Genomic DNA, 72089 nt, shown 5'->3' on the forward strand with positions numbered 1-72089 from the left:
GAGGGAGAGAGAGAGAAGAAAAGAGAGGGAGTGACCGAGAGGGGGAAGGCCACAGATCTGGCCGGAGGAGAAGAAGGGGAGCCGGAGGGCCGGCCGGCCGGAGGCATGGGTTCGATGGAGACGAAGGAGAAAAGAGAGGAGAGAGAGGAGAGCGGGAGATGAAGAGGCGGAAGCCTCTCGAAGGGGGGAGAAAAACCCTGATAACGGGTTCGCGGGTCGGATCCGAATCCGAACCCGCAACCCGTTAAGCCCAAAGAAAAGAAAAAAAAAGAAAAAGAAAAAGAAAAAGGAAAAGGGAAAGGGTTTAGCCAAATTTGACTAAACCCGAGCCCAATCAAATTGGGCTAAGCCTGGACAAGCCAGACTATAAATTTAACCAAAAATTAAGCCCAAATGGAATGAGGCCCAAACCCAATTGGGCTGGGATTGGTCCTAACAGACCAAATTAGTGGAAATAAGCCCAATTCAAGCCCAATGTGACTAATTTGGGGCCAAATTGACCCCAGATTAATCCTGACTCAGGCCCAAATAAACCACGGTGACCCTAAACCCGGAATTAAACCCAATTAAGTTGGGGATTAAGCTGATTGACCAATTAGCAGGCCAATTAACCCATATGGACCCAATTAAAGCTCCAATACGGATACATTAGACTTGGGCTATAGTTCGGGTAGGATCCAAACAAGTAAAAAGGAAATAATATGCTTATTATGATGTGATTTTAGGTGACTCAGGATCCGTCGCCAGGACATGAGAAACTTGGGAGAAAGCGAATCACTGTAAGTAACTTGTTTTAATCTTGTTGTGAATCATGTATGTAAGTAACCTATCCTAATCTCTTATGGATCATGCATGAAATTTAATCCGTTATACTTGTATTGTAGGTCATGTACCCTAAATTATAAGCTGTGAATGGTGAATGTATATGGCACGCTTTAGTTATACAAGTTATGATTATATGTGCTTTATGATTTCCATTGTGCCTACGAAATAAGTAGATTACATTATATCCTAAGATATGGGTTATGAATCATGTGTATGAGTGGCATGTGTTAGCCATATAATTGGTGATTATGCATAAATCATGCTTATGTAGATTTCATGATGCATGTAAGGTGAATAGAATTGCATGTCATAATTTTCACTAGCATGAGCTTAAAGCATGATGATGAATTGCCTCTAGTTGTTTGCACATCTTGCAAGGGGTACCTAAGGGTTCTTGATGCTACGGGCCGAATGCAACTGAGCCGGCCTTGCCAGTGGCCGATAATGACTGAGCCAGCCCCGCCAGTGGCCGACTAATAACTGAGCAGGCCCCACCAGTGACCGATAACGAATTCGCCGTAGCATCCATGAGGTACCACCTATAAGAAATATTGTCCACGAACTCTTAAGAGCTACTGATCGAATGCAACTGAGCCGGCCTTGCCAGTGGCCGAGAATGACTGAGCCAGCCCCGCCAGTGGCCGCCTAATAACCGAGCTGGCCCCGCCAGTGGCCGAGAATGACTTCGCAGTAGTATCTGAGAGTATGGCCACGGCATGCCGGCGGCACGATTTTCTTTATTTATATGCATGTGCAAGATTCCTTGATAATGTAGGATACTGGTTTATTTACTCAGCATGGATATTTTATCATGATGATTTATTAGATAGCATACATGTCAGCTTCTCAAAACCCGATTAAATATGATCAGTAGGGTAGTTGATTCGACAAGATTATGCAGGATTACTTACTGAGCCGTGTAGCTCATGCCTGTTCATTTACGTTTTTTTTTCAGATCAGTGACAGCTGCTAGAAGCATTTTTCTTTTGCAACAGGGTTTCCTTATTTTTGGGATGATATGAATATACTTTTGTGTATATAAACTATGTAGAAGCTCTGTACTTTATATGAACCAGTATGTTGTAATACCTTCTTTTTGATATATGTAAGTTTGACTGCTTTTGACTACCTGTTGACCATGTACGAGGCTGCGTGCTATTGTGGGCAGTAGTCGGCAATAGCACGGCCGTGTCACGGATCCGGATCCGGGGCGTGACAGTTACTGTAAGAGATCAGGCCGAAGCTTTCAAATCATCGTGGAGTCATGCCATCATTCGTAGCGAAGCAGGTTTGCCGTAAGGGGCTTGATGTCCGTAGACAGCAGAAGCCATACGCTTTAATTGTTGAGTAAGCTGAGTGCCTGTAGAGGCCATACGCTTTGATTGTTGAGTAAACCGAATGCCTGTAGGAGTCATATGCATTGATTGTTGACGAAGGCAAGGAGTAGTTTTTCGATCGCGCTGTGGGGGATGTGACCACAGCGCACGAGTCAGGCGTCTTTGGGTCGGTAGGGCTGCTCGGACGCTTCCAGGTCGGAGAGGCCACTCGGGCACCTCCAGGTCGGAGGGTCCACTCGGATGCTTCGGGTCGGAGAGGCCACTCGGGCGCCTCCGGGTCTCCTGGTCGAAGGATCTGCTCGGTCGCCTCCAGATCGGAGGGTCTGGTCGAACGCCTCCAGGTCGAAGGGTCTGCTCGGATGTTCATGCAAGCGTGACGACTTATATTTTTTTTCCCCAACAATCTCTATTCTGTATCAAAACATGGGAAGTAAAAATAGAATGTCCGCATTGGTATATTCCAAACATTTTTTATTTTTGGGTAGAAATATATCCAAACTTTGTACTAGTGCAAGATTCGGTCATAAGAATATGTTTTTTTTTCCTTAATTCATATTTAGTTATTAATATCTTGCATGGATGCTCTAACCCAGCAGCGATTCCATGCCACCAGCTCCCACTTGGCTGTGTCGCCTCCTCCCCCGACACCTCTCTCCGATCAAATTTTTACCGTCCGATCCCCGTTCTCTCCAACTACCGTTGCGGACTCGGAGGGCGTCGGTCCCCGGATCCCGGTTGAACCACGTGTGCATCGAGATTCCCAATTCCTCGGCAAATTCCCGCGATTTCCTTCCCTCAACTCTAACCGCCTTGCCCCGACCCGCCCCGCCGCGCTCCCTCAAATCCCTTAGAAATCAGAACCGTCCATTGCAGATTAGACATCACAATCTGTGCACTTGACGACGACAAACTTGTAGTTTCTGTTCATAACCGAGGGTATGCTCGTCCTCGTGTCGTCTTCCGAGACCGAAGAGGGAGGTGCCAGCTGCCGATTGATCGCGGGGCTCACGATCTGTAACTAACATGCACGGTGATTACATGCTAACTTGCGCTGCTTCTTCTTGCGATAAAAGCCAAACGGAGGGCTCTCCGTTCCCCCCCGTCTCTCTCCCACCGATTGAGTTGCCAGTTCGGATCGATAGAGTTATTATTTCAAGAATGGAGTCAGCGGCGGCTTGGATAGAGCCGAGCCTCGACGTGGACAAGCTGAGGTACGAGATCTTCTCCATTCTCGAGAACAAGTTCCTCTTCGGCTGCGACGACCCCAAGCTCTTCGTCTCCGCCGGAAGCACGCCGACGACGCCTCCCAAGGCCTCCGCCGCTGGAAAGGTCCGCATCCTCTCCATTGACGGAGGCGGTGTCGCCTCCGACGGCATCCTCGCCGGCTTCGCCCTCGCCCGCCTGGAGGCCTTTCTTCGCAAGTTTTCCGGCGACCCCGCCGCCCGAATCGCCGACTTCTTCGACCTGGCTGCCGGATCCGGCGCCGGCGGGGTCCTCGCCGCCATGCTCTTCACCCGGGGTCCCGACGGCCGCCCGCTCTTCTCCGCCGACGAGGCCCACCGCCTCCTCACGAAGAATCGCTCCCGGCTCGCCACCTCCGGCGAGAAGGGGCTCCTCCGCAAGATTTTCCGGCGTTCTGGCGGACAAGCCGGGGTATTCTTCCGAGGGATCTTCGGTGACGCGACGCTGCGGGACACCGTGAAGCCGGTGCTGATCCCGTGCTACGACCTGGCTTCAGGGGCGCCGTTCGTCTTCTCGCGGGCGGACGCGGTGGAGACGGACGGCTACGATTTCCTGATGCGGGAGGTGTGCGCCGCCACGTGCGCGGCGGCGGGAGCGGCGGCGGTGGAGATGCGGTCGGTGGACGGCCGTACGAGGATCCGGGCCGTCGGCGGGGGGCTGGTGATGAGCAACCCCACGGCGGCTGCCGTCACGCACGTGCTGAATAACAACCTGGAGTTCCCCTTCGCCGCCGGTGTAGAGAACCTCCTGGTGCTCTCGCTAGGGGCCGGGGAGCCGGAACCCGCCGGAAGAACTTCGGCACCGCCGTCCGCGGCGGACCTCGTCCGTATCGCAGGGATTGGCCAGGCCGACGTGGTACGAATCCCGCCACCTCTTCCGTCGCTAGTTTTCTCAAATGACGAAAATACCCTGGACATTTTGGTCATTTCACTTTTTAGAACTAATTTTCTGAATTATTTTGTTTTATAAATTATCAGGTGGATCAAGCGGTGGCCATGGCGTTCGGGACGAACAGGACAACGAGCTACATCCGCATTCAGGTATTGTTCGGAAAAAAATGTTCTCGCTTTATTCCCACTTTATCTAAATTACCAGAATAGCCCTACTGGAGAGGGCATTTTGGGAACAAGGAGAGCTAAACTTTGAGGGGGTATTTCAGGGAAATGGGGTCAGCTTGGCAAGAGCGGTGGACGGAGTTGAAGCGGCGGAGGAGGCGCTGGCGGAGAGGAACGTGGAGTCGGTGCTGTTTCGGGGGAGGAAAGTAACGGAGCGAACTAACGGCGAGAAGCTGAAGTGGGCAACGGAAGAGCTCATCAGGGAGCACGATTGGAGGAGGAGGAGAGTGCCGACGGTCCTGATGAAGCCGACGATGACGCCAAGGACGTCCTGCTCGACCACAGTTACTACGGTATCCTCCAGGACGTCCTCTGGGTCTCCCTGATACTGACACGTGTCAATATGTCGCTTTGAACGTTTTTTTGTCGTTGACCGGTGTGTGCGCGCAGCCGACGGACGGTCAGGATGCAAGAGGGAGGGAGAGCGCTTGATAAAAAGCGGGGTTTAAGAAAATAGATATTAAAGTACGAGTGTGATGGTACTGTTGATGGTCTGCCACTTAGAATTTAAAAAAAAATTCTTAGATTTTTTTTTTTTTTTTTTTACATTCTCTCTTGGGAGCTTTATAAAGGGTGCCTAGTCATGTGTTGGAAATTTGGAATGTGTATATATTTAGGTGAATTTTGTTTACAACATTGTAAAAACAGGGTTCTATTATCTGAAATGTGCTTCTTTATCTTTAATTTTAAAGATAGGAGAGGGAACGAAAAGACAAAAAAAAAAAAAAAAATCTAAATAGTAGACCAAAATGTGTAATTCATGTCAAAGAAGAAAATGTACACTAATGTTTTGTTATTGATCCCTTGTGCATAGGATAGAAGATTAGCATAGACTCATGTGTATGTGATACAAGCATGGTGATACAAAATCTGAAGGCTATTAGTCGTAGATGGTGATGGTGAAGTGCTGCTCCTACATGGAAAAATTTATTTTATAAGTAAGTGAACTAGAAAATATTAGTTATGATGGATCGCTTCCTCTAAGATTCAATCCCTCCCTTTAGTGCCAATTGTTGCTAGAAACTGAACCCGGGGGCGACCACTGGCTGAGAAGAGAAGCTCCGAGAGGTGGTGCATCGACGGGCTGCGTCCTCCGAGGGACCTGCAAAAAGCTGGTGGCCGGGGTGTCCGGCGCCGGCTTTCTGATGCTTCTTAAGTAAGCAGAAGCAGAAGTCGAAGGTTTAATTCCTTCCTCTAGCACCAACTGTTGTTGGAAACTGGATCCGGAGGCGACCACTGGCTAAGAAGGAGGAGCTCCGGGAGATAGTGCGTCGGCGGGCTGCATCCTTCGGATGACCTGCAAGAAGCCGGTTGCCGGGGTGTCCGACGCCGGCCCTCCAATGCTTAAGTCAGAGGGGGCTTTCGTGGAGAAAGAGAGAGAGTTTGTATGTAGGAGTCCAAGTTAGAAGTTTCCAGTCCCTTTTTTATAGGAGGAGAGTCAGAGTTACCTGCAATGTGACTGGGCGAATTAATGGGTTACTGTCATGATTAGGTGTGATCGTGTGAATTAATGAGTTGCCGTGGATGACTGGACGAAATTGAGTGAGTCAACGAGTTACCGTGAATGGCCTGAGATTTTGGGCAGGCGGAAGGTCCGTGGAAATCGTGCATATTTAATTGCTGACAGTCGCTCGGGCGGAGGTCGCGGGATTGGATTCCGGATGAGGAGGAGAGGGGCTTGATTTCCGGTGGAGTGGAGAGGTCTGCTTCATCCTTCGACTGGGTCTTCTTCGGACGTAAGGTCGATCGGGCTCAGCTTAGCCGAGATCAGGGCCGCAAGGCGGTGAGCTCCGAGGTCGGGCGCACTTAGGTCAGACGCCTTGAGGTCGGGCGCCTTGAGGGTTGTTGCCGTTGCGCCCGTCGTCACGCGCCAGCGATGCATCTCCATGTGTTTTGGGCAATCCATTTTTTCTCCAACAGATCTAATTGTTACTACTTTCATATAAATATAGGGGAGTGGATTAGCATAGCATGGGAATGATAATTTATAGAATACTCAGTAGAAAATATTAATTATCAAATTTGTTTAAGATATATTTCCTTCTAAGCTTCAAATACATTTTTGCACTCCACATAGTACAAATTTAGTGGTTCGGTAAAATTTAGAACATTTTTTTTTTGTCACAGATAAATTGATATAATTTTTTAAGAAATACATTGACGCGTGTCGAAATCAAGCTGAGACGCATCCATTGTACGGCAACCATGGCCCATCCTCATGTCTGTCTGTCCTCTGTACTTTGTAGTTTGTATTGATTGGCGCCCCAGCGAACCTTCTACACGATTAAATAATAATGAGATCCCACCACGCCCAGGTCGCCATTCCCTTCCGTGGCCCGTTGTCCTTTTTTTTTTTTTTTTTTTCTTTTTTTCGCTTAAGGAAAAAAAAAAAAAGGACGAAGGGACAAGCCCACCCCGTATAGCAGTCTCCATTGAGCCCTTGCCGATACGGGCAGAAATGACCGTGTGTTGGGCAACCCGACCGGTTTTACTCATATTCTTCTCATCCATGGGCTCAGTTCAGCTACTCCTCTAGGTTCTGGCTCGAGCCTCACGTATGAGTACGTCACATCTTGCACCACTTCGGTTACTAGAGATCCAATAAGCGTTCTTATGCCTTATGTTCAAGCAGTGACTGAATGCATATTTTAATAAACGCTGCAACGACTCGAATTTGGAACCATGATGATAGAAATTCTGCCCAATATCATAAAGCCCAAGATAGCTGTTGTCCTTCAATATATAAAAAAAAAAACCCGCAGTATTCGGTGGCCACTAAAAAGAAGTGAAGTTTTTTTTCGAACTTCATATAATGCTGACTGAGTTGTTTTTTTTTCCATCATTTTATAAATATATTTTTGAGTAGATATTTTTTTTTTATTTTTTAAATAATTTAGTTTGCTGTGCTTACACGAGGCTACCGTAAGTAGTTTAAAAAAAATAAAATTTAGTTACTCATACGGTGGGCTTAGTCACTGGACAAAAGGTACCAATTGTGGGGCCAGAGCAGGACAAGCCTCGAGAGAAGTTGGCGACATTGAAGCGCACACGTATGATGGATGTGGAAAGCGTCGGTAGGAGCCGGTGAGAGCGTCAGGTCAAACACGGACAGAAACAGGACTTCGGGGATACCAGCACGTGTAAACCATGGTAATGGTCTATTGTTGTTAGTGAATTTCTGTTGACCCAAAACATGGTCAACGACGATTACAATGGAAAGCCCTAACGTCGGATCTCCCACGGGATATATCAACGGCTTGTTAATACACAGCTATCAAGCAGCAGGGAGAAATTACGTCATATATGACATACTACAATGCACTGCTTGTTGTTTTACAGCCTTCTGTCTCGATGAACGATTGACGTGATGGCTTTGGAAGCTGTACAGCTCTCTACAGCTCTGCAGTTGTGCTCCTAGAGGATCCCAGCTCTTTTTTAATAGAAAGCATTTACTTGCTCCGTTGACTCCAGACTTTTGTAATAATGTTTAAAGGATTCGTCCATATTACTATGTAAAGCAAACTCTCGACGGTTGAATGTCAGTCGTTCTTTGACTTCTATAATATCTAGCTGCATCTATTTATGACAATCTATATCCCTTAAAAATAGCTGCTGACAGTCATTGCTTCAGTCCTAATCTAATTAGGATTAGTGGGGTCTTAGTTTGACTAAAACTAAATTTGTCATTTGACGGGTAAAGTTTAGAATAAGACGACATAGCTGGAAGTTAGTGTCCACCTTGGAGAGAGGAGACAAGCGTTTTAAAGAAGTGAGGAGGTGCAGCTAAGTTTATCTTTAAATTTATTCTCTTTTTAATTTTATTTTCTTCTTGCAACTCTCTACAATTTTTTTTTTTTTTTGTGTGTTAGGTAGTTATTTTGGATCTTGGCCTTTAATCTACTCTAGGTAGTATACCATTCTACATAGTATCAGAGCAAGGTTGAAGCATAATCAAGGTGTGCAACTTGGATTGGATTTTTTGGAATATAGTTTTCGAAGTGGTGACTTCATTGTTAGTAGTTTTGAAGGTAAAGATTTGGCATTATTCTAGAGGTTCTAATAATTCATTATGCTTGTATGCAAACATATAGACTTTATTGTGATTTGATATTCAGATTGCAATGGCCTATTTCACCAACATCAACATGCTTGACTTCATCAATATCAACATGGCTGCTTTTGATACCCCTTGTCTCCTTAAGTTGAATAGCACTAATTATCCAAGGTGGAAGCATATAGTCAAGCATATTTGATGGGGCAAGATCTATGAGATATCTTGAAAGAGTCAAAGACAATGCCAATAGATACTTTTGATAATAAGGTTGCAAGAAAAAAAGTACGGTATGAAATCTAGAAAGATGATGTGGATTATCCAAGCTTTAGTTGATAGAGAGAATTATCTCCATATCCAAAATATAAAGAAGCCAAAGAAAGCATTGGATATTTTTCCAGCTATCCATTCAAGATGAAGCAAGGTGAGACATTTCAATCAACAATTTCCTAAAGAGTGGGTTTTGGTTTCATATTTTCTTAAAAATCCAAAAAAGGGGTAGAATTGGTTCAAAGATAAAGATTTAAAGCGCGACAAGCTTGATCAGTTAGATGTTAGGTCGAGTTCAGAAAACTCAAAGTATGACAAAGTTGATCAGTTCAAGCATCAACCAGTTGAGGAAGAAAATTTGGAGCAACAGGAGCCTGATCAAGTAGATGTTTTATTAAGATAAAAAAAGATTATGAAGAACTGCTGATTTTGAAGTTGCTCACAGAGAGTCAAAAGGTGCTACGATTGATTCTATCATAGAGATCTATATTGAGGAGCAAAATCATGCAAAAGAGACTCATGTTGAAGCTACCCAAGGTATTGATATTTCTTTTAAAGATTTAGTCAACCACGACGATGAAGAGTTAACTAATTTTGAAGTAGTTTTAGAGATCAAGTAAGAAAAGGATGCTTGGCGTTGATGATTCATATTATCCCTTAGTATTTGCTATAGTTTTTGGTGCACAAATTAATTTTGAAGCTATTTCAAAGTTTGAACAGCAGAGAAAATGCTATGTATAAGGATTTGATTCCATATGTAAGAGCGAACTATATGCAGATATATGGAGCTGCTCGACTAGAAGCATGTGGATATGGCTAAAGTTTAATTTTTGATTTTACTTGCATACAAGTAATGTCAAATGCTCTATTGAGCAATGATTGCAACTGACATTTTGATTATTGCTCCTTTTCATAAGAAATATTTTTCTACGATCTTTATCTCTTCTATTATAAAACCCAAATGCGTGATTTCCCACGAAGAAGCTATATTTTTGCCATCCTTCTCCGTATGATCATAACAAATTTCCCCTTTACCTGAGCATACTTGTTTTAGTTATATTCTTATTGCGAGGGAGAGAAAGGGGGGATATACACTATCACAATAATAATATATTAGTAAAATCTTTAACTATGTTAGGCAATCGCATCCATCCATCCAAACTTGCATGTTTGCAGTTGACAGATTTTAGTCTTACTAAGAGTAATGGGAATCATAAAATGATAGACCATTGTGAACACATAGACAAGGGCCTGAAGACAATTATAGCCTTATTGGAATGATTTTATGAATTTGTTTAGTTGCGTTGCAAGAGTTTAAAAACTTAAGATTGAATTGCTCAAGTGATAACATAACAAGCAGAAAAGGAGTTCCTTTGGCCCATATGATTTTGGGTTTCAACAATGAGTTGGCAAGCATATGGTGAGTGTAGAGAGAGGAAGATGAGAAGCATGCATACTATAGTGTCCTCTTCTTGTCTTTGGATCTTCTGTGGTGTGCCTTACACCGCAAAGAGTGGTATAGTCCTGGGATGGCCGCTACATCATCCAATCATTGTGTGCCATACACAACATATTTTACGTACCGTACGTTGTGCCCTATTTGATAGCTATCCATCTTCATGATCAAATGATATGGTAGCCATCCGAGGTTGTACCACTCTTTAGGGTGTAAAACGCACACCATAGAGGATCCTTCTAAGTCCTCTTGCACATCATGCACTTGGAAGAGAAGGACAAAGAGGACCACAATCTCTCTCTCTCTACAAAGAGGAAGACAGGACCACGCTGGACCAATTCCTCTAGTATCATCTTCATTTGCAACCTGTTAATTGCGTCGAGACCTACCTTCAACAAATGATCTCCAAATCTCCATAGAGAGAGAGAGAGAGAGAGAGAGAGAGAGAGAGAGAGAGAGAGAGAGAGAGAGATTGTTGCTTGTCCGATGGTTGATCTTGGATTTAAGCAACTGCAAATGCTGTTCTAGTTGTCCACTAGCGTGTTGATTGGTTGGTGGTGAATAGAAGACGTTGGGTCCATCTTCTAAACAACGGGCTCCCCCCTCCAATGGGTGCCCACAATGTACAAAAATGATCTACTTCTACGGGGCATCTTTGGATGGCACACAACGCTCTCATGGTCCCGGTCTAGAGGATGAGTAATGAAAGGAGAGAGGAGAATTTTGCTCAAGAGAGCCCTTGGAGCGCACAATCCCTAAAATATAGGATAATAAATTCCTTTTGAGAGGTGATTTCTGGTTTCCCTTTTTCTTTTAAGTTCATTCCAATATTTCCTTTATCAAATAATTCTCCTCTCTGTACCATTAATTACTTTTCATAGTTAACCATATGGAGAATGTTCCAGTGAAAAACTACATGAGCATCCAAAGAGTCCTTAAAAGTTTTTGACAAGAAAATTTGAGACTCCCTTTGCTTATATTTCACTTAAACTTCGTCATGATCACCTTCTTTGCTTTCAACAACTATCATATTAAATCGACATTAAGAAGACCCACCAAATGGGGTAGGCTATGTAACCCCTCCCCACTTTGATATCAAATCTATATATATGGGGCAAAACCCCCTCTAGTGAAACCTAGTTCGAAATCATTGCTACCTATATCCAAGCCCCGATGTTTTTTGAAACATGATTAAGTGGCGGTCCTCGGGCTCGGCCAAGAGACCTTCTGGTCTAAGGGACTTGCACTGGCGTGGAAAAGAGACTTTTTACTGCCCTAGATTCCATGCTAGCAACCAAAGCTTTATTTTGCAGCTGACATCTCTTCATGCATCCAAAAACTGATTGTAATCTGCATATAGGAGTAACTATTAATTCACAGAAAACTAATTTAGACATCAACATCCCCCTCAGGGACATGAGTGACCCAAAGCTTTCCCCTTTAGCAATGCAAAAGAGAACCCATAATCAACTTTAGTGGTATGCCAGTTATGTAAATCACTGTTAGACTGAATCAGCGAGTAGGCCGATATCTGAAATATAGTCCAATCAGGTTTGGGTTGTATCTGTCGTGTGAAAGAGCGATCGATTGGTATTCGACCATTGGATTGCACCCGGCACAGCTCTTAAAGCATTCTGAAATCTTTCATTGATCTGTCTGCACAGATTTTGAAGCAGCCATTGTACGATCTAATAGTAGATTCGCACGAAAGTTACAAACCCTGTCCTATCCAATCCAATCTTGTGAGGTAAAATACAAATTTCAGATTTCAAAAAAGAAAATAATGCGCAAGGGATGTTAATATTCTCTATTGGTGTCTCTCGGGCCCCAGCTAATTAACAGTCAACAAAAAGAGAGGAGAAAAAAAAAATAAAAAGGGAGAAAGGGCAGCAAAGATGAACCAGAATTTGTTGATTTTTTCAAAAAAAATGTAGTTACACAATCTTCATTCTGTAGTCCTTAACATAGCTAAAATCTAAGAACCAGATAAACCTTTATGACCAGGCTTCTAAGTTTTGATGATTAGTTTTGCCGAGAAGATTTAAGGAATGATGGTTTGAGGCGAATGGTCAACAAGAATAGCCAACCGCTTTTTGCCTCTCTTTCTTTCTTCTTTCCCTCTTTTCTTTTGACACAACGATAGCTCAAACAGCTTGTATGAGTACAACCACTAGAATCAAGAAAGAGAAGATGCCGTAGACATGAAGGAGTAGTTACATCACTAGTCCGCAGAACTACTCCAAAATGCCGAGCAACAAACGAGGCGACCCAGTTTACCGCCTTATTCGCTTTTCGGAATACATGAACTGCCTAAAAGAAGTACAAGTCTCTTACCAATTGACAGATGTCATACAGCAACCTGTGCCTAGTCCTATACCGGTTCTCTTCCTGTATCCAGTCAATCACTGTGGCCGAATCCCCCTTAAGATACACGCTACCAACACCAAACATATGCCTTGCAAAAGTGATGCCCTCCTAAGCTACCCGAAGCTCAACCCCAATGGAGGTCATGCTAGGAGAGGCATCGTCCTCCCTCTGCAATCAGCCTAGAGTCATGGTCCCTAATCACAAAGCCGACTCCACCGCTGACATCATCGACATACGCACTACCATCGAAATTTACCTTAAGATGGTCGAATGGTGAGGGCACCCAAGTGAAAAAGACAAATCTGGATGCTACTGCAACAAAACGAATGTCCCAGATGTCCCTAGCCATTCTATATGATATCACAGTCGTAGCCATGGTGATCTTTGCAACATATCGAAGAGCTCTATCCACAACCAACTCACGTGCGCCCTCTTACCCTCAAAGAGACGGACGTTCCTGTCCAACCAAGGTTTCCTTTCCTCTTTCCATTACGTGCTTTCTTCTTCCACCTTTCTTTTCTTTCCAGCATAACCTCCCATCCTTCCCAAAAATTCCAAAAAACTAGACTCTTATTAAATGAAGACCTTGGTTGATCTCTAATTGCAACATTTATCCACCAGACATCCTAAAACTCACATGTAAGCCCATAGAAACTAAAAAAACCTAAAAGCAACAAACAAGACTCATCATAACTGATCTAATACCTGAAAGTGCAGCAAAAAGGCAGATATGTGAAGTACAAAAAAAAGGAGTACCTGATGCTAGATAGCAGTGCTAACCACACCTACACTGCAACAATTGGACTTCTCGAGTCCAGGTGTTTGCACATACATGACGGTTCAACTAAAATTTTTGCTTTTATGCCAGAGGATTTTGGTTTGACAGATAATTGATAACAATAAAATAATCTCGTTGACTCAAACCCTACTTCATAACATAATTAAACCTACCAGCTTGTATTGACAAACTTATATGCCCTAAGATTCCCATATAGTCATTGCAAGGACACATGATATTAAGAAAACAGAGAGGTGGATGAAGCAAAAGTAGAGAGTATAACAGTGAAGACCTTTTTTTCTTTAGCAGCGTACAGAGGACAGTCTTCAAGGTGGTTATTGGAGAACTGTTGCCGGCAATTTATACAACATTTCTTTACATTTCACAGTGCCAAACTAAACAGTAATCTACATGATTCCTTAACTCTCAATTCCGCTCCATCTAAAATGTCTGTATGCTCTCTACATACATGTCATGAACTTTCATTAGCTGCATGTCAAGGAATTCACCTGTACATGAAGAACAGAAGAAGCCTCATAAATATTTTCCTAAATGGAACATGTAAATATAAAACAATTATATTACATAAAAAGCTTAACCATAACTGAACCCATGCATCTGAGTGGCTTTACTAAAAATAAATAGACCCATCAACAAATAAACTCATGGAGCAAATACAGCCGAAGTTTACCAAGTATCTCCTGTAACTCAGTATGTCTCTTCACATTAACAATTATTAAACTTGAAAGAACAACTCTTTTTAAGATGGTTGCAGTATGCGAGCGGTCAAGGGACTGTATAGCACATATGCATTATGCAGGTCATGTATGAAGGTAGATAAAAGTTTAATATTTTAAATACTGAAATAAATAAAATATTAAATATTATTATAATAGCAATATCTTTTATAAATAATATTAATATTAAATTATTAAAAACAATAATATCTAGCAATCATTACTTACTGCTTATCGCCAAATTTTTGGTAGCAAAAATTAGAATATAATTAGTATATTGACATTATAACTATACAAATATCCCACCTATCTAAAAATCCATATCCAACCCAACCATTAGCTTGAACCTTCCTTGTTCGTATGAGCTTGCATAAGAGTAGCCACATATGTGGTTGTGTAATGCTAGAAGGGCCATACATTTAGTTGCATATTGATAACTAGGCTGCATATGTAGCTATGCAAAGATGCTAATTCTATAACATATATGTCCACAAAGTGCCAAGTAGATTATCTTTTTGTCCCATATAACCTGATTGCATATGGTAGCTACATATAAGGTATGCGGTGCAGTCAGGAGACCACATACACATACTGCATTTTGAAACGCTAAAAAAATAGATGACGAGAAGATTGTTGATTGAGTTTAATGATCAAGCGAACATCAAACAAAATTGAAGAAACCAACCATGTGATTCTAAAATAAAACCCCAAAAGGGTCATTGTACAACATGACAAGTTGTAACTGATAATATATAAAACAAAAGAACCCACTATTACCTCTTTCCATTGGAAACCACTGAATTGTAGTGCTCACCAAGCCCATAAGCATGTCTGTGGTATGATAATAAGATGCTCGGGTTGCTGAGATTATCATTCTCAGATTTATATTCCTTGCCCATTTCCACATCAGGAAAAGAACCTGAATATATCACGATATGTTTCTTGAGGCAATGTGTGAGAGCACCAAGCTCAAGTTGTCCTCCCCAAGCTGCTGTGGTCCGAGCCTCTTCACAATACTTCTCAAATCGTTCCATGGGTGAGCTATCTGAATCCACCTCGACCTTACTATCAGATAGGAAAAATGGGAGGAAGTCTGATGCATGTTCTCTCATGTAATTAGCAGCCATTTCCCGGAGCTCTTGGTAGCTATATGGAGAGATATTTCTGGAGTATAGTGATAATTGGTCTTCGACAGCTCGATATAAACAATGACCATCTGGCTTGATCTCATTTATTGTCAAACCAAGAGGCTCAAGCTTTCTCTCCAAACTCTCATTTTCAATCATACGATCACTAATGATGTTGCTCTGTTCTTCCTGTATCCTTTGCTCTCTAGCTGCTACCTCTTGAGCTCTTCTTCCACGCCTCCTTGCTCCCTTGCTAGGTTTTGTGGACTCTCTATGATTAGTGACAGAAATACCAGCGATAGCTTTTACCAAACAGTCCAGATTGTCCTTCTCTGAGTTGTCAGTCCTTTTGTAGCCTAAGAAAGCAAGTTCATCAGAGTGCTTTGCTTTTATTTGTGATAACAATTGAGATATCTCATCCTCGACCTGTTTCTTCTTGGCTCTTTGTTCAGCTTTGCTGCCTTTAGCAGCCTCTTTTTTGAGTTTTATTTCTTTGATTTGAAGTTCGGTGATCTCTTGCCTGTAAAAACAGTTGGTCTTACATGTAAGAGAAAATTTTATAAACCCAAAAATTTATCATAACTTTAAAAATATGCGATAAACAAAAGATTATAAAGTACTAAGGAAGAACCTGACATCATTACATCTTTCAAAGTGTTGCCCTAAACATAGCAGAATAAAGGAAAAAGATTCACGTAGCTGATCCCAACTAGTTTGGGATCAAGGCTTAGTTGAGTTGAGCTGAGTTGTCCATAAACATAACTTTATGACATCAATTTTCTAGAAGCAAGCTATTGTATGATCCATCCAAAATCCTTTTTGACTATTTCCACACTTTTGAAGAACAAATAACAACTAAATAATAATGCATTCCTGAACAATGAAGCCCTTTGATCTGAACAATAAGGTGAACAAGTCCAAGAAGAGTCTCTAGTTGGATTACTAATCTACTAGTTCCTAAGCAATTTCCTGAAGTATTGGTTTTTGTATGGTTCAAGGGAGATAAGTAAAAGATCCTAACATATTTTAAAAAGTTTTATGGGAAAATCTGCACATTGCAATTAGTTGATGATGCATGACTGGTTTCACTACTGTGACAGTCTTCAAGCAATTTGGAAAGTTTCTGATTTTGGCATAGTTGAAGCAAGATGAAGAGAAGAACCAGACACCTTTAGTTAATTGAAACTTTAAACACTTCCAAAAAAGAGAAAGTGACTCGTGTGTCTGCATAATTCTCTAATATAGTAAAACAATGGTGTCTCTCTATAATTTGGCATGCATTAAGCATACAATGAACTCTTAATGTAACATGACATATGGAGGATGGACAACAATATGAAAAATACATCAAGGGGAAACTAAAAGAGAGCAAACAGTCAAGAGGATAGTAGAAATATGGAAAGATAACTCTCAGTATATCTCAGGAGCTTAGATGGTTTGCTGATGTTGAGAAACAAGCTTCTATTAAGCAAACACCATGTAATGGGGTTCATTTGGCAGGTTTTTTTCTTGATGTTAATTCCAATGTCAGAGGACTCTGTCTTGCAGTTTTCATTTGGAATATAGCTTGTTGCTAGGCTTTTAGAAACCTTAGAAGATTATTGCTTTTCTTTTCTTTTTTATGTATATATAATTCCATTACTTTCCTTAGATGTGTTCTGGTTCCTAAGCAGAGAAACTAATCTTTGACTATAACCGCTTGTACCACCACCTTCCTCATTACTGGGTTAACACGTTTTAACTGGTGGGTCTACCATCACTAAAACTCATGTGAAAATTATGTACTGGTCCCTAGTTTAACCTTTGATTAGTTTAAAGCCCCTAAGTTACTACTTTCACATAATAGGAAATTAAAAAAAGCTGAGGAAAGATAATTTTGAGATCTCTAGTGGGAAGTTGATTATTTATTGGTCCACAAGTTACAAGTATGTATATAGAAGCAGTCTCAACCAATAAAAGTTTGCTTTGAAGTCCATAATTACCACCAAGGTGGTAGCTCAGTTGGAACGGGGCGTTTACTTCCAACCAAGTGGTTCCAGGTTCGAAACGCGCGGGCGTCGATTAAATTTGGGGACCGAATGCTCCACGCCTGGACACGGGGTCTGGAAGTGCTACTGGTCGGCTGATAGCCTGGGTGGTGCCAGGTGTGACGTACTCACACGGAGGGTCGGGTCGGGTAACCAAGCCGGCTCACGGGTGGGGAGGGTATAAGTAAAATAGGTCGGCGTGCCCAACACACGACCCGGTTTGCCCGCATCGAACATTCTCCTGGCGGGGTGGGGGCCCAGTGGGGGCTGCTACGCGGGGTTGGGCTTGTCCCTTCCTCCCCCCTGCTCCCTTTTCTTAAGCAAAAAAAAAAAAAGTCCATAATTAGATGTTTACTTAATTACCCTAAGCATTGGCAAGTGTATAGAATATATACATACATATAGACAAACATATATATATATATATATATATATATACATATATTTATATATATAGAGAGAGAGAGAGCTAAACTTGGCTATACTCGAGTGGATATCCACATAGATCCAGTTAAGTTTAGATTGGACAATGAAGGTCCCACATTGATGATCCGAGCTGTTGGATGCAATCTACTGTCTTTAAACTATTACATACCAACACTCATGCAATTTGGAGATCCCTAACCTATGCATCAAGTGATTAACAAAATATATATAGTTTAATGTTATTTAGATTGTCTAATTTTTTTTTATCGCTTCATGCATAGGCTAGAGATTTCTAAATCACATACTTTTTGGTATGTAAACTGTTTAAAAATAGTAGATCACATCCAACAGCTTGGATCATCGGTGTGAGACCTCCATTGTCGAATCTAGACCTAACTGAATCTGAGTAGAGATCTACTTGAGGTAGAAAAGTCAAGCTGTATATATACGGTCCCTAAACTGGACATTTGATAATTTGACAACTCTTAAATTCCCTATTTTAATGTGAAGGCTAGGAGCGTGCATGGTTCGGGTCGGGCTGATTTAGGGTAATTTTTGGAACCAAACTGATTTAAACCGGTTTTCTAAAACCCAAATCAAAATTGAACTGATTTATTCAAAAAAAGGGTTCAAACTAACCCAAAAGTTCAGTTTGGCTCGGTTTGCTTTAATGGGTTGATGTTCAATGTGCTGGACTAAGTCTAAACAATTAAAAAAAATTAAAAATTAATATATATAAATACATATATATATATATATATATATTATATACACATATGGGTTGGGTTGGGTTGGTTTATAAATATATATATATATATATATATATATATATATATATATAAATATATGGGTTGGGTCGATTCGATTTGAATGTATATATACTTATATATACAAATGGGCCAGATCGAGTTAGATCGGATCAGGTTGGTTTGAATATATATACTTATATATACATATGGGTCGGGTCAATTTGATTTGAATCAGTTTTCCGAAAATTCAAACTAAAACTGAACCGAATTTTTTTAGGTTCAAAATTTGTTCAAACCGACACCAAACCGAATTTTAAAAACCGAAGAGACTGGTACGCATCAAGCTCAGGATTTGGCCTATTTTTTGCACACCCTTATTGAAGGCCTATCTCTCTACATGAGATCACAATTTGGTCACAATTTTTTCATGTGAAGGCCGAGTAACAAATGTTATCAACAAAGGTAATACTAAGAGTCCCAAAGAAATTGAGCGAAGCAGTATCGTTTCGGAGCCATGATTCTAATGATGTTGTGTGTATGCAAAATCGAAATATATCTAGAGGCACCAATCAGTGTGATATTATATTAAGTGTTCCCTGATATCGCAAGGCACATATGTAGTTGAAGAAAAAATTCATGGTTCTAAAGAAACTGGTCTGGATCATTCTTATCAAAAATAAGAAACAATATCTGGTTTAGGCTAGCTATGACCACATAGTCACCAATATGAAAGAGAAAAAGCTATGACCAAATTGTGATCTCATGTAGAGAGAGAGGCCTTCACATGAAACCCAAGAATTCAAGAGTTGTCAGAATATCAAACGTCCAATTTAGGGACCACACACACACACACACTTGCCTATGCTTGTAAATTAGGGTAATGAAGTAAACATCTAATTAGGGACTTCAGAGAAAACTTTTCTTGGTGGAGACGGCTCTATATAAACTTGTAACTTACAGACCAACAGATAATCAACTTCCCATTTAGAGATCTCAAAATTATATTTCCTCAGCTATTTTTTTAATTTCTTATTATGTGAAAGTAGTAATTCAGGAGCTTTGAACTAATCAAAGGTTAAATTAGGGAAAAATATATCATTTTCACATGAGTTTTAATGATTGATCAAAGGTTAAACTTATCACTTTGTCTACCATCCAAACACTTGGTGGGTCATTACACCATTTCCTCACCCTCATTAAAGTATTTTTTTAATTTCTTATTATGTGAAAGTAGTAATTCAGGAGCTTTGAGCTAATCAAAGGTTAAATTAGGGACCACTATATAATTTTCACATGAGTTTTAATGATTGATCAAAGGTTAAACTTATCACTTTGTCTACCATCCAAACACTTGGTGGGTCATTACACCATTTCCTCACCCTCATTAAAGTATGTGCTTGTCAAATATGCACGATGTTATCCAATCAAAATATTCAAACCATTTTTAGCATCCAAAGGTTCAGAAACAAATTCAAGACAGTTTCTTCGCCCTCTGACCATTGGATACTAGCAGTCACACAGTGAGAGATTCGATTCAACATTGTAGAATGAAATGTGAATGTAATACGAATTCTCTGCAGTTACAATTTAATGCATGATCAAATGCCCTTATTGCTACTTGAATTTTCAACTGATGCACTCCCCAAAAGGAAGAATATGCTTTATTCCCCATGTATCCCCATTAATTTGGATTTATCCATGATAAAATTGTTTCAAGGGAGCATTTATGAGACCTTTTCAGCCACATGCAAACACAATAGTCCTATAGGAGATCAACATAATCTAAGGCATACATTCATCAATGCGGAATCAATTGTATAGCATGCAATGTTAAAACATATAAGCTATGAGATTCAATGTTGCCAAATTACAAATAGAAAGTTAAATGCAGTATCTAGGTTCCCATGTAAATTACCCATCCTTTTTCCAGATAATCAGTCTTCTAATGTATTCAGCAGAGTATTTTTCTATTGAAATCTAACTTAATAAAACTAAGCCATAGGATATTGAGGATCAGCTCAAAGGCTCCCCTTGTTGATGACCTGCTTAAATAATATTAGTGAATCTGTCCACCATTTAAGGAAAGAGAGTAAATGCCCTTTAGTAATTAGGCAGTCAGCTTTATTAGAATTAGCAGCAATAATGGGCCATGAAACTCCATATAACCCCTTCTTTTTCCTTCAAACCACCGCCATTGCAGAGACAGCTACATATTGCTCCGCATTCATTTTAACAGGTAATCCACCATCAATTTCTTAAATCATCTTCCTTTTGCTCTGCATAAGATCCTGTCACAAATTATTACAGTCAAAAGAGGAAAGATCGTCATAATTCTGCCAAACTGTCAGCCATTCAAGTTGGCATTTCAAATAACATGGAATAGGCAGCAACATGATAAGTGACACCAATAAGCAATAAATAATCCTCTATGTGCTTTACCAAATTCTTCACATGTTCTCTAGTCTTTCAATAATGAGATCTGTAATGCTCTTTTTTTAACTCATCTGATATTCCTTAGAGAAGTATCCAGTAAAGTAATTGGCTTCAAGCTTACATAAACACATATATCCCAATGCCAAAACCAATCCTTCTTGTCACGGCCTTGGTGAGTTCAACTTAAACCTGAAAAGGCATGAGATATTTCTAGACTAAAATGATATTCCTACTTCGACAAATAACTCTACTTAGACAATCAAATCAAACTGTTGTTCAGACAATGGAGGGGTCAAATGAGAAACTTCCCCAAAATCTGCACCACATCAAAGTGTAGCATATATAATAGAATTAATACTTCAAAAGATAGAAACACAATCTTGATCACTCAAATCTACTAACCAACGAAATGACCTTCCAGTGCAATTAATTAACAATATGATTGAGCTATTTTGAGTTACAGAACAGTACATTATCATACTTCAAAAACCACTCCGGCATATGAAGAGAACTCAAGACTTGGGATTCCATCAAAATTCTTCCAAACATCTCATTCTCCCTTAAAATTAACGATAAGCAATAATTCTTGTCATTCATTTTCATATGATCCCTCAGAATGACTTATGTCACACAAGTTTTATGCTCACCACAAGCACATCCAAGTGATAGCTGACATTCAAGTATAATATAAAACACATTCTACTGCTTTCCTGCCTTCCAATATATCAAAGATTTGGATTGCAAAACCTAGTCTACAGTCACGTTTTTCTATCAGAGATCACATCCTCTTTTTCTCAAACATTTGTACAGTCTATGTCAAAAGATTGCTTTCAAATCTGGCTATAAGCATATGTTGCTGGTTTCTGATTCTTTTGGTTCAATTTAAACCTACAGTCTTTATATAATGGGTATCAGGCATTGATCCTTGTTTTATTCACGTGTGGCATATACTAGGGTCTAGGTACTTCCTTGTTCTTCCAGTCTTTTCCACTCTTGATCCAGTAACATTTTTGACCCAACTATTCTATGGTGTTTTTTCTTAAGAAGGAAAAGGGCCTGAGATTAAATTCATGTGTCTGTCTTTCATCTACCTTGTAAGGTTTAAAGGTTTTCCTGTTATGGCTCTTTTGGTATTTCCATCTATTTAACTTCAACTTCACAACTGGATCCAACTTCATTTACATGCATTTAGGTTCCAATACGAATGATAGATATTGCATGAACGTTACCATCCAATGTGTCCACTATTTTCCAAAAGGAGCTTAATAATGTTACTAAGTTCAAGATCAATGGCATATGAAGCCAGATATGGAATCATGAATCCAGATAATATCAGCAGGACGAAGAAAACTCATGTATTCTTGTTGCATCTCAATCAAATTTACAATTAAATCTTTTAACAGCAGTTCATGATATATTATGCCCTTAGCAATTAGGGGTTGGAATGTAATGTTGCATAATAGCATATCATGCTAGAGAGAGGTATGCACTGACATGAGAACTATATTACATTCCAAAAAGACGGTGATGGCATGCTGAGATGATATGGTAAAACCTTTTGATAAGCTAGGCTATTTTTGGATGCAGCAAGTACCATGGTTTGAAAATCCCAAAAATAGCTTGATCCTTCTAATATTAAAGATGCAATATTGCTAGTTATAAACAGACGCTATGCATCATGCATGTGCATTACAGTTTAAAAAATTCTTGGCCACAAACCAGCATGAGCCAGCTTATATTGGATCAAACAAGCAACAATGAAGAGAAGCCTAGAAGAGATTGGGAATGTTTAAAATATGGAAAAATGAAGAAGAAAACCTGCTCGAATGACATACTGTACTTCGTAAGATTTCTTAGTATTTACTTTGCAGTCCGGTCACATATCAACCTATGTCATCTTGTACCATAGCATATCACTGCGACATATGAAGGCAGGGACAGATATCAAAATGCAGCCCCTATTGTGGCAGTAATTGTATGGCACTCTACATGTTCTGTACAAGTATACATGGATTAAGCACTCAAATATTGTAATACTCATGCTTGCCAATTAAGCCTAAATTGTTATCCTCCAACATAAAAATGGCAATGACAAGGATGTCAATCCTTATGCAACAGCCAAATGTCTTGGTTATATAACTGATATTATAATATGATCTCGATCTTGCAGTCTGACCATCTAATCAAACAATTAAGTGGTAATCTTATGTCGGAGTAGGTATCAAAATGTAGCCCCTTGTTGTGGCAGTAATTTTATGTCACTCTGCATGTTCTGCATTAGTATACATGGATTAAGCACTCAAATATTGTAATACTCATGCTTGCCAATTAAGCCTAAATTGTTATCCTCCAACATAAAAATGGCAATGAAAAGAATGTCAATCCTTATGCAACAGCCAAATGTCTTGGTTATATAACTGATATTATAATATGATCTCAATCTTGCAGTCTGACCACCTAATCAAACAACTAAGTGGTAATCTTATGTCAGAGTGATGAGAACAAGTAGAGTATATCAGTGATGAAAGAGGAAATCAGGGCAAAAAAGAAAGAGAAGAAGAAAGGAATTATGGAATACAATACAATTAAACCAAGGAATTAAAATCAATCCAAACCTTTCAAATGAAAATCATAAGAACAATACTGCAAACCACTTCAAGATTTATAGAGTTCAAACTATGTTAGTTAACATATCTACCAAAATAAATACCAAGAAAATACTAAAACACTCAATCAGCTAACATGGCAGACAGCTTTAGTCGAACACAAAAAGTACCCTTCTCCGTCAGAACTAGTTGGAATGAGAAGGATTGTGAATCCAATCTAGTATAAAAATGCAGAACTCTCCGACTAGGTCTTATGTCATGCCGTTTGAACATTGCATTTATTTGGTTGACTATGGTGCATGTCCAAAAAAAAAACTCTATTTACAAGCAATAAATATCGCCTTGGGAAATGATAATCGTTGCCCATATAGGGGGAAGAACTGACATAGTAACAAAGATCACTCCCTGATGGCTAGATACACAAATAATAACACTGTGATTTTAGATCACATATTCAGGAAAGTGAAAGAGAAGCAGATTTGATCTAAACCATAAATTTTAGACAAAGCCTTAAGCTAGAGGAAAAAGTATTGCACAAAATCCACCATAAAAACTAAAAAATTTACCATATTTTTTATGTATGTTCATTTATATCATGCAGATGGACTTGCCCTTTTGACAATGACTCAAAATCCTAACAAACCTATACTAAATATAATCCCTTGACTTAAGTAAGCTAATAGTAACCCTCAATAAATTTACGACCTAAAAAAATTTACTATAAATTTTTATGTATATTCATTTATATCATGCAGATGGACTTGCCCTTTTGACAATGACTCAAAATCCTAAGAAACGTATATTAAATATAATCCCTTAACTTAAGTAAACTGATAGTAACCCTCAAATTTATGACTAAAGAAAGCAAAAGGTTATAAGTATGCCCTCAAATTGATCAATGCTTTTAGGCCATAATAACTTAGACCATGGTATACCATACCATACTGAACCAAATGGTATGAGAGTGTACCATATTGTACCGGTTCCATACCAGTATATGCTACAAGAGACATAACGACACTCAGTATGCCGAATCGGCCCCATACCAGGCATACCAACATAGTGACAAGGTGGCATCAGTACAGAGCTTGGTACTAAGATGGCGTACCTTGACTTAGACTATAACATTTCTAATAATATTAACTCATCGAGACAACCCAAATCATATATTAATTGAACAATGCTAATCCAAACTCCAATTACAAGTTATGACACTTGAAATATTTAGCTGCAATTAAATCTGAAAATAGAACTGTTAGTTGAGATATAATTCTGTAGTCCTTTCTAATCGTACAATGTTTTCAAGAACAATCAGGTTTCAAGAGATTTATTCCTTGACTGCGAAAGTTTTTAAAGAGATTTAAAAACTGAAAGTTTTTTAATATGATGATTCATGTTAACCAATGTATCGAACAACTTGATTTTATATCAAATTTGGTTAGGTGAAGCTCAATGATGAAATTTCACATTGATAAACTGATGGATGTTATCTACAAGACTAAACTACCTAGGAACCATGCATTATATGTTCGGACACTCCTTATGATTAAATTTTCCCAAAATTAAGAATTTGAGTACGTTATAATATTTTAATTTGATCTATGGTTACGCACAGGCAAAATAGTTGGATTTTGGTTTCCATTCATTTTAAGATGCCTAGATCAAGATCAACTTTTGAATAAAAAAAAATCCATAGAATACTTTTTAATATGCTAGTTCTAGTTATGGCATTCATGTGATGACTAGATGCATAATTTTCATGTATGTGTATTTTAGATTGTACACAGTTCAGACATTCTAAACCAGTGTGTGTGTGTGTGTGTGTCTGTGTGTGTGTGTTAAATTTTGGAACCCAATCTTTGAAGTCCGCATGACTACATTTGCCTTAGAATCTAGTAGACCTCACTAAGGATAATGAAAAAAAGAGAGAAAGAAATAAGTTACTTTCCTTCCAATGGGATTGAGGCTTCGGTTCTACACTTTTATCATTGCAAAAATCAAATAATCAATTATGGGACATTCTAAATTAATGATTCATGTGGTTGAGCATGTTCTGAACTATCCAAAAATGCATGTAACCAAAATCAAGTACTCAAAAGGTCTCTTACCTATTATCAAGTCATCCATCAAACATATTGATAGTCTGATATTAAGCAGTGACACAATTTAAGAAGCATGAAGCCTCTTTAATGGGGACATCAGAGCCGTTCGTTCAGACAATCGAGCCATCAGAGCTGCTTGCTCGCGCCCGCACCAGGGATGACATCATTATAGTTATGAGAGGATCCTGAGCCACCGGATTGAGTCAGACCCAGATCGGATCCATTTGAGTCTGCATTATGTTTCTTTTATTGCCTTATTAGTTGTTTTTGTTTGAGTCGATTTGGTTGTATTTCTGTTATTATGGAGTCGATTTGGTTATTGAGTCAAGTGATTGGATCAATTGATCAATGTAAGACCTAATTATAAAGGTCCAATTTTGAATGTGATCAATTGGTTTAATGGTCTAATGTTAGTAAGGTTTAATTGGTATGTAATCAATTAATTGACTTAGTCAATTAATTGAAGGGTTCAAGTTTGGTTAGTTGTTAATTATTTGACTTGATCAATTCATGATGTAAGGCCTATATAAGGGCCACCCCACTCATGAATTAGAAAATTGATGATTGAATAAAAAAAACCCTAGCCTCCTTCTTCTTCCTCTTCTTCTCATCTTCCTCTTCTTCTCTTCTTCCTGCGTCTCTATAACCTCTTCTTCCTCCTCCTTCCCTTCTTCTTCCTCTTTCTCTCTTCTCCCTGCAGTGGTCCTCCATCACCCTTGAAATTAGCTTGTAGATTTTCAAGATATTTGAACCATAGGTATGAGAACTCTAGAACAATTCCTTTTCCTTTAGGAATTTTGGATTTTTTAAATCATGATAAAAACAGTGGTTCATAAATTCAAAAAAGCATATTCTTCACCAAGTGTTTGCGATGTGTATATAGATCAAAATGGATGAATAAATTTATGCAAAGTGGAGAAATAAAACCGATCAAAAAGAAAACAAAGAAGCGAAGAACAAGTGGAATCCGTCATCATAAATTCAATACTGTCAAAGTAAATCAAGGTACGCATAATTGCTTATAGACATCTAATCTAGATTCTGAAATCCTATTACCTAACATTGTTGCCAGGAAAAATGAATGAAGTTCAGCATAATCCAGCTACAAACAAAAGACAAAATGTATAACGTATAAACCCCTTCGAAACTTGAAATGGCATAAGTCTCTAAAATAGCAATGCTTATATCTTACATCAAGTGAATGCCGAGGCAATGAAAATATATTCAGAAAGCTTTTATCACCTGCATTGTAGGTGAAGATAATCCTTTGATCTTAGGAGCACCTGTAAATAGTATCATATTCTCTAAAGTAATTGCTACAGTTTGTTATTTATTTTCTAATATATCATTATAATACTTCTCCAATCATTTGGCCTTTGTCTGTAATGTTGTAGAACTCATGTAATAATATTGCTCACCAACTTACCGGTTGTCCTCCCATGATTTCATAAATTGATTGGTATGCCATCCATAATTAGCACCTTATACATTTCCATCCCAAATGTATATAAGATGTGAATTACTAAAAATCATATTGTTTATCTTTAACCTCAATATTGTATATTCTTAACAATATCAGTGAGGCAAGCAGCAGTTCCTCTATCAGCTGTTTCAGTCATAAGAAACATAATTTTAACTGTCACGACCTGGATCCAGATCCGTGTCACGGCCGTGCTACTGCCGACTACCGCCCACAATAGCACAAAACCATATATCAAGATAATAAGGTAGTCAAAATAGTCAACCTTCATTTATAACCGTCCGAGTACAACTTTCAGGATAACCCAAAGTACAAAGCTACTAAAACAGTTTATGTACACAAAATGTTTGTTTTACCCCCAAAATGAACCTGATGCAAGAAGTCTCTTGCTGCTAACTCTAGCGGTGATCTAACAGAAAAATGTAAATAAACAGGTATGAGCTATACGACTCAGTAAGTAATCATGCATAATCTTACCGGATCAAACATAATACTAAACATGTTTATGCAAGGTTTGAGAAGCTGACATGTACATCAAATACAATTTTTCATATGTACAATATACTCAAACAAAGCTGTAAATCAATGCATGTACAATCATGCAATTTCATAAATATGATTATATATCATAAAAATTGTGCCATTATTCTATGATTTGAAATCTATACTTTCAGATAGTAGTGTAGCTACGGCCGCTCTTAAACTCCCACGGCAAGGATCAGTATGCCAAGTTATTGTTGCCTACTGGCGGGGCCCCATGTTGTTCAGTTATTCTTACCCACTGGCAGGGGCCCATGCATAGCATCTGAGAGTTCATAAATCATAACTTTCGTAAATCATATTTTATAAGTCATTTGAAAATTGATTAATGGCACCTCAAATCATTAATTTCATGATCATGCTACAAATATCATTTTAATGCATTTATAATACCATATTTCATGGAATACATAATATAACTGAACCATGTTATCTTTGGTAAATCATGCACACTTACTAGCATATGCTTGATTCTATAATTGAAAGTATAAATAACACTTTATAAATTTTATAAACAAAGTATTTTCATGATTTATAAAATAATAAGATTAGTGCAAGATTACTTACCATTTTCACAAATCATATACACAATTCAAATTGCATGAATAATACTTGTTTGTGATACATGATCTATAAGATTTAAGACAAATTACTTACCTTTTCAATTGGCTTAAAGCTTTCTCCTTTCCTTTGTTAATCAGTTCATTGATTATCTAATCATGTCAAAGAGACATTTATTCAGTAAGTATACTTCTCTATTTATTTTGCAAGCCCTTAGCCTAATTTCATGTAATTTGAGCTACAAGGCTTCCGATCTCAATTTTAGGCTAGTTCCACCTCAATTTAACCCAACGTTTGACTACTTGAGCTTGGATTAAAATCAAATCAAGCCCACATAGACCAATTTAGTCTTTAATTACAGGATTGGGCCTGGTTCAAGATTATGTCTTGTCCTTTCTAGGTCAAATTGGTCTTCTGATTGGGTCATTGGGCTCAGTCCAAAATCTAATTGGGCCTAAGGGTCAATTTAAATTATTTGGGCTTGAATTAGGGTCAGCCTGCGGTTAATTTGGTCTTTAACAGTTGATTTGGGCTTGGATTAGGATCGACCCGAACCTACTGAATCCATTTTAAACCACCATTTTAAATACTTTGGGCTCGGCCCAAGGCCAGCCTGAGTCCAATCATTGCACAATCCAATTTAATTAGATTCAGATCCAATTGAACTTGGACTCAACCCAATTTAAACTTTGTTTAGCTTAATCAATTTAAATTTCAATCTGATTGAACCTAGTTGGATTTAGATGAGACCCAACCCGAGTTAACCCAAATCCATTTTAATTTCTTTAAATCAGATTGGATTGGTTCGGGTTCGGACTCAACCCGTTAATCCAAACCAAACCCGTTAACCCATTCCTCCTTTTTCTCCTCCTTTTTTTTTCTTTTCTTTCTTTTTCCTTCCCTTTTCTTTTTCTTTTTTTTCTTCCTGTTTCTTCCCGAACCTTCCTTTCCTTCTCTCATTTCCTTTCTTTTCTTTCTTCTCTTCTCCCTTCTCCTCCCTTTCTTCTCTTCTCCCGATCCCTCTTTTCCTTCCTGTTGCCCAGATAGACAACCCAAAAGGGGGGGGGGGGTGAATTGGGTTTTAAAATAATTATTACAATTAAAATGTTTGTGGATAACTAATTAATACTTTTTGCAAGTTGATTAATTAGATGCTATGTGCAGTGAATGAAATGAAGGTAAGAGACAACTAAGCAATCACAAACATAAGGAATTTATAGTGGTTCGGAGCTAACCCTTGCTCCTACGTCCACTCCCCAAGCCTCACTTGGGAATTCACTATAACCCCTCGGATTACAGCCGGTTGTTTTACAAGCTCACAACCTAACTTGTTGTTTTGCGAGATCACAACGAACTCGGTCGGTTTTTCCAGGCTCATAATCAAACCCTTACACGTTGGTTTCAACCTAGGCTCACCAACAAACCTTTACACCCTTGATTCAATCCCCTGATTGAATCAAGTAAGGAACAAACGGTTTGAACAAAGACAAACAAAAAAATAGAGCTTCTAAACAAGCAGATATACATCGATATAAATAAGAAAGAAGTTAAGAGCCCTCAAACAAATTTATGAAGATGTAAGGGAGGGCTTCTGGAACTGGGGTTCTCCTCTTGAATGTCTTGAAGACTTGAAGACTGAAGGAGACTCCTTTAATGCTGGGAAGAGTTGGTTGAATGGAGTTAATGGCCCTCTTCCTTCTTTTTCTTTGAAATCCTTTGGTAGATGAAGATTTCTTGTTTTCTTTGAATGGAATGTCGCTTCACTGCTTTGCTACAGTTCTCTGTGGCTATTTAAGCCATTCCCCACGGAAACTAGCCGTTAGACACAATCTTCTAGCCGTTCTGCACATACTGCACATCCTGACAATGTTTCCGTTGGGATCGGAGTCGACTCGCGCGATCTGGAGTCGACTCGGCTGCAGCAGGAGTCGACTCATGCTTTTCTGGAGTCGGCTCGGCAACTGTTCTGGATTTGAATTAAAGTGCTCTTCTCGACTGGGAGTCGACTCGACTTAACCCGGAGTCGACTCCCCAAAGTCTGGAGCTGACCTGGCACTTTTGGAGTCGACTCATTCCAAGGAATCCATAGATGTATTCTTCAACTTTGCTCACTCGAGTCGACTCGAAAATTCTGGAAGTCGACTCGGCGCTCAGAGTCCGAACTCCCGATCTTCTGTCTTTTGACTCGTGCCGTCCTGAAGTCGACTCGAACTGTTTCGGAGTCGACTCGGCTCTCAGTATCCAAAAAACAGTCTTCTGTCTTTTTTGGGGTAGCGCTGCCTTGGAGTCGACTCGGACTTTGCGGGAGTCGACTCGGCTCTCAGTGTCCGAAAGTTGCTCTCTGACTTTTGCCTTGTATCACACTGGGAGTCGACTCTCGCTTCCTTTGGAGTCGACCTGCCAACCATCGGAGTCGACTCGAGTTCCTCAGGAGTCGACTCGGCTCTCAGGGTCCAAAATAACTTCTCTGTCTTTCTGTCTGTAACTCCCTGGAGTCGACTCGTGCTACCCTGGAGTCGACTCGGCAGTATCGGAGTCGACTCGCGTTCTTCAGGAGTCGACTCGTTGACAGGTTTTGAGTTGGATCTTTCTGTTCGTCTGTCTGTTCTCAGTCGGAGTCGACTCGTAATGTATAGGAGTCGACTCGAGCCTGTGCCAGTGCTTCTGATACGCTTGGAGTCGACTCGTAATCTCCAGGAGTCGACTCGAGTCTCAGACTTTGGTTCATATTGACTTCTTAACTTATCCAAAATGTCTTGAACCAAATCTAGAGACACTTAACCATAAATTTACAAGAATTTCACTGAAACACTAGATTGAATTCATTAGTAAACATAAGATATACTCAAATGCTTTGAGCTCATCAAAATCAAATAGGGTTATAATCAATCACTCCACAATCTCCCCCTTTTTGATGATGACAAAACATTGAGTATATGTAAAGTGAATTGCTCAACAAACAAGGAGATTTATAGGAAAATTTTAAAATGAATTCAAGTGTCTAGTTATTTTAATTTATCCAAAACTGAAAGGTGTGAAACAGTAAATTTTGAAGTTAAAGCTCCCCCTTTCATTTGGAATTATATAAGCCTTAATGTCATGCAATCAATTGTTTGGCTTATATATATTTAATGATTTTGCTTTCTTAAAAATTCAGATTCTCCCCCTCAACACATGCATTCAACTTTGTTTTGATTCTCAGAATTTTCTTTTAGTGCATTGAAGCTTTTGAACTTAAATTTTTGGTTTTTTGAGGAAAAATCTGCCAATTTGTTCTTGAGTATGATTCAACTAATCTCCGAATATCCCTTGAATAGATTCTGGAGATTACTCCGTTAGGAGCCCCAACAGAGAGATAATGAGCCTCGAGGTATCGAATCCACTAAGAACAAATTATTGTATGTTTTAAAAGTTTGCTTTTTATTGATTTTCATTGATTCCCTTTACATGTCTATTCAATATATTTTCTCTCCCTTTTTGTCATCATAGCAAAAAGGAAGAAAGCACACCACACAAGCAATTAGAGATTAAATTTGCACAGTATTGAAGAAAATTGTCTACTCATTGTATTGATGTATATGTAGGTACACTTGTGAATACAAAGAGTAAAGCAATAAATACATGTCAAAATGAAACAACAGGCTAGGGTTTCTTCGAGGAGGATGTGGCTCCCTTGGTCAGTCTTGATTGTTCCATGAGTAGACTGACCCTATCCGTGACGTGCCCTAGCTGTGTGATGATCGCCGAGGTGGCCCTACTGTGAATCGAGGAAAGCTCAGTCAGACTCTCCTGGAGGGTGTCCAACTTCGAGATCAACACATTCGCCAGACGCTCGGCCCCCTGATTCAGGCTGCCCATGTCGTGTCGGATGTCATCTCGCATCTTTCTTGTGTTGCTTGTGACATCGCTCATATTGGAGAATTGGGCTTGTATGAGGCTTCTGACATTGTAGATCTCCTCCCTCAGATGAGCCGTCATCTCGGTCACGGCTGACAGTGAGGGAACCAATGCAGAAGAGGGGGCAGTGGCTGGACCTCGAAGCTCCCTCAGTAGGTCGTCCCGAAGATCCCGCACGATCTCCTGCCGCAGCTCCCGGAGCTGCTCAGAAGAGATCCGGACCTCTAATGGCTGAGTGGGTGGTGCTGAAGAGGAGGGTCCGGCAGAAGTAGATGGTGCTGAGGTGGAGGAATAGGTGGGAAGGTCAGAATCAGGATCAGGACTGGGGGAGTGTCTAGTAGTAGGTGTGGAGGAAGATGGTTTCCTGACCCAGGTTCCCTCTACCTTATGAAATCCCATCCTGTGAAGGGTTCCCTCACCCATGCGATCTGTCCATCGCAGTGCGCGAGAGGGTTCCCCCTCAGGAATGGGGATCTCAGACTCCCTAAAGATCAGGGTATACATCATCCCATACGGAAGGGTGAGCCTAGGTCTGTCTAGTGGCTCACATAGGTATTTGTAAATGAGTTTTGGAAAGTTAATTGGAGTATCCTGAAGGATGTAGAACATAAGGGCTAGGTCCCTCTCAGATACAAAATCAAAACGGCCTGTCTTAGGAAAAAGGGTCCTAGAAATGATACTCAAGAGGAGCCGCATTTCAACTGACAGTGAACTAGTGGACACCTCATCTAGTGGGGACTGGGGTGGACTCCCTAATATGGCCGTAAGGGCCTCAGTCCTATCGGCCGGGTGAGTAGGGGATACCCCTACTTGGGGAAGATGTAGGATCTGCGCTATAAAATCCTCTGAAATGAATAAAGGGACACCCGCTACGGTTCCCTGTATTCCACCATTCCCCCTAGACACTGTCCCATAGAACTCCCTAACTAGCCCTGGGTATGTGGGGAGATCTAGGGAGCAAAAGAACTCGAGTCCTTGGGCCCTCAACCTATCCCCTATTGTGAAGCCTTTCCGGAAGAGATAGTCGAAGTTGACATATCTCCCGGTGGAGACCGCCTTCCCGGCGCACGGGCGCGAGGGAACCGGCCTCGGCGGGGAACGAACCGGAGGTTGTGGCCTCACGGGATCGTTCCGAGCCTTGGACCGTCGCTCGGCGCCGCTCGCGGGTTGGGGCCTCTTCCGGCTTGGGACAACCGTCTTACGGGGCATGTTTGACCTAGGGATGGGGTAAAACCCTAATGGACGGAAGAACCTCGACGAAAAAACCCTAACGGAGGTCGGAGACGATGTCGGAGACAGCTCTAGGGTTTTGTGAACAGTGGAGGCGGTGAATAGAAGTGTTGATTAAACGCTTGGATTAGGGTTAAAACCTCGGATCCCGACCGCGAGTCGACTCCAGTACGTCGCGAGTCGACTCGATCTCGAGTCGACTCCAAAATATGCGCGAGTCGACTCCCCCTATGCTGCCATCGACCTCGAGTCGACTCCCATCTGTGTGCGAGTCGACTCCACCTCATGAGCCGACTCTGAAACGTATCCGAGTCGACTCGAACTCTGGCACACACCTAAAAATCATGCTATTTTCGTGCCAAACAAGGGATAATCACTAAGTTTATGATCTGATTTGATAATCATCGATGAGAGACTCTATATTTAACACAACCTAATCATCAAAATCAATGAACTAGAAGAGAACATCACTAGGATGGATCAATCACTCGTAATCCTCTCCTAAGCACACTAAATCTCTCTTCACTCAAGGGTTTTGTGAAGATATCAGCTAATTGATCATCAGTGCAAATAAATTGAAGTGTAACATCACCATTCAGTACATGATCTCTTATGAAGTGATGTCTTATTTCAATGTGTTTGGTTCTTGAGTGCTGAATTGGATTCTTGGTTAAATTAATAGCACTTGTATTGTCACAATTAATAGAAATTTTATCTTATTTAATTCCATAATCTTTCAGTTGTTTGATCCACATGATTTGAGCACAACAACTCCCGGCAGCAACATATTCAGCTTCAGCAGTAGATAATACAACCGAGTTTTGTTTCTTGCTAAATCATGAGATTAAATTTTCTCCTAAGAATTGACATAACCCGCTGGTGCTTTTTCTATCAAGTTTACAACCAGCAAAGTCTGAATCTGTGTATCCTATTAAGTTCAGGCTAGATTCTTTAGAATACCATAAACCTATATTTTTTGTTCCTATTAGATATTTAAAGATTCTCTTGACTGCAATTAGATGAGATTCCTTAGGATTAGACTGATATCTAGCACACATGCATACACTAAACATGATATCAGGTCTACTTGCAGTGAGATATAATAAGGATCCTATCATACCTCTATACATCTTTTGATCTACAGATTTACCTGATTCATCTTGGTCTAGTTTGCATGATGAGCTCATGAGTGTGCTGATTGACTTGTTTCCCTCCATATCAAACTTCTTAAGCATCTCCTTGATGTATTTAGCTTGATTGATGAAGATTCCTTCTTCAGATTGTTTGATTTGAAGCCCGAGGAAATAGTTCAGCTCTCCCATCATGCTCATTTCAAACTCACTCTGCATCAAGTCAGCAAATTCTTCGCAGAGGCGATTGTTAGTAGCACCGAAAATAATATCAACATAAATATGCACTACTAACATATCTTTGTTTTTCTTCTTTGAAAACAGTGTTGTATCTACATTTCCCCTAGTGAACTCATGTTCTAGTAGAAATTTGCTAAGTCTTTCATACCATGCTCTAGGTGCTTGTTTCAAACCATAAAGTGCTTTGTAAAATTTATACACATGATTAGGGTATTGATGATTTTCAAAACCAGGAGGTTGTTCTACATACACCTCCTCATTAATATACCCATTTAAAAATGCACTTGTTACATCTATTTGAAATAATTTGAAATCCTTAGAGCATGCGAATGCTAGTAATAATCTAATTGCCTTAAGTCTAGCTACAGGAGCAAAGGTTTCATCAAAATCTATACCTTCTTCTTGATTATAGCCCTTTGCTACTAGTCTAGCCTTATTCCTAATTACAATTCCATTTTCATCAAGTTTATTTTTATATATCCATTTGGTACCTATGATTGAATATTCAGAGGGTCGTTCAACTAGGTTCCATACCTTGTTTCTAGTAAATTGGTTTAGTTCTTCTTGCATTGCATTTATCCAATTTACATCTTTTTCAACTTCTTCTATGTGTTTGGGTTCAAAATGTGAGACAAAAGCTAGATGGTTATTTAAGTTCCTAAGAGATGCTCTAGTCCTAACAGGTTGAGATGGATCATCTAAAATTAATTCCTTAGGATGCCCATGAGCATACCTCCAAGCCTTAGTCAGCCCATGATCCACAACAGCCTCTTGGCTTGATGATGTATTTCCAATTAATTTTTGTTCATCATCTTGTAATGTCATCTCATCAATCTTTTCTTCAAGAATTTCAGCATCATTATCAAGATCAACTCTCTTGCTCGAAGAGATATCACTAGAATCATCAAAAACAACATGTATAGATTCTTCTATAACTAAGGTTCTTTTATTAAAAACTCTATAGGCTTTACTAGTTGTAGAATACCCCAAAAATATACCTTCATCAGATTTAGAGTCAAATTTACCTAGATTGTCTTTCCCATTATTATGAACAAAACACCTACATCCAAAGACATGAAAATAGTTTACTTTTGGTTTTCTGTTTTTCCAAAGTTCATAAGGTGTTTTTTTTATAATGGGTCTCAATAAAACTCTATTTAACATATGACATGAGGTATTAATGGCTTCTCCTCAAAAGTACTTAGGGAGGTTACTTTCACATAGCATGGTTCTAGCCATTTCCTCTAGGGTTCTATTTTTCCTTTCTACAACTCCATTTTGTTGTGGTGTCCTAGGTGCAGAAAAATTATGAGTTATTTTCTTTTTACTACAAAACTCATCAAATAACTGATTTTCAAATTCGGTTCCATGGTCACTTCTAATAGCTATGACTGAAGTATCTCTAGCATTTGTTACTTCCTTATGAAATTTCTTAAAAACTGAAAATGCTTGATCTTTATGAGCTAAGAACATGACCCAAGTATATCTAGAAAAGTCATCTACAACAACTAGACCATATTTATTTTCTCCTACACTTGTGGTTCTAGTTGGTCCGAATAGATCCATGTGTAGTAGTTCTAGAGGTCTAGAGGTAGAGACAATTTATGGATTTAAAGGAGTTCCTTGATTGTTTGCCATATTGACAAGCTTCACATATTTTATTCTTTTCAAACTTTAGTTTTGGCAAACCTATCACGGAATCTCTTTTAACTAGTTTTGATATTGTGTCCATACTTGCATGACCTAACTTACGGTGCCATAACCAACTAGCATCATTATCCTTAGTTTCATTAACAACTAAACATGGGTTATGTTTGGCAAGATCCTCAAGGTCTACTACATACACATTCCCACGTCTTATTCCTTTAAAAACTAAACTATTGTCATTTGAGTTGGTTATGATGCATAAGGATGGTTTGAACAAAATATCAAAACCTCTATCACACAATTGACTAATGCTAAGTAGATTATGCTTAAGACCATCAACATATCGAACATTATCAATAAAGGTTGAAGGGGTGATTTGTACTTTACCTATACCAATGATGTGACCTTGGTTATTGTCTCCAAAAGTCACAGCACCTCCCTTCTTAGGCTCAAGGGTGAAGAATTGGTCTTTGTCACCCGTCATGTGTCTTGAGCAGCCACTATCCAAGTACTAACAATTTTTGTCGACCTTGGCTGCAAGACACTCCTACACAAGCAAATCATACAATTTTAGGTACCCAAGTTTTCTTGGGTCCTTCATGGTTAGTAATGTTGGTTCCTTTTGGAACTCAAACCCTTTTAATTTTTTTCTTAGTTTTTTCTTTTCTATAATCACACACATTTGCTTTGTGTCCTAATGTTCCACAGCAAAAACATGTTATTTTCTTAGATTTACTTTCCCTTGCTTTAACAAAGAAATTACTAAGGAGTTTTTGCTTGTTTTTAGGTTTATACCCTAAACCAGCTCTATTGAACACAGCTCGTTGACTATTAAGTATCATTTCTAATTTTTCTGAGCTATATGTAAATTTTTCTACAAAAGGCTTGTACTTTTCAAGTTCTTGTGTCAATTTTTGTTTTTCTGTTTTTAGTCCATTTAGATCTTTTGTGAGACTCTCTTTTAAGATTTGTTTATTGTTTTTAAGTTCTAACATTTCTTTGGTAAGCCTTTCGTTATCTTTAATTAAGGTATTAGTCTTTTAAATTAAGATTTGGTTGCTTGTCTTAAGTTCTGAATTTTCTTTAATAATAACATCTTTATCCTTAACTAATGTATCATACTTACGGAGGTGAGTTTGGTTAGTTAGTTTCAATTCTTTGTTTTTAAGGTTTATTGTCTTATACTCGTCCATTAATTCATTGAAGGCATCATATAATTCATCGAAAGTAAAGTCTAAATGTGTTCCGGATGTTACCTCATTGTCGTTGGCCATAAAACATAGGTTGGCCTTTTCTTCTTGCTCCTCATCCGATGATGATGATGATGTGTCGGAGTCCGATAGGGTGGAGACGAGGACTTTTTTTTTCTTGTACTTGCTCCCCTTCTTCAGCAAAGGACACTCAGCTCTGAAGTGCCCCGGCTTCTTACATTCATAACATCCGATCCCCTCATTTTTCCTTTCCTTACCTTTATCCTTGTGATAGGAACTTGAGAGGCCTCTCCTTCGATGAGAGGACTTCTTCCGGTTGATGAATCTACGGAATTTTCTTACAAGGAGAGCCTCATCATCATCTCCCTCATTGTCTTCCTCTTCACTGCTACTGCTGCAAGATAAATCTTTGTTAATGGAAACAGATTTTAGTGCTATCACCTTTTTCTTGTGAGAGGACTCTTCTTCATTGTGTTGCTTCATTGTTAGCTCATGCGTCATGAGGGATCCAAGTAGCTCCTCGAGTGGCAGCTTGTTTAAGTCCCTGGCTTCTTGGATTGCCGTCACCTTGGCTTCCCATGACCTTGGTAGACAACGAAGAATCTTTCTGACAAGCTCACTGTTAGTATAATTTTTGCCAAGGCTTTTTAGGCCATTGACAATGTCAGTAAATCTAGTGAACATGCAAGTGATTGTTTCATTAGAATCCATTTTAAATAATTCATACTTATGAACTAATATATTTATTTTGGATTCTTTTACTTGATTTGTGCCCTCGTGGGTCACTTCAAGTCTATCCCAAATCTCTTTTGCAGAATTGCAAGTAGAGACTCTATTAAATTCATTTCTATCTAAAGCACAATAAAACACATTCATTGCTTTGGCATTTAGTTGTGCCTTCCTTCTATCATTGTCATCCCAATCCTTTTCAAGTTTGGGTATAGTTACACCCTCTACAAAAATTAATGGGACGTATGGTCCATTAAGTATGGTGGTCCACATTTCATAGTCTTGTGCTTGGATGAATATTTTCATCCTTGCCTTCCAATATGAGTAGTCGGATCCATTAAAGAATGGAGGTCTTTGGGTGGACTGGCCCTCAATATGAGAAGATCCAAATAGGGTTGTCATTTTGATCTTTTACTCTTTGGGTAATAGAGTTCCGGCTCTGATACCACTTGTTGCCAAGATAGACAACCCAAGAGGGGGGGTGAATTGGGTTTTAAAATAATTATTACAATTAAAATGTTTGTGGATAACTAATTAATACTTTTTGCAAGTTGATTAATTAGGTGCTATGTGCAGTGAATGAAATGAAGGTAAGAGACAACTAAGCAATCACAAACACAAGGAATTTATAGTGGTTCGAAGCTAACCCTTGCTCCTACGTCCACTCCCCAAGCCTCACTTGGGAATTCACTATAACCCCTCGGATTACAGCCGGTTGTTTTACAAGCTCACAACCTAACTTGTTGTTTTGCGAGATCACAACGAACTCGGTCGGTTTTCCCAGGCTCACCGACTAGAACCACCCGATTGTTTTTCCAGGCTCACAATCAAACCCTTATACGTTGGTTTCAACCTAGGCTCACCAACAAACCTTTACACCCTTGATTCAATTCCCTGATTGAATCAAGTAAGGAACAAACGGTTTGAACAAAGACAAACAGAAAAATAGAGCTTCTAAACAAGCAGATATACAGCGATATAAATAAGAGAGAAGTTAAGAGCCCTCAAACAAATTTATGAAGATGTAAGGGAGGGCTTCTGGAACTCGAGGTCTCCTCTTGAAAGTCTTGAAGACTTGAAGACTGAAGGAGACTCCTTTAATGCTGGGAAGAGTTGGTTGAATGGAGTTAATGGCCCTCTTCCTTCTTTTCCTTTGAAATCCTTTGGTAGATGAAGATTTCTTGTTTTCTTTGAATGGAATGTCGCTTTACTGCTTTGCTACAGTTCTCTGTGGCTATTTAAGCCATTCCCCACGGAAACTAGCCGTTAGACACAATCTTCTAGCCGTTCTGCACATTCTGCACATCCTGACAATGTTTCTGTTGGGATCGGAGTCGACTCGCGCGATCTGGAGTCGACTCGGCTGCAGCAGGAGTCGACTCATGCTTTTCTGGAGTCGGCTCGGCAACTGTTCCGGATTTGAATTAAAGTGCTCTTCTCGACTGGGAGTCGACTCGACTTAACCCGGAGTCGACTCCCCAAAGTCTGGAGCTGACCTGGCACTTTTGGAGTCGACTCATTCCAAGGAATCCATAGATGTATTCTTCAACTTTGCTCACTCTAGTCGACTCGGAAATTCTGGGAGTCGACTCGGCGCTCAGAGTCCGAACTTCTGATCTTCTGTCTTTTGACTCGTGCCGTCCTGAAGTCGACTCGAACTGTTTCGGAGTCGACTCGGCTCTCAGTATCCAAAAAACAGTCTTCTGTCTTTTTTGGGGTAGCGCTACCTTGGAGTCGACTCGGACTTTGCGGGAGTCGACTCGGCTCTCAGTGTCCGAAAGTTGCTCTCTGACTTTTGCCTTGTATCACACTGGGAGTCGACTCTCGCTTCCTTTGGAGTCGACCTGCCAACCATCGGAGTCGACTCGAGTTCCTCAGGAGTCGACTCGGCTCTCAGGGTCCAAAATAACTTCTCTGTCTTTCTGTCTGTAACTCCCTGGAGTCGACTCGTGCTACCCTGGAGTCGACTCGGCAGTATCGTAGTCGACTCGCGTTCTTCAGGAGTCGACTCGTTGACAGGTTTTGAGTTGGATCTTTCTGTTCGTTTGTCTGTTCTCAGTCGGAGTCGACTCGTAATGTATAGGAGTCGACTCGAGCCTGTGCCAGTGCTTCTGATACGCTTGGAGTCGACTCGTAATCTCCCGGAGTCGACTCGAGTCTCAGACTTTGGTTCATATTGACTTCTTAACTTATCCAAAATGTCTTGAACCAAATCTAGAGACACTTAACCATAAATTTACAAGAATTTCACTGAAACACTAGATTGAATTCATTAGCAAACATAAGATATACTCAAATGCTTTGAGCTCATCAAAATCAAATAGGGTTATAATCAATCACTCCACACTTCCCCCTTTCTTCTCCCGCAAAGGGAGGAAGGTGATTTCAGGAGGGGCCGAGCCACGACCGGCGGCACTTGCGACCGACGCTCGCGGCCGAGCCCATGGCGTCCCTGGCCGAGCCCGAGGTCGGAGCCGACGGCTCCCTCATTCCCACTGCAGTGGGGAAAAAACCCACCACCGCGGCCATGGCTGCGGCTGAACTCGCCGCAACCAAGGAAGGTGGCAGCTGAGCTCACTGTGCCCGAGGGAGAGGAGAAAGGGCCTCCGGCCGTCGAAGGCTGCGACCACGACTGCGGCCAAGCTCACCCCGTCGGATCCGCGGCCGAGAACACCGGTAGGCTCTTCCCTCTTCCTTCTTCCTTTCTTTCTTTCCGTTATCAAAAGGTAAAGGAACAAGAGTTAAGGTCTACCTTGCTCCGGAGATGCACTGCAACGGCCCTGCTCCGACGCCTCTACTCCGACTTCTCTGGTTCAAGGGTTCGATTTTCTGAGGAAGAAGGAGATCAATAACGGCTATACATAGGGCTCTTACGCGGTGGTAACAGCTTTAGGTAGGTAGCTATGGCTTCCTTCCGCCCGGCAGCTAGATCTCCCCGAAGTAGGAGGTGCGGCACCGCTTCCGCGGTCGGGCACCTGTCGTTCCGTCCGCCTGGCAGCTGGATCGGCCACCTTCTTCTCTAAAGCAGGAGGTGGTGGCCGTCCGGCTGGGCTGCCGACATGGGTGGGAAGGCCCATCTGGCAGCCCAAGCCCAGTTATCACACTAACCAACAAACCAAGAAGCCATATCCAATATAGATGTTGTTTGGCTATAAGGTTCAAGACAGAGAACCATCAGAACATTGCCAGCCCTCAACAGGCATCAACCATTCAAATTAGTGACAGATTCCTGAACAAGGCAACTATGGGGGAGAGAGGGTTGAGATGTAACCTCAAAAGTCAAATGGTGGTACTGCAACCTCTTATATACTTTAAGTTTAATAGCTCATGAGCAAGCCTATATGTCTAGGGTTCCTTTAGACTTGCATAGTATCACGAAGATGACAAGGTAAATACAGTTTGATATAGAGAATTTCATTTATCTCTAATGTACAATGGGTAAGCCACAGAAAAAAGTTGAAACTCAAAACTACAACTCATGTCCTACTTAAATCAAACAATTTGATCGTATTTTGAAAATATTCATGCCAAGCACATATCAAATCATAGAATTAGATGTAGCTTATACAGAATGCATCAGGAATCATAATTCATTGGTCTTTGCAGATAAATCATCCCATCCTACAGTCCATAAGACAGATTACGCAAGATGTATGACAAAATCATGCACAAAGAAAGACCCTGCATATGTGAACGTCTTCAAGAGCCTTTTATTTACATCAAGCATAAACACAAGATTTTCACCTAGAGATCGAAATTCATAACTAATAACCAATGTCCATATAATAACAAGCAAGCAAACAAATATCTCAATTAGAATAAAACAACCATAAACATTAAAAGATAATCTCGCAATGGAAAAGAATTGTAACGCTGCCAAAAAAGCAATTTTTTATTAACACAGTCATGACCAAAAGCCCAAAACAAACAACCAAACAACAAAACGGATCAGATTGCCTACAAATGGAGCAAATAGGCTTCGGACAACTGTTATCTCTCTTCCCAAAAACCAAGAAACCAATAAATCAAGTTAAAGCAAGCAAACAACAAATCCAAAGCATAGAATCAAACCAAAGAAATAGATAAACAGAGAGAAACAAAAATCACAACTATTGGTTGCTAACTACCTGTGCCTCGAGAGCATCTCCTCCAAAGACTCCAGCCTTCTCTCAGTTGTATCTCCCTGGAGCTCTCCTTGAGGCGTCCCTCCCTCGCCCTCTTCGGCTGCCGCCATTGCCAAGGAATCGAAGAGAGAGAGAGAGAGAGGGACGTGGGGGGGGGGGGGGGGGGGGGGGATTGAGGGATGGGTGGGTGGCGATAAGAGGAGAGAGAGTTCTAAAAGGAATCAAAGAGGCCACGGAGGCTGCAGCCCTAAGCGCCATAGACCTGGCCCCCTGGCTAGCTGGCCGTTTGGGGGACATTTGGCCGGCCCGTTAAGGAAATATGTTTAAATAGGCCCTGACATGGATCTTGACTACACATGGATGTGGTTTCATCCAAAGGAGAAAATTTTGTTAAAAATCTTAATGACAAAACTACATCAGCGTCCAGTAGAATCTCCAAGAATTAAAAGAATAATGTTTTGATGTTAGAAATGACTCTAACCCCGCTAGAAAAGGATGTTTTGATGAATTAATTATTTGTTATATTTAATAGGAAAACACATTTATCATTTTCTTGTCAACTTCTAGCAAGTATTAGTACAATTTTGAAAAGTATTTAAGATTTTTCAAGAAAACAATGGATCGATTTGTTGTTATATCCAAAAAAATAATAGCAACTAGACATAATCAAAACCTAAAAACTAACTAGTGGTCCTGTGCAAGTTTAATCTAGATTAGGCTATGTTTGAGGAGATTAAAACTTAACATAAACCCAAACAATAAAACCTTGGAAGACAATTATAAGATGTTAGCTTAATGAAGGGTGAAGGTATATGAGTCTTTAATTAGAGCATAGCTTTTATTAAACTTGAATTGGATGTAGTCACATGACATCAATGCAATTCACTTAGAAGATCTCTGAGATATGGCGGCACCATTGAGAAGAAACAAATAATAGTGATTGTTATTAAGATCTAAAGTATTAGTAATTCAGTTTGCATTGCTGTAACTCTCGACCATCTTAGGATATCTAGTGTATAGTAGAAAAATATTAAGAGTTTGTTTAAGATATCGAAATATTCTTTCTAGAGTAGTCCAATGTGATTGATTAAGATTATGGATGTATTTACTTAATCTCCCTATAGCATAGGCAATATCAGGTTTTATCCTATTTGCCACATTTAAGAGAGATCTAATAATCTAAGAGTACCTAATTTGATCATGAGGTTCACATAAGTTGTTTTTAAGGTGGACACTAAGAACATATGGAGTAAATACTGGCTTTTATTCATAGTAACAAATTTTTTAGACATTTCTTTTAGTGGAATGAGTAAGGGAGAGAACTATCTCTTCAATTAGATCTTTCACTTGGCGTTGGAGCTCTCTATGTTCTTTGGGACTCATACACAAGCAAGCTTGTTGAGGACGACGATGTGAGGCACAAAATCAATACAGTGTTGGATATCATGCATAGGTGGTAGTCGGACTAGAATCTCATTTGGCACAACATCAGCAAACTCTTTGAGGAGGGGTTTGATCACCTTAAGTAGCTTTGTTGATTCCTCATTCTCTTGTAGCACAATCAAGGCACATGCAACTTAAATCTCATTAAATGCCTTAATTAGTTTAGACTTGAAGGTGAAAGCGCTGATTTCCACTGGAGGCTTGAGGCGATGATCAATCTTTAATGGTGCTAGAATTATCTTTCATGCCATCATTCTCAAAAGAATAAATGTTCTTGAACCCATCATAAATAGCTCGTTGGTCATGCTGCCATGGACGTCCTAATAATATGTGATAGGCATGCATAGGAATAACATCGCACCATGTCTCATATCGATATCATTCTCTTATGGAAAACTGAACTAAACAATGCTTTTGTCACCTTCACTCATTGCCTTTCCTTAGCCATTGCATCTTGTTGGGATATGGGTGATCCTCGATAAGCAATTGCAACCTGTCGACCATCAATATAGCAATAATATTTTCATAACTTCCCCCATCTATTGTGATATCGTATACGTTACTATGTGAAGTGTATTTAGTATGGAAGATGCTGTGATGTAACTAATCTTCTTTATCAGCTACCATAGTAGTATTAAGGCTCCCGCACTCCACCAATGCTTCACCTTGATCGATATATTCCAACTCTTCTTTACCTTGATTTTCATTGTCCCACTTAACCAACTGCTCTTCCTCTTCTTCTTTACCTTGATATCTCTTCTGCATATTAAGTTGCTGATATTTTCACCAAAGGTCTTCAATACAACCGCATTCAACTTTTACAGTCTAAGCTTCACATTCAACTGAATGCTCATGAGGGGGGATAATAACGTACTTTAAATTCTCTCGATTCAAATTCAATTTTTGAATTCAAATTATTGTTGTAATCTTCTCCTTATTTTTCTCTTAGTTTCTCTCTATTCAAATTCATATTCAATTCTAAATTGTTGCCATAATCTTCCCCTTATTTTTTTCCTATAATCACTCTTGTACATGCTATATATAATACATAAACAAATCCCAACCGATTAAGTGGGATTTTACCCATCACATTGTGTCTCTTTTACTAAGAATCTTGGCTTCTATCTCCAAGGGTCTTTACAAATGCTCTTTTTCAGAAGCTAGAAGGTATCTTCGTGTCTTTGCATATAGTTTGGTTCATCACGTTTTGGGATCAATGCGCCTCCAAGAGACCATCCAAGAGAGGTGCCATCTTTAGGAGATTTAGAGACTTAGTCAAAGTCCTAATTAGGTTAGGAGTCCCTAAAATTCTGTTTGCTAGAGTTTATCTTTTGCCAACCTTTTTCTATAAAAGGGGAGGTATGATGAATCAATAACCCATGAAATTTTTGAGAAATATTTAAGTATTCAAGTGTTCTTCATTGGGGAGAGAATCCTTTACGTGCTTGGTGAGACTTCATGTAAAATTGGAGAAGAAGGTGAGACTCCTTCCTCTCAATGGGTTGGATCTTTTGGAGGTGAGATTCTTCCATTAGTCGAGTAGTTATCCTTTTTATTTCTACTTTAATTATCTTGTTATCTGTAGTTTTCATCAACATCAGATCCTATTCCATTCATCTATACCAGCTACATAATTTTTAGACTTTAGTTTTCACCCCAAAATCTAAACAATTCAGTCGCACGATCAATTCAGCCTTTTTCCTTCTGGTCGCTGCCACCCAATTGCATCCATCCAATCCAACCTCAAATCTCCTTACTTCAATCCCACGAGTTACCATCCTTTTCATTAGAACCCTAGCTGCCATCATGGGAGAAAAAGAGAGAGAGAGAGAGAGAGAGAAACATCATCATCTGAGGTTCAAGATCCTTTGCCACATCCAGGCTGCGCCATATCTCTTCTAGCTTTCAAGGAGATTATGGAACCTTTTAAAGCTGACAATTGGATTATAGAGATGGAGAAAGCATTCACCGTTTAGAGATGCTAGGATGATGGAAAGATTCTTTATGCATCATACATGTTACAACGTGAGGCATTTAATTGGTGGCAGATGCTGAAACATAAATATGAACAAGATAGGAGCCACTCACTTAGAAAAGATTCCAAGGAGCATTTTATAATAAGTATTTTTCTCGGAGTGTAAAGATACAGAAAGAGCAAGAATTTATTTATCTAAAACAAAAAAAAATATGACTGTTACAGTTGTAGTAAATGAGGCCTTGATAATTGAAAGGGAAGTTACTGAAGAACAGACGAAAAGAGAAAGGAATCAAAAGAAGAGGAATAGGTCAAATGAATCTCAGAGACAGAGCAATAGAAACTCCAAAAGTTCAAACAAGAGATCAACAAGTAACAACCATGAGGATGAATCATAAAAAATATTCCAGATGTGGTGGGAATCATGTTGTAAATGATTGTCGCTGGAACACCGGTGCATGCTTTGGCTGTAAATAAAAGGGTCATAAAATAGCTGAATGTCCACAAAGAAAGGAGAATCAACTTGCCTAGACAACTAAACAAAATAAGATGGGGAAAGTCAGAAACCCCAGACCCAAAGAAGGGTTTATGCTCTCACACAGCAAGACACACAGACTTCTGATGTGTTAGCGATAGGTATTAATCTAGTTCTAGTATTTATTATTATTTTTTGTTTAGTCATGCCAACTATTCTTTGTTAGATGACTTTATGCTGCTAGGAAAGATTAAGTGGCTGCATAACATTTTTTTTTATTAACTATCAAAGAAGAATATGAACTTTTAAATTTTGGAGGTATACACCAGGATTAAGATGTAGCAATGCATGTACTAATAAGTAGGTAATTTTTGAAATAAAACTAGATTTGACATGGGTATGTTGAGATTTAAATTAGAGTTGCACAACGGAAGCATGGTGAATTGAATTATTTGACACTAGTCAAATAAGATCACTATGACTTTGAGAAGTGTTATGACTGGATTTGGAAGAAGCATCCTCTACTTGTGACACTATAGAAACAAAACTTTTGTAGATGATTTTTTTTTTCGAGGAGGAAAATGTGGAACCCGTGGACAAGGTCGGGTCCACTTGACTGACCTAGCCACATTTGCGCCATCCTCACATGAGGATCGAGAGGAAGACTCCAGTCGAAGTCTTCTTCCTCCCTGATTCTGAAGAGATTGGAAGTCCATCGCGATCCTAAGATCGATTGGATAAGGCTGGGATCAGCTATTTAAGATCTCCTCCCTTCTCCTTCGAGTTCACTCATGCTTGAGCCCCCAATCTCGTGCTTCTTTTCTAATCATCTTCTTTGATTTGTCACCGGAAGGAGCCATCGGGACCCTCACCGGACCAAGGTAGGTCTTCCTCTTCTTCTTGTCTCTCCCTTTCAATTTTTTGTTAGTTATGTTTCACCCTATTTCAGGCCGGCAAATCACCAAAAAACTGCCTGAAACAAGGGATCCCTATTTCAGTCCGTTTTCCCTCTCCACCAGCCGTCGGCTGCCGTCTATCGCCGCACACAATGGGCGGCCATGAGTCCCTTGACTTGAGCACCACTACAACCACCCTCTCCCTCTTCCTTCTTCTTCTCTTGGCTAGAGAGAGAGACCTTGTTCTCTCTTCCTCTCTCCTTTCTCTCTTTTCCCCACTTTCTCTCTCTTCCTCTCTTTTATTTCTCTATTTATAAAGTTTTTCTCTTTTGATACATGGCCAAACCCAAACCCCTGATTAAACTTGGACTTAGATTCTCTCTTCCTTCTCCATCATTTCTCTCTCTATAAAGATTTTCTCTCTATCTAGACTTTCTCTCTCTATTCTCTCTAGAGATGATAGTCTAGTAAGATACTTCTCTTCGTGATTCTGGGTTAACCCTAGTGATGGTCCCGACCTAACATCGTAGGGCAGTGTGTCAACCCCATGTTTGCCTCTACATTGGCATTGTTGACCCTAAAGGATTTATTTTGATGATGCAAAATAACTGAATAAAAAGTTAACTAACCTATTGCTTTGAGTTTAATTGATTAATTTCAGAAGTAAAGAAAAAATTCTTTAATTACTATTAAATGAAGATCATCTATTTGAAGCTCCATATCAAGAAGCTAAACTCCAAAAGGTAATGAAAACATTCCTTGGAAGCTCACATATAAGCACAAAATTTTTCATCTTGATCTACTAGAAAAGTCAACCCCAAGTTTGCAATGAGTTGACTCTGATACACTATTGTTGTCTAATACATCTTCACAAGCTAACTTCAGCAGATCACAAGTCGACCCTAGATCAGTCTCAGAATATAGAATGAAAATCATGAAATTCAACGAAGTAGTGAGTCCACTGAAAGTACATGAGCCAACTCTAGTCTAGCAAGAGTTGACCCCAGAGAAAAGCAAGCCGACTCCTAAATGGCCATAGGAGAAAGACGGAGAGCTGAAAGATTCATCGCATTGGCAAGTCGACCCATGGGAATCCCAAGCCGACTCTAAAAAAATAAGATCCGACCCAAGATAATAATGAGTCGACCCTGAACGGCCATAGTAAGAAGCCAAAAAGCAGTGAACACTTAGTTTACTAAAGAGTTGACCCTAGAAAGCAATGTTCGACCTCTAAACTGAGAGAGCCAACTCCACAATGACTATAGTAAAAAGGCAGAGCGCAGCAAAAGCTACAGCAAGTTTGTGATGACTCCTGAAGATTATGAATCAACTTCTGAAAATATCGAGTCAACCCCAAAAAATGGTGAGTCTACCCTTCTATTCTTAACAATAGTAACAATTATTTTTCTGTGAATCAGAATGGTTGCTTTCATCTCACAACAGCTCTATTACTTGTCTAACAACTATTAGAGTGTTCCAACCATCTCCAAAGAGTATAAATGCATAGAAACATCAAAGAAAAAAGAGAACTCAAGCATTACAAAGATAAATCTACTGGCGTAAGAGAAGAAAAGCAGAAATAGAGAGCTTTAAAGAGAATATCATTAAAGAGCTTTCATTGCAAGATGAAAGATCACATGTTAAACATTTGAGAGTTAGTGAAGAATCTTCAAGAGCAATAAAAGTCAACCAACAGAGTCTAGCTCCATTTATTATTTTTGTATTCATTATTTAGGAGTTTTACTTTATTGTGCTTAAATTCTTTCATACTTTGTTGTATCAAATTTTAGGGATTGAAACTTGGGGAAAAAAGTCCATCCAAACATGAAATTGGATTATGAAGATTTTGGTTGATTTTCTAAAAAAATCAACTAGGTTGATTGTGAGTTCGAGTAAAACAATCGGTGTAAATTTTATGTATTTGCATTACTTGCTTTGCTTGCAATAATTATTCTGCATAATTACTTAGTGATCATTTGTTGAAATCAATATTCATCTGTTAAGCATTTAATTCTTCAACATTTAGTTAAAGTTTTTTGAAAAACCACCCTCTTTTGGGCTGCATAGCTGGGCAATAGGAGTACTTGTCGGTCCGTGCATTTCGACGAAGTCTGCCAGGAAGTGCTTTTCCAAGAAGAAAAGGATGCATGATGGTCGTAAGCTGCTCTGTTGCCCAGAGATGGTCACCCAAGAGGGGGGTGAATTGGGTGTTTTAAAACTTTTTGACTAATTAAAACAAACACACACAAGTGTATGTGCTAAAGTAAAGTTAAAGCTATACGCACAGTCAATCGCAAACACAACGATTTATAGTGGTTCGGAGCTTCCACTGCTCCTACATCCACTCCCCAAATATCTTTGGAAATTTCACTATAATCCGCGATTACAGTCCGGTAGTTTTGCGAGTGCACTACCCAACTCGTTGTTTTACACCGGGCTAACAACGAACCCTACAACCCCCCATTTAACCTAGGCTTGGGACGCCTATCCCTTGTTCCAAGTCCCTTGACCGGAACAAGCACAATAATCAATGTTTTACAAAAGATTTGAAAGCTCTTAAGAAGCAAATATAACAATGAGAAATAATAAAACCCGAAAGAACCCTTTGAGCCGTTGGAAGCGTGGGAAATGGTGGTTCTTCCGATGTGGATCGCGTTGGCTTGAACGTGAGCTTTGAATGCCGAGTGGGAGAGAGTAGTTGAGCACGAAATCAGATGGGAAAGCTTGGATGCACTTGATTTCTTCTCTTGAAAGCTCTAACTCCCTTAAAGCTCTTTTTCTTTCTTCTCTCTTGAATGATCTTGTGTTGGATTGGTGAGAAGTTGTTGGAAGGCACTTAAGAGCTCCCTTTTATAGCCCAAAAAGCAAATAGATCCGTTAGACACAAAGACATGAAAGTTTGAAATTCAAACAAACCTGTAAAAGTGTGTCAGTCGCGTCCCAGGCGCTCCGGAGACGTCTCCGCTTCAACGCGAGACGTCTCGGCTGTATGAAATTACTTTTGACGATGTTGGGAGTCGACTCGGTGCTTTACGGGGACGACTCTGAGGATGAACAGTTTGAATCCTTGTTTTTCTGTTTTTCTGAGAGAGTCGCCTCGGCACTTTACGGGGACGTCTCGGGATGTTTATGCTTTTTGCATGGGGACGACTCCGCTGCCTTGGGGACGACTCCGCTGATTTATCTCCGAAAAACAAGTCTTCTGGAATTCTCTGAGAGAGTCGACTTCGCTACTTCGGGGACGTCTCGGCAGTTCTGTCAACGAAAAATATATCCTCTGGAATACCCTGAGAGAGTCGACTCCGCTACCTCGGGGACGACTCCGGAAGTCTGCTTTTTACTTGTGGGGACGACTCCGCGTCCTTTGGAGACGACTCGCGCGCATCCCTTGAAATCGGCCTTTTTGCCGCCTCTGAGAGAGTCGACTCCGCAGAGTCGGGAGTCGACTCCGACCCTGCGAGACGCCTCGCCAGGTGCCGGGGACGTCTCCAGACGTGCCAATTCTGCCTGTTCGTGCCAGAGACGTCTCTGAGACAACCCGGAGACGTCTTGGCTGTCCCTGATCTGTTTTCTTCATCTCAAAAATTCTTCAATAAATCCTTGAAAAATATGGAAACTTGCCTAGACATTTCTTAACAATATTCTAATTAAGCACATAAAATCCTCAATTAAATTGTTAAGATAAAGGGAATTATACTCTAGTATTTTGTATTCATCAAAATCCATTAGGGGGTCAACAATCTCCCCCTTTTTGATGATGACAAAACACTGAGTATATGCAAAATTCGAAATTTAAACATATACACAGTATTTGATCAGATGTACAAGTATAGTGTTTTGGTTAGAGCTAGATACAGTGTGCATAATTCAAAATAGTCAACTTTCAGTTCTTCCCTTATGCATAAGTATTGGTCTTAGTAGCTCTTGAGCAATTTTGGTATATCAACTGAATTTGAATCAAGTTAAATTGTAAATTACTGAAATATTGATGCTAAAGACAATTGAAAGCTAAGTACTTTTTGACTCCCCCTTTCTTTTCCAAAAGGGCAATTATCTTATAGCCAATATTCTTCAATTTTATCTTTTCTAATTCAACTTTTAAGTATGAGTGTAAATTTTGCATTCCATATTTAGGTTTTACTCCATATACTCCATATATAGGTTCTATATATCTACTCCCCCTTTTTGTCATCAACAATGAAGGGGACAAATTATCCTTAGGTACTTAAAACACAATTCCTAGTGGAATTCAGCATGTTACCATGAATCACTCAAGGATATTCAAGTTATGCTCCCTCTGTCCAAGTTATTTCTATTAATGAATTCATTTCAGACTTTTTTTTTAAAAGTAGTTGTGCTCCCCCTATTTCATATGCATTGATAAGTTGTGTCAAATTTGAACACTTAAGGTATGTTATGAGATTTTTATGGCACATCACAGAATCACATACACAAAGTATGATTCCACAGAATTTGAAACATACACAAGGTTTCAAAAGAAATTGTATGACAAGTATTGTCATATATCATTGCAATCATTTGAAGTCATTACAAAGTTAAAAAAAAGGAAATCATTACAAGTATTGATTCCTTATACAAAAGAAGTTTCAAAATGAGCCTAGGGTTTACAAAAAGAAGAACCCTTGATGTTTACAAAATGTCCCTCATCGGCGACGTTGCTCAATAGCCCTAGCCGCTGCCTCTATAAATGCATTTATTGAATCTAGTAGAGTCTTAAACTGATCTCCCTGAGATTGATGGAAGGCTGCTACTAGTGCTTCAAACTCAAGACTCGCCCTTTCAATTTTTCCTCTAAGTTGGGCAGCCACGGTGCCTATACTGCCTCCAGGGCTTGTCAACTCTTGAAGACCATCTGATATGATCTTCAATTTCTTCTGTAGCTCAATTGATCTTATAGTTTGGATGGTGCTCACATGAACCAACTCTGATGCTGTAGCTTCTACCTGAGTTTTGACTTCCTTCAATTCATGTAGAAGTGCTTCATGTGAGGTTCGGATGGGGGCCAACTCAGCAGTGATCATCGATCTCATTTCCTCCCTCATCTGCTGGCATATCACAGATGCTAGTGTGTGCATCTGTTCATCTGATAGGGAGAGGGATCCACTGACTGGAGGAGGAGGAGGAGGCATAGAGGTGGAAGGTCCAGCTGAGCTGGAGGGTACATCAGGGAAGGTCATATGACTATGTGGAGGAGAGTGGTGGTCAGGCTCCTGATGTGGGATCTCAGGCTCTAGGGTTTGAGATTTTCTTTTAGGTACCTTAACCCAAGACCCATCTACCTTATGAAACTCCATTCTACGTATTGTGCTTTCATTATAGTAGTCGGTGTTTCTCAAAGGTTTTGCAGGCTCATTTTCTGGAATGGGAACTTTGAAATGTTTGAACAGTAGGGTAAAGATCATCCCATATGGTATGCTAAACCTAGAATACCTATGACATATGAAAATGTAGTTCAACATAAGTCTAGGAAGGTTTAGGGGAATCCCTAGTAGGATGTGGTGCATGATGACTAAATCTCGCTCCGAAACAAAATCGAAGTGACCGGTTTTTGGAAACAAGACCCGGTTGACAATACTCAAAAGCAGTCTCATCTCGGCATTTAGGTCTTGGTAGTTAACTACATCAAGAGGGCCGCAGTCCTCTCGTCCTAAAACTAGGTTTAGGGCAATTTTCCTTGGGGGATGTGAGGTCGGAGCCTCACCGTATTTAGGGATTTGCAATATACTAGATAGGATATCCTCATTAATCTCTATCAATGTCCCTCGGACATATCCAGTGTACCCCGAGTCCCCTAAGCCCATGTTGCTAAACATCTCTCTAACTAGGCCGGGATAGGTTGATGTATTGAGGGTACAAAGGTATTCCCAACCTTGGGCACGGAGTCTCTCTCCAATAGAGAATCTCTCACTATCTAGAAATTGGAAGTCAATGTACCTACCAGTGGTTACTGTGCGATTTGCACAGAAAAGGGTCGTGGTTGGCGGAGCAACCGGAGGAGACGGCGCGGAAGGCTCTTCCCTCCGTTCCTCGTCGTCGGTCGCTACCCTAGGACGCCTCCCACCTGTTCTCCTAGCTCTTTTAGGTGCCATAGTTCGGAAACCCTAGGGAAATGGAGAGAAAGAGGCTAGGGTTTGTGGTGGAGAGAAAATGGAAGCTAGGGTTTTGTGTTTTTGTTGGGGACGAAAGAGGATAGCTCGAGTCGGCTCGAGCTGTTTCGATCTAATTTAAAAACTTTCGTTCGGTCCCCGAGACGTCTCCATGACTAACGCGAGACGTCTCGCCGGGGGGACGTCTCTGTGATTTGCCAGAGACGTCTCCGGCACTGAAAATTTTCTGAATGATTTCTATCTTTTCTTAATTTATTTTATTTAACCACACTAATCAACATGATTTCTTTTGGTGAATATAGAGTGAGTTTGTTTGTGATCCTCCCCTTTAATAATACACCCTATAAAAGTTTGACAATGATTTTTGAATTATTAATATTGAAATGAGGAATGTTTGACCAAATTTCGAATACCTATGAAATAGGCTCTGAAAATATCTCCATGAAGAGTCCAAGGGAGGGTAACCATCCTCCGGAAAGTCAAACAGTTCGTCATTTAACTTAGATAGATTCATGCTTTCACTTAATAGATACTAGGTTTGCTATTTGTGACTTTGAGGTGGATTACTAGTTTGAGTAGCAAAGCATTGCAATACAAGTTCAATTTATTTGCTGGGGTCATACAAGCACAAAGCATTCCTTAAAAAGTTGAACCTATCTTTACAAAGGGGCTTTGTAAAGATATCGGCCAATTGATTTTCAGTACATACATATTCAATCATCACATCATTTTTCAGCACATGATCCCTAATAAAGTAATGCCTAATTTCTATATGTTTTGATTTTGAGTGTTGGACAGGATTTTTTGTTAAATTAATTGCACTTGTATTATCACATCTAATTGGTATATTGTCCATTTTGATACCGAAGTCTTCAAGTTGTTGCTTAATCCAAAGAACTTGGGCACAACAACTTCCAGCTGCAATGTACTCAGCCTCAGCTGTGGATAAGGCAACTGAATTCTATTTCTTGCTAAACCAAGAAACCAAATTAGCACCCAAGAATTGACATGTGCCACTAGTGCTTTTTCTGTCGAGTTTGCACCCGGCAAAATCAGCATCGGAATAAGCAATTAAATTTATGTCAGATTGTTTAGAATACCATAAGCCTACATTAGATGTCCCTACTAGATATCTGAAAATTCTTTTAACAGCTTGCAAGTGTGATTCCTTAGGACATGCTTGGTATCTAGCACACATACAAACACTGAATAATATATCTGGTCTACTAGCAGTAAGGTAAAGTAAAGAGCCTATCATATCTCTGTACAATTTGCAGTCTATACTTTTACCTTTTTCATCTTTGTCAAGCTTGCAACTTGAGCCCATGGGTGTGCTGATTTCCTTTGCATCCTTCATCTTGAATTTTTCCAACATTTCCTTGATATATTTGGACTGACTGATGAAGATGCCTTCCTCTGATTGTTTTATTTGTAGCCCAAGGAAGAAGTTAAGCTCACCCATCATGCTCATTTCAAATTCTCCCTGCATAAGCTTAGCAAACTCTTGACAAAGACTATCATTAGTAGCACCAAAAATTATATCATCCACATAAATTTGCACAAGCAATAAGTCATTCCCTTTTCTTTTAATGAAGAGAGTTTTGTCTACATTTCCTCTCTTAAACTTATTTTCAATTAGAAAATTACTTAATCTTTCATACCATGCCCTAGGGGCTTGCTTAAGTCCATACAATGCTTTATGCAATTTAAAAACATAATCTGGATGTAAGTGGTTCTCAAAACCTGGAGGTTGTCCTACATAAACTTCCTCCATTATATAACCATTTAAAAAGGCACTTTTTACATCCATTTGATAGAGTTTGAAATTCATAAAGCATGCATATGCCAAAAGAAGTCTAATAGCCTCTAACCTAGCAACAGGAGCAAAAGTTTCATCAAAATCTATCCCTTACTCCTGATTATATCCTTTGGCTACTAGCCTAGCTTTGTTTCTTATTACTATTCCATCTTCATCTAGTTTATTTCTATATACCCATTTGGTGCCTATAATTGAAACATTAGGGGGTCTTTTCATTAGAGTCCAAACTTGATTTCTTTCCAATTGGTTTAATTCTTCTTGCATGGCATTTATCCAATTTTCATCTTTTTCGGCTTCTTCTAGTGATTTAGGTTCTATTTGTGAAATGAATGCAAGATAATTACTAGTGTTTCTTAAAGAGGATCTTGTCCTTATCCCTTGCGAAGGATCACCAAGGATTAGATCCCTTGGATGATCATGTGCATACCTCCATTCCTTAGGAAGATCTTGATTTCTTGTTGGAGGTTGATCTTCTTCATCTTGCTGAATTGAATCTTCTTTGATCTCATCTTCATGTTGTTTGTCTTGTATGGAGAATTCCTTCATTCTGTCTTCAAGTATACCTGCATCACCATCTTCTTCTTTTCTAGAAGAATCTCCATTAGCTTCATCAAAAATAACATGAATGGATTCTTCAACAACGAGAGTTCTCTTGTTGAAGACCCTGTATGCTCTACTAGATGAGGAATAACCTAAGAAGATCCCCTCATCTGATTTAGCACTAAATTTACTTAGATTGTCCTTTTCATTGTTTAAAATAAAGCAGCGACAACCGAAAATATGAAAATAGCTTATATTTGGTTTCTTACTTTTCATCAACTCATAAGGTGTTTTCTTTAAGACGGATCTAACTAAAGCACGGTTTAGAATATAACATGAAGTATTTATTACTTCAGCCCAAAAGTACTTTGGTAGATCCGATTCGCACAACATGGTACGAGCCATATCTGCTAGTGTGCGATTCTTCCTTTCTACCATCCCATTTTGTTGGGGTGTCCTAGGTGCCGAAAAATTGTGATTGATACCATTTTCTTCACAAAATTTTTCAAAATGCTGATTTTCAAACTCGGTACCATGATCACTCCTAATTGCTTTTAGTTTAAGATTGAGTTCATTCGAAACCCTATTATGAAACTTGATAAAAGCGGGAAAGGACTCATCTTTGTGTGCAAGAAATGAAACCCATGTAAAACGTGAAAAATCATCAACAATTACAAGACCAAATTTCTTACCCCCTAGACTAGCAGTTCTAGTGGGTCCAAACAAATCCATGTGAATTAGTTCTAGGGGTTTTGATGTTGAGACTATGTTCTTAGACTTGAAAGAGCTTCTCGTTTGTTTCCCTAATTGACATGCAGCACAAATTTTGTTCTTTTCAAAGTCTATTTTTGGTAGTCCTTTGACTAGATCTTTTGTAATCAATTTAGAGATTAAATCCATGCTAGCATGCCCTAATCTACGATGCCATAACCAGCTAGTCTCATTGACTTTGGCATCCATGGCTACAAGATATTGGCCATCCTTCATGGTGAGATCATCAAGATCTACCATGTAAACATTTCCATGCCTATGTCCCGTAAGTATGATTTCATTGTCAACTGGACTACTAATTATGCATAGTGAAGATTTAAAAGATACTTTAAAGCCCTTGTCACAAAATTGACTTATACTTAACAAGTTATGTTTTAATCCATTAACTAACAATACATTGTCAATAAATGAGGAGGGTGATATGGAGATTTTACCAACGCCAATGATTTGTCCTTTAGCATTGTCTCCAAATGTGACTACTCCTCCTTCTTTCGATTTCAAGGTGACCAAAAGGCTCTTGTCACCGGTCATATGCCTTGAGCAACCGCTATCAAAATACCACATTCTCTTTTTACTTCCGGCTGCAAGGCATACCTGCAAAATAATCATGTGAAGCTCTTAGGTACCCAAGTTTTCTTGGGTCCTTCTTGGTTAGTGTAGTTGGTTCCCTTAGGCACCCATACTTTAGTTGTGTTTTTACCCTTTACAAATGTATTCTTGTTAGTTTGAATCTTTCTTTGAATGCAAGAATAGACTTTATGTCCACTTTTTCCACAATGAAAGCATGTAGGTTTTTCAGTTTTGACATCTTTTGCTTTCACAAAGAAATTCTTTAGATACTTTTGTTGTTTGCTAGTTTTATATCCTAATTCGGCTTTATTAAAAACAGCTCTTTGATTGGATAGAATAAGATTTAATTTTTCAGAGCTTTGTGTAAATTTTTCCACAATTGGTTTGTACTTATGTACCTCATTTTTAAGAATAAAATTTTCTTTAGCCGATTCTTCCTTATCATTTTTAAGGGATTCAATATTTTGCGCAAGTGAGGTATTACTATTCAGTAGGGATTTAACTTTTAGATTTAATTCCTTAATTAGTGTTTTTGCCGTTTTATTTTCAATGCTAAGTTTTGAATTTTTATTTTCTAGGTCAATGGTGTTAACATTTTTAACGCTCTCCTTCTCAATCAATAGGTTTTTAATATCATCCTTTAGTTTTTGATTGGAGGCCTTTAATTCTTTATTCTTTGCTCCTAGCATACTACAATCACTCATGAGTTCTTGAAAAGCTTCATATAATTCTTCTAATGTAAAATTTTTAGTTGAGCTTTGACATACCTCATCGTCTTCGAATGCCATGAAGCACAAGTTGGCGGTCTCCTCCTTCTCTTCCTCGGAGGAGGATGTGTCACTATCATCCCACGTTGCTTTCAACGCCTTCTTCTTCTTCTTTCCAAAGTGCTTCTTCTGTTGAGGGCATTCGGAACGGATGTGTCCCGGTCTCTTGCAATCATAACATATGATTGGGTCTCTTTCCTTTTCTTTTTCCTTTTCCCAATCATTTCTCCCTCCAAACTTCTTTCTTGGGAAGGGTTTCTTTCTTCTCATGAATTTCTTAAACTTCCTTACTATTAAACCCAAATTCTCATCTTCGCTTTCTTCTTCACTCCCACTACTTTCTTCTTCACACACACTCGAAGTAGCCTTGAGTGCGATTGTCTTCTTCTTTGGCAAATTTTCTTCATGTTGCTTCATTGTGAGCTCATGCGTCATCAATGAGCCCAATAGTTGTTCAAGCCCCAATGTGTTGAGGTCTTTGGCTTCTACGATCGCCGTGACCTTCGCTTCCCATGCTTTTGGCAAAGACCTGAGAATTTTACTCACAAGTTCTGGGTTAGTGTAAGATTTACCTAAATTCTTTAGACCATTTATTATGTCCGTGAAGCGTGTGAACATGCATGAAATGGTTTCATTGGGTTCCATCTTAAATAACTCATATTTGTGAACTAGAATGTTCACTTTAGACTCTTTGACTTGATTTGTACCCTCGTGGGTAACTTCAAGCCTATCCCATATTTCCTTGGCGGAATTACAGGTGGAAACTCTATTGAACTCATTCACATCTAGAGCACAGAATAATGAGTTCATGGCTCTAGCGTTGAGTTGAACCATCCTATTATCATTCTCATCCCAATCCTCCTCAGGTTTGGAAACTTGAATGCCATTAACCATGTGAGATGGTTCGTGTGGTCCCTTGATTATAACCCTCCACAAGGCATAATCTTGTGCTTAAATAAAAATCCTCATTCTAGTCTTCCAATAGGTATAATTTGTCCCATTGAAGAGTGGAGGTCTATTGGTTGCCTGCCCCTCAGCAGGAATATTATTGAAGGGTGTTGCCATCTAGATCTTTGGCTAAGACGGTTAGGTCTTCAAGAAATACACAGAGCACCAGCTCTGATACCACTTGTTGCCCAGAGATGGTCACCCAAGAGGGGGGTGAATTGGGTGTTTTAAAACTTTTTGACTAATTAAAACAAACACACACTAGTGTATGTGCTAAAGTAAAGTTAAAGCTATACGCACAGTCAATCGCAAACACAACGATTTATAGTGGTTCGGAGCTTCCACTGCTCCTACATCCACTCCCCAAATATCTTTGGGAATTTCACTATAATCCGCGATTACAGTCCGGTAGTTTTGCGAGTGCACTACCCAACTCGTTGTTTTACACCGGGCTAACAACGAACCCTACAACCCCCAATTTAACCTAGGCTTGGGACGCCTATCCCTTGTTCCAAGTCCCTTGACCGGAACAAGCACAATAATCAATATTTTACAAAAGATTTGAAAGCTCTTAAGAAGCAAATATAACAATGAGAAATAATAAAATCCGGAAGAACCCTTTGAGCCGTTGGAAGCGTGGGAAATGGTGGTTCTTCCGATGTGGATCGCGTTGGCTTGAACGTGAGCTTTGAATGCCGAGTGGGAGAGAGTAGTTGAGCACGAAATCAGATGGGAAAGCTTGGATGCACTTGATTTCTTCTCTTGAAAGCTCTAACTCCCTTAAAGCTCTTTTTCTTTCTTCTCTCTTGAATGATCTTGTGTTGGGTTGGTGAGAAGTTGTTGGAAGGCACTTAAGAGCTCCCTTTTATAGCCCAAAAAGCAAATAGATCCGTTAGACACAAAGACATGGAAGTTTGAAATTCAAACAAACCTGTAAAAGTGTGTCAGTCGCGTCCTAGGCGCTCCGGAGACGTCTCCGCTTCAACGCGAGACGTCTCGGCTGTATGAAATTACTTTTGACGATGTTGGGCGTCGACTCGGTGCTTTACGGGGACGACTCTGAGGATGAACAGTTTGAATCCTTGTTTTTCTGTTTTTCTGAGAGAGTCGCCTCGGCACTTTACGGGGACGTCTCGGGATGTTTATGCTTTTTGCATGGGGACGACTCCGCTGATTTATCTCCGAAAAACAAGTCTTCTGGAATTCTCTGAGAGAGTCGACTCCGCTACTTCGGGGACGTCTCGGCAGTTCTGTCAACGAAAAATATATCCTCTGGAATATCCTGAGAGAGTCGACTCCGCTACCTCGGGGACGACTCCGAAAGTTTGCTTTTTACTTGTGGGGACGACTCCGCGTCCTTTGGAGACGACTCGCGCGCATCCCTTGAAATCGGCCTTTCTGCCGCCTTTGAGAGAGTCGACTCCGCAGTGTCGGAAGTCGACTCCGACCCTGCGAGACGCCTCGCCAGGTGCCGGGGACGTCTCCAGACGTGCCAATTCTGCCTGTTCGTGCCAGAGACGTCTCTGAGACAACCCGGAGACGTCTCGGCTGTCCCTGATCTGTTTTCTTCATCTCAAAAATTCTTCAATAAATCCTTGAAAAATATGGGAACTTGCCTAGACATTTCTTAACAATATTCTTAATTAAGCACATGAAATCCTCAATTAAATTGTTAAGATAAAGGGAATTATACTCTAGTGTTTTGTATTCATCAAAATCCATTAGGGGGTCAACATGCTCTTTATTGCTGACATCGTGATTGACTGATTCAGGTCACGGACCTCCAATGTTGCTACATTGAAATGCCTAACATAGTTCTTGAGGGATTCTTTCTCCTTTTGCTTGATATCGAGTAGTGTGTCCAAACTGTGGCATCGTCTTTGGCAAGAGACGAAGTGTGCCACAAAGAGATGGGCCAGCTGCTCGAAGGAGTGAACAGATTCTGGTCAAAATCCTGAGAACTAGAATAGAGCCGCCGTGTAAAGGGTTACAGGAAGGCCTTGCAAAGCACGACATTAGTGGCTCCGTGCAGCATCATGAGAGTCTTGAGGCTCTTCAGGTGATCCAAAGGGTCCGAGGTGTCATCATACGACTCTACTTGGAGCATTTTGAATTGAGGTGGTATTGGTCCCTTTGTGATCTGTCAAAAGAAGGGAGGCTCCGAGGAGAAGTTGAGGTCGTTGTTCGCCCTCGGAGCTTGTCCCCTGAGTATCTCAATCTATCGAGGTCGGCATTCTGCTAAGGCGGTGTCTCTGCAAGGAAAGGAGTTAAAAGGCTCTAAAAGGAGTCTTTTTCGAAATTAGGGCAGGTAGCACGTCATTTTCCATTCCGGCTAGGATTGGGTGTGCCGACTTTGATGAGACTGTTCCGAGTGTCGGCCTCGAGAGGAGTGGCTGATGATGAGAGGACAAAAGTGCAATCGTCAGACCATCTTAATTAATATTTTAGCTAATCATTAATAATAAAATTAACTAATTAATGTTTTATTTGTGTAAGTAGCCCAATCAGCTCGTTCCCCGCACTTCAAACGATCAGCGCCCATCGTATCACCTAATCAAGCCATCGCATCCATGCATGCAAAGCCCACGTCCGGGTCAATCCAAGCCAACTCTTCCCAGCATCCCAGCTTGTTCCGCGATGCGCCCAGCCGCTTCAGCGCATCCACATCGACAACTGGTGCCAGCAACGCCCAAGTCCCAGACTTCCCATGAATCAAGATCCACCGCATCCGTGATCAAGCCACATCCTTCCGCGATCCACCCAACCATCAACAGCCACCGTGCCGGGCCGTCCATCTTCCAGATCAAATCCCAGCCCGTGCGGAAATAGGGGAGAAGAGAGGATCATGCGTCTGTTTCTCCTCCAGCCGCATCCAAACCATGATCTTCAGCCGCTCCAGCTCGTGATTCCAGTGATCAAGCTCCAAGCCGTGATCTGCTCCTTCCAGCGCTCGGATCCACGTTCTCCTCCTCTTCCAAAGCTTTCGGATTAGCACCCCATTCCAGCCGCAGCTAGCTCCATCGATCCAGCCGGCATCCTTGTTTCCGGATCAGCGCCTGCATCCCGTGATCCAGCCGCATCCGCACCAGATTTCTTCCATGAACGGCTCCTCCCAGCGATCCCACGGCGTCCTCCCATTGATCCCGCGGCCAGCCCCTCTTCCCAGCCTTTCGTTTCTTCTTCAGCCAGCGATCCAATCTGCAGCGTCGCTTCCGCCCGTGATCTTCATCTTCTGCACATCCCAGCGCATTCCCAGCAGCAAGATCAGCGGCCTCTTCTTCCGTATGCATTCACAACGCGAGCCACTAGCTCCAGTGATCCCGCAGCCATAGCAGCCGAAGCCATTGATCACGCATCTCGGCGACCCCTCCTCCTTCCCGAACGAGCCTCCGTAACCCCTCCATCAGGGGATCCATCACCGGCTTTAAGAAGAATGGAGAGATCTATATAAAGAGAGGAGAAGCTCTCGGCTGAAAGAGGGGGGGGGGGGGGGGGGGGGGGGGTTGGGCCAAAGAACAGCGGAAGGAGCGCTCGGTGGGAGAGAAGAAAGAAAGAAAAAAAAAAGGAAACAGAGCATGGCTCCGTTTTGGTTTGAAAAGAAAGAATAAAAAAATTAGGGGAGGAGAAGAAAGGGGAGTTTTGTGTTTTTTTTCCTTTGTTTTTATGTTTTATTTTGTAGAAGAAGGAAGCATCAGGCTTCCGATCTTTATTTTATTTTTGTAATCAATTTATTTTTATCAAATCTATCATTTTTCTTTCATGCATTCCTTGTTCTAGGTTCAGTTTAATTTTCACTTTTTATGCAATCTTTTAATTTTCTTTTATGCAATTTGTATTCGCTTCAATCCTCTTAGTTTCATCCATTTTAATTTATGCCAAAGCTCTTCTTTGATTAGTTAAATATATAAATGCTCTTTGAATCTAAGTACATGTCTTCTAGTTAATTTCAATTAAAAAATATTCTCCGGTACACTAGAGAATCTATCAACATCCCCGACGTAATGTTTTTCTCTATTAATCAAAAATCGATTTTTAATCCGAGTGAACGTTTTTTTTTATTTTTAAGCAACTCCAATTGCCTCCCTGTGGATCGACCTCTTACGACCACTATTCTTCGAGTAGAAAAGGTATGAGTAAAATTAATTTAAACTTTGTTTGTCGGTTCTAACAACGATCTGTTTAGCATATTTTTAGGTAAACAGAAATCGGACAACAAAATTTTGGCGCCGTTGCCGGGGAGGCAAATCGAGAAGTAAGAACGATCACGAAGATCAAATCGGATTTTGGATGCCTTGAGTGAACGCACTCCGGTAGTAAGTTTTTATTTTTATTTTTATTAATTTTTTTTATTTTGATAATTTCTAGTTAATAATTTCGTAGTTATTAAATTCTGAAATTTGAGATTCGAAATTTAAAATTCAAAAAAAAATAAAAAATAAAAATTGAAAAAAAAATAATTCCAAAATTCTAAAATTCAAAAAAAAATTTAAATTAAAAATTTGAATTCTGAAATTCGAAATTTGAAATTTAATTTTTTTAAAAAAAGAAAAGTTAAAAAAAATTAATTAAAGTAAAAATTAAAAAATATATATATTATTTTTGCTAGTAATTGATAAGGTGCAATCCTCCGAGGTTATCATACCTCTATTGGGACTCCTCATGGAGTAATCTCTAGAGCTTATTCAACGGGCATTCGGAGATTGACTGACGCATAAGGATTGTGTTTAGTTTATATTCACGTTACTGCTATATAAAAATTAAAAAAAAATAAAATTAAAAAAATAGTAAATAAAAAAAAGAATTTGCTTGCTCATTTAATCAGTACAACCTAATGACATTGCATAAACTTTATCAAAAAAATCATTGATTATTTGCTGCATTTAGTATTAAGCATTTACATAAAATAATTTAAGGGCAAAACCCATTAAAAAGATAAGGTCGGGAAGTCATTACCTGTCCTTAGCCCAAAAATCACTACCTTGCATACATATCCTAAGCCAAATTAAATTAAAATTAATTAAATGTTGGCCTTAGGATTTTCGAGCTCAATTAGGCTCTTGGAAAGAAACGGCTGAAAGCCACTCCAGTGAGAATTTAGTAATTGGTGATGTCTAGGAAAGTTTTACAATAGTGAGAACTGTTACGGGTATTGTGGTATCGGTGTATCTCTTCTGGCACCACCACATACCTCGGAACTTTTTTGGTCACTGGTTACTGGATCGCTTAACTGGTAAGCTCAAGCTTAATCTGAAAGGGAGATTAGGAGCTATCTAATCTAGGAGAGAATTTCAGAAATTTTTTAACCTGATAAATCTCTGTGCAACTAAATTAAAAGCTACTAAACCTCACTTAATTCTAAGAATAATAGAGTTAAATTGTTGTGTGGTGTTGGTTGTGGTCATCTATGTCTAGCCCTTCTCTTCTCTTAGGATTTCGTTCATTTTAGGAGTCAAATCTAATAAATTGTTAATAATGTATGCATGGTAGAAGAACATTAAGGGATAAGTTAACCCCATTTAATCTTGAGATTGTCAGAACTTTTCATCACAACTTGCGAACTGTAAACCAACCGTCAATCTCTACAATGGGTGATCATATTAGAACCCTGAATGAATTGTTCGCACCCGCATCTGCTAGTCCCCTTACTTGCATAGTATTACCAATTAATAATGCAGCCCAATTCGAGATTCAGGCTGTAACAATAAACATGTTATCCAAGTTTCATGGGTTCGAGAGTGAACAACCCTATATTCATCTAAACAAATTTTTGGCAATCTGTCAAACGTTTAGAAATCAAAACTTAGATGAAGAGGGTATTAAATTAAGGTTGTTTTCAATAACTTTAGAGGATCGTGCTGCTGCATGGCTGTATTCTCTTGCTTCTAATTCCATCACATTATGGGAACAACTATCTAGGAAGTTCATGACTAAGTTCTATCCCATGATAAAAACTGAAAAAATTAAGGATGCCATCAGAACTTTCAGAGGAAAATCTGAAGAGGAATTTTCCCAACTATGGGAAAGATTCCATGATCTGTTGGTCAAATGCCCACACCATGGGCTTGATAAGGCTGATCTGGTCCACTTCTTTTATAAAGGACTACCTCCGGTACATAGAAACATGATCGAGTCTATGCACAAGGGTAGGTTCATGAACCAAACCCCAGATCAAGCCTATGAATTTCTTGTTGACTTAGCCGAGAACGCCCAAAATTGGAGTAGCTATGGTGAAGAAGTAAATAGAGATTAGTTCGGGTCTAGAGAACCAAGTACCTATGGAATAAAAACAGACCCAGAACTCAAAAATGTCATGTCCAATCTGGTGAATGGGATGAACAATTTAAGTAAAAAGTTTGATGCTTTCACTGTTTCCACTAGTTCGAGTTCATACAAAGAGTCAAATCCCATCATGAAAGTGGAACACGAGCCACAGGGCTTATATATCTTGTGTAACAGTTCTGAGCATCTAGTGGAGTGCTGTCCTAATTTGCCCACCATAAAGGCCGAGCAAGCAAATGCTCTAAATTCATATAGTGCCTTTAAGAAGCCCACTCTCAACTCGTTCAGCCCAGGTTACCACCCTGATAATAGGTTCCATCCAAATTTTTCATACAAGCAGAACGAACCTATTCAGCATCAAGGTGGTCCACCAGATTTTCAGAACAACTTCCCCAGGATAGGTCCATCACAAATGAACCAACCTTTGGTTCCATCTGTACTTCCTTATAATGCCCCTATCCCACAGCAACCTTCACCATTAGAAACCATGATGGCTAATATGATGAAACAACAACAAGAGTTTATCAAGCAACAACAACAGACCAATACAGCCCAAGCCCAGACTAACCAATTCCATGCTCAAGCAATTGCAAAACTTGAGGTTAGTCTAAGCCAAATAGCAAACTCTCTAAGGGATAGGAAGAAAGGTGAACTACCTAGTCAACTAGTGCCTAACCCTAGTAGACAACAAAATCAAGGTCAGAAAGGTCAGTATCAAATCGATTCTAATGGAAATCCGACCTATGAAGTCCAGGTAATTACCACTTTAAGGTCTGGCAAGCAAGTGGACAATAAAGTCCAACTTCCTGAACATGAAAAAGAAAATAAAAATGAATTCGATAAGAACCCTATTCAGAAGAGAGGTCAAGAACAGGATAAATCAGACAAAAAGGAAGAACCCATAGAAACATACAAACCTAAGGTTCCCTTTCCCAGTAGACTTCAGGACTCCAAGAAACAATCTAACTTTGATGAAATAATGGAAATCTTTAAAACTGTTCAAATAAATATACCTTTTTTCGATGCCATAAGACAAATTCCCTCTTATATAAAATTTTTGAAAGATCTCACCACGGTCAAAAGAAAAACCAGTATTCCTAGACAAGCTGTTATGGCTGCACAAGCCTCATCTCTCATTCAATAACAGATTGTCCTGAAATTCAAAGACCCTGGTTGCCCCACCATTAAAATAAAAATAGGAGAGACGATCATCCAAAGAGCCCTATTAGATTTAGGAGCCAGTGTGAACCTACTTTCCTACTATGTGTACCAAAAGTTAGGTTTGGGAAAATTAAAGCCCACAAATATTACCATTTTCTTAGCAGATAGGATGGTGAAGTATCCCAAGGGGATTGTAGAGGATGTAATAGTGAAGGTAAACAAGTTTTACTATCCTGTGGACTTCGTTATCCTTGAGACCGAACCTGTAATACATCCTGACAATCACACACCTATAATTTTAGGTAGACCCTTCTTAGCCACAGCAAATGCTGTGATCAATTATCGAAATGGGGTGCTGAAGTTATCTTTTGGCAACATGAAAGTCGAGCTTAATGTCTTCAACATAAGTAAACAACCACCGGACGACAAAGAAATCAATGAAGTTGACATGATTGAAAGTCTCGTTCAGAAGACGTTCTTACAAACTTATAATAAGGACCCTTTAGAAGCTTACCTTTCCTATTCCGAGGAAGGGGTCGAGCATGCGCCCCCCAATTCTGTACCCCTTATGAGCATAGATCGTCATCAGCCGACTGTTCTTCCTCGGACTCTTCCAAAACCATTCTTAGATAATGGTTGAAAAAAAAGGGGATCTACATTTTATCTGGCGGAAGACATAAAACTTAGCGCTCTTGGGAGGCACCCCAACATGTAAATATTATTAAAAAAAATAAATAAATAAAAAAATTCAATAAATTACTAACATGCAGGTTTGGGGGATGTTGCCCCAATTTTCAATTTACCCACCCGTATCAGGTAACTTCTCCTCTGTCCTCTTACTTCTTTAAATTTTCTTTAACATTGAGGATAATGTTAGATTTAGGTTTGGGGATATTTTTAAGCATTTGGAATTTTATAAATTAAAAAAAGTTTTTAGTGAAAATTTTGGGAATAAAAAATTCTAATTTCTTTACAACACACAAGGTATATAAAATCTAAGAGCCCAATGACTAGTCGGAAGTAGTGCAAAGTGAGTTTTTTTTATTAAGTTTCTTTTAGTGAGTTGTAAGCTAATTAGTGCTTTGAATTTCACAACACATATGGCCTGCATTTTCTAAGGTATAGGTTTGACATTGTGTTGAGAATATGGTAGCAACCTCGAATCCTGATGAACCATCTTTTTCTAATCAAAAAAAAAATTGGTGGATTTAGTCAGGTACATCGAAAAGGGCTACCTATTGTCAAAGGTCAGCAGGCTTGTGATAAGAAACCCGAGCATAGGTCCGTAGGAGAGTCTTGATGCCCGACACCTCATGCCAACTGGTGTGAGAATTGTCGACTAATTGCTCGCTACATGGAGGAATCATCACAGGAGTAAAAGTGCACAATATATACATTATCATGTTTCTTAAAAAAAAAATTCTGTATATTGACCTTAAGAAAGACAATAGTGTGAAAGCCGTCGTTGCAAAAATTCGAGTAAACTGTAATATTACAGATAAAGCCCATGAGGTATTAAAGTAAACTTCCACAGCTCTCGAAATCCTGCAGAAAGATGATTTTGAATCAACCAATAGGTCTTTTCCGACCAATTCTTGGAAACTATTAGCATTAGCGATATTTTAGAAATCCAAAATCTTAGCTGGTGCATGGTCTAGACTTCACTGAGCACTTAAGTATAAATAAGTATTACAACTTCCTAACAGAAAACTTAATGACTTCAACTTAAATTGCATACTAACCTACAATTTGGGCTACTTAGTAATTAAAACCTTGTATGCTTTTGAAGTTCTTATCAGTTATGTACTTGAAATTAGACTTTCATTTCATAAAACAAATTTTATTTTGGGATTAAAGTTTGTGGGTAACTTCACTGTAAACCCTTACGAGACAACACTCGTCCACTAGGGTAACCTAGGGGTTTAACGGCTTGTTGCATGTGCTAAGTGCAATCGTTGTACTCTACGAAAGTGAGTATTTATCTTAGTTTATGTATATATATAATAATAATTAATACTTTTGCACTCTCATTTTCGCACCAAATTGCTAGAGACTAGCAATAAGCTGGTTGGGGGGTGTGATAAGAGCACAAAAATGCAATCGTCAGACCATCTAAATTAATATTTTAGCTAATCATTAATAATAAAATTAACTAATTAATGTTTTATTTATGCAAGTAGCCCAATCAGCTCGTTCTCCGCACTTCAAACGATCAGCCCCCATCGTATCACCTAATCAAGCCATCGCATCCATGCATGCAAAGCCCACGTCCGAGTCAATTCAAGCCAACTCTTCCTAGCATCCCAGCTTGTTTCGCGATGCGCCCAGCCACTTCAGCGCATCCACATCGACAACCTGTGCCAGCAACGCCCAAGTCCCAGACTTCCCATGAATCAAGATCCACCGCATCCGTGATCAAGCCACGTCCTTCCGCGATCCACCCAACCATCAACAGCCACCGTGCCAGGCCGTCCATCTTCCAGATCAAATCCCAGCCCGTGCGGAAACAGGGGAGAAGAGAGGATCACACGTCCGTTTCTCCTCCAGCTGCATCCAAACTATGATCTTCAGCCGCTCCAACCCGTGATTCCAGTGATCAAGCTCCAAGCCGTGATCTGCTCCTTCCAGCGCTCGGATCCACGTTCTCCTCCTCTTCCAAAGCTTCCGGATTAGCACCCCATTCCAGCCGCAGCTAGCTCCATCGATCCAGCCAGCATCCTTGTTTCCGGATCAGCGCCTGCATCCCGTGATCCAGCCGCATCCGCACCAGATTTCTTCCATGAACGGCTCCTCCCAGCGATCCCACGGTGTCCTCCCATTGATCCCGCGGCCAGCCCCTCTTCCCAGCCTTTCGTTTCTTCTTCAGCCAGCGAATTGATGCAGGAGCACCACCCTTATTCTAATGGCGTGGGACATTGGGTGAGGGGTGAAAAGAATTTGAGTCCAAGAACAGTTGAGTCCAAGCTGAAATTAGATTGAGTCCCTGCAATAAGTGATTTGATTCACAATGGGTTAGCCTCTTCAGTGTCAATTAGATTGAGTCCAAGGCGTGAATGGGTCCATGGCTAATTAGAAGTGGTCACATGTCAAAATAAAGAGAAGTTCAACCATGAAGACCTCTCACATGTGGAAGAAATTCAGAGTTCAGATCCAGTTGAAATCCATGACAGATTGAATATCTCATGGTATTTTGAAGATTTCGAGAGCTACAGAAGTCTGATTAAGTTGATTCAAATTTTGTTGGAAAGTAGACATCCGTAGCTTTCCAATGGCTATAAGAACATAAAATTTGGAGATCAGATGATATTTGAAGAGTCTCCCGAACTTCATGCTGATGTTGGTACCCAAGTAGGAGTTCCACCTAGATAAATATTCATGGCATGCGGCTGAATTCCTTTTGATGGGTTTCATTCCACACGCCATAGATATGGATCTTAGGTGTCTAGGCTTAGGTATCAAGGCTTTTGATTGGTCAACTAGAAAATTTAAATTTTGAATTGAGTCCACATGTAATTAGGAGTCCAATTTAAAATTCTGTGTAGTCCTTATCCTTATTCTTTGCCAACATTTTCTTCTATATAAAGGAGGGTATGATGAATGAAGTTAGTTTTGAATTTTGAAATTTTTCCTTGTGAATGTGAGGAGGGGCAAGTCCCTTGCTTGGTGCGATGCCAAGAGGCTCAAGGAAGAGGTGGGACGCCTCCCCTTCATGCCTTCCAAGTTTGAATTAGTTTGGATGAGATTTCCAAAACTAATTCATCCTTATCCACTCTCTCTCTTCCTTGTTTCATGCCTTGTTACCTTAGGTGCACCTCTTTGTGTGCCACATCAACCTCCCCAGCCGTATTCCTCATGCCACAACCCCTTCCCACGTCCTCCCTTGAGTCCTAATCCTAATAGAACTCTAAATAACCCAAGCCGGTCAACCCATTAGGTGCAAACCAATTTCAGCCGCCCACTCAATTGGGTGCCCAATTCTAGTCACTTGGTTGAATCCCACGAACCCAATCTCACCCATCCAGCAACCCATCTTCTTCCTTCTTCCTTCCACCATGAAGAACACTAGCCTCCATTGCCATTGCTTTGGAAAAAAAAAAGAAGAAAGATACAGCCATCCTCAAAGAAGAGAAAAAATTCTGCAGCCCACCCCGATTGCGTCAATTGGTATCAGAGTGAATTCTTGTCGCCATGAGTACCAGAAGTGGTCGCCCATACAACAATGAACGACAACGTGCTGAGATAATGGCCAAGCTCATTGTTAGAAGTATGCCCTAGAAGCCAATTTGGCTGACGCATTATTTTATTCTGGGACATAAATTTGTACTTGACCTAATTATGAATTTATTAAGTTGGGCATTCTTTTCATTCATGTTCTTATGTGTCCATGAATCGTCCAAGAAATTAATAAGATAATGACGCATATTCTCAAGAGTTGAGAATTTGAGGCATGTGTCATTGGTGATTAATTTCTGAATTGCTCCTGATCGATGGATCATCACGAGGACGGTGATCGATCCGCTGAGATTAGTGCACAGATCGCTTTCTTTGATGGACGAGTCTTGAGTCCACAGTGTGGCGACACTGGAGCAATTGTGCAAGTGCTTGTTAGAGAACAAGGGTACTGAGCGTGACCATAGCAAGTAGTCACTTGGATGTCTATCCACTCGTCAGTGACTTACTTGATGCTGCAGTTGTATGACTGGTCCTTTGACCTGCGATGCCTCGGCTATTCACAGTGAGGTTGCTGTAGTTTGACGAGCACATAAACATGAGCCCTAGCCAATTGGGTTCTTGTGGTGCAGATTGGCTGCAGTAGGTTCATTGTAGGAGTAGAGGTGCATCTAGATGGAATCTATCGATCTTGATAGGTTAAGAGAGATCCTATGTGATTTATGAGACTGAGTTCGTAAATCCTCGGCCGGGGTAGTATGTACAGTGGAAAAAAAGTTTTTCATTCTCGAACTTAAGTCGAATAAATCTTGACATATGACAGACGATGGGGTTTGACGAGTTATCCATGACCTCCGTTCTGTAGGGATCCATGATAGAAGGACTGTATCACACGATAACTGCACCTAGAGGTTCATCATTCTATTCTGCTGGGTAGCCACTACATACTGCTAGGTGTCACTGGTGGATGGTGAGACTCACGGAGACCATCTTGATGGCCGATGATTCTCGGTGAGTTGAGTTGGAATTGTTCCAACCCATTGAAAGGAGTTATCAATGATATTGTGATAGAGATCGCAATATATCTCACTACCAGACAGAATAGAACCTATGGGGTCACACACATTAGAGGTATTGACCGATCCGATGGTTGAATTGTGATTTGGAATCACAAATAATTTATAATTATCAATTTGATTGATAATTGGTAAACCCACAAGAGTTAGTGAGTTGAAGAAGGAATAATTGCAATTTAATTGAATTTAATTGAATTAATTGGATTTAATTAATTGGACTTGATCATATTAAATACGAGTGCTACTTGCAATAGGATTTCTAGAATCCTAATTAGATTAGAACTTCAAATTAAATTAAAGTCCTACTTGGAGTAGGATTTTTAAAGTCCTAATTGAATTAGGACTGAAATTTAATAAGTCCTAACTAGATTAGGATTTCTTAAGTCCTAATTAATTTTAATCTAATTAATTAAAAGACTCCTAATTGGATTAGGATTGAAGAGTTTAATTGAGTCATGGTTCAATTGAATCCTAATTAGATTAGGATTTGAAGGAAAAAGGAAATGGGTGCACTCAATCCTCTTTGGAAGAGGATTAGACCCACCTTGTACATGGCCCCACATCCCACTTAATTGGATTAAGTGGGCGTGCGTGAAATAGGGAGAAGAGGGAGGGGCTACGCCCCTCCTTTTGG

The 72089-nt window shown here is 39.9% G+C and overlaps 2 protein-coding genes across 2 annotated transcripts; one reads left to right on the top strand and one right to left on the bottom strand.

The window, feature by feature from the left end:
* Nucleotides 1-3130: 3130 nt before the first annotated feature.
* Nucleotides 3131-5196, top strand: LOC120108629 (patatin-like protein 3). The gene is made up of 3 exons (XM_039122286.3): nucleotides 3131-4259; nucleotides 4382-4444; nucleotides 4564-5196. Exons 1-3 carry the CDS (start codon nucleotides 3186-3188, stop codon nucleotides 4843-4845), a joined length of 1419 nt encoding a protein of 472 aa, XP_038978214.2. The 5' UTR covers nucleotides 3131-3185; the 3' UTR covers nucleotides 4846-5196.
* Nucleotides 5197-13711: 8515 nt separating this feature from the next.
* Nucleotides 13712-42681, bottom strand: LOC103697440 (OVARIAN TUMOR DOMAIN-containing deubiquitinating enzyme 5-like). Its single transcript, XM_039132564.3, has 3 exons — nucleotides 42441-42681; nucleotides 14956-15825; nucleotides 13712-13950 (listed from the first exon to the last, which is right to left on the bottom strand). The coding sequence occupies exons 1-3, from the start codon at nucleotides 42545-42547 to the stop codon at nucleotides 13947-13949; spliced, it is 981 nt and encodes a 326-aa protein (XP_038988492.1). The 5' UTR covers nucleotides 42548-42681; the 3' UTR covers nucleotides 13712-13946.
* Between the last annotated feature and the right edge of the window lie 29408 nt (nucleotides 42682-72089).

This window comes from Phoenix dactylifera, chromosome 14 (genome assembly GCF_051530095.1).
Source record: "Phoenix dactylifera cultivar Ajwa chromosome 14, Ajwa_hap1_PhDact_Kaust_v1.1, whole genome shotgun sequence".
Classification (NCBI taxonomy): domain Eukaryota; kingdom Viridiplantae; phylum Streptophyta; class Magnoliopsida; order Arecales; family Arecaceae; genus Phoenix; species Phoenix dactylifera.

Excerpts from the sequence above, each read along its gene's own strand:
- LOC120108629 (XM_039122286.3), top strand. The coding sequence starts at position 3,186 with ATGCACGGTGATTACATGCTAACTTGCGCTGCTTCTTCTTGCGATAAA. Across the intron at positions 4,260-4,381 it reads GGATTGGCCAGGCCGACGTG|GTGGATCAAGCGGTGGCCAT; the intron begins GTACGAATCCCG and ends ATAAATTATCAG. Across the intron at positions 4,445-4,563 it reads CGAGCTACATCCGCATTCAG|GGAAATGGGGTCAGCTTGGC; the intron begins GTATTGTTCGGA and ends GGGGTATTTCAG.
- LOC103697440 (XM_039132564.3), bottom strand. The coding sequence starts at position 42,547 with ATGGCGGCAGCCGAAGAGGGCGAGGGAGGGACGCCTCAAGGAGAGCTC. Across the intron at positions 15,826-42,440 it reads GAGATGCTCTCGAGGCACAG|GCAAGAGATCACCGAACTTC; the intron begins GTAGTTAGCAAC and ends CTGTTTTTACAG.